Genomic DNA, 72,089 nt, shown 5'->3' with positions numbered 1-72,089 from the left:
AGTTTTCCAGGAGCCTGGAAATAACCAGGTTCGAATCTCTCTGTTTGGTGCATTCAAAGGGGGCTGCATGGTCTCTGGGGAGGGCCTCTGGCACTTCAGGGGCACTGAGGCTTCTGCAGGAGTGAAGAGTCGAGTGGAGGAAGAAGGGGAGCCAGCTCCTGCGGGGCTGTGCAGTGGGATGCTCACCACACCCCTCTGAGGAAGTCGCACGTGTGCTGTTTGCTGAAGAGGACCAAGGGCAGGCTGGGAACTACGGGCAGGAAAAGCAGTTGAGGACACCAACTGCTGTAGCCCAGGTAAGAAGTGCCTACCCCTCCTCTTCCATTGTCCTTCCCAGGCCCCAACATCAGAGGAGTTAGGCTCTGATAGGGAGGAAGTGGTGGAATCTCAGAACCAGGCCACCTTCTCACCTTTCCTGAGGCAGCTCCTCACCTCTCTGCTGGGAAAGGGAGGGTGTTTTGGGCTGAATTGTATCCCCTTCAATTCACATGTTGAAGTCTGAACCCCTAGTACACCTGAATGTGACAGTATTTGGAGATAGGGCCTTCAAAGAAGTAATTAAGGTTAAATGATGTCATTAGGGTGGGCCCTAATCCAATGTGACTGGTGTCCTTAGAAGAAGAGGAGTTAGGAGACAGACACAGACAGAGGGAAGGCCATGTAAAGAGAGAAGTCGGTGTCCACAAGCCAAGGAGAGAGGCCTCAGAAGGCCCCAACCCTGCTGACACCTTGATCTTGGGCTTCCAGCCTCCAGAAGTGAGAAACCAATTTTCTCTTTAAGCCACCCAGTCTGGGGCTCTTTGTTATGGCAGCCCTCACAAACTAATGCAGAAGGCATGAGATTTAAATTAGTTGGGCAAGAATTTAAACCAGACTGAACTCCAATAACTCAGCATGTCTAGAAAACTTACGAGATCTGCCCAGTAAAAGAGAGGAAAGGGGAGTTAGAGAAAGCACATTCAAAATCAATAATTGCCATAAAGGAGTTTGAATTTTCAATCTTATGCTGCGTTTAGACTGCTCACCCCCACACCAAGCCCAGCTCCCTCCTCCAACTTGAAGCAAATGCTGCTTTCTTTAAGGCTGATGGGAAAGCTGGATCTGCTATTTTCTACCAGCACTTTTGTGAGAAGGCACAGATGCCCACCTGGGCTGGCTTCAGGTGTTGGAAGGTACAAGGCTAGGGGCCAGCAGACTGTCAATACTGCCCCAATATTCAGAGTGTTTGGGAGTTTCCCTGCTTTTCCTTTTGGCTGCTTTGAGAGTTGTCACCTGGTACTGGGGCACTTGAGTCTTTGGACTAGTGGTCTGCAGGCATGTGAGGAAGCAGCTGACACCTTGCTCTGCCAGTCATTAGCTTTAGCAATTATATAACACTGAGCAGGGACTTTGCACTCTGAGATAAACACCCCGCACCCCAATCACTTTGTGTAGTACCAGTCCTGGAACAAGATTAAACCTGAATTCCTTCTTGTAAATTACACTTTCTCCTTGACTTTCATGGTGCTGATGACTACAGATGTGGGATAGCCTTTGTGGATACAATCCCTGGGGGGAAAAACACTGTGTTTACTTTTTGTTTCATCGTCACCTAGGCTGGAGTGCTGTGGTGTGATCTTGGCTCACTACATCCTCGACCTCCTGGGCTCAAGTGATCTTCCTGCCTCAGCCTCCCAAGTAGCTGGGACTATAGGCCTGAGACACTGTGCTTGGCCAAAACCACTGTTTTTCACCATGATCAGACCTTTGTAACCTTGTGTGTGTGTGTTTCTTTCCATATATTATTTCATGAGCCAAACTTTCTGAAGTCTTAATTCCTTTGCAAGCGATCTCATTTTCTCAGTGTTTTGAACTCAGTTTTCCTTTGTCACGTTTTGCTTTATTTTGACTCTAAAGTCAAAATGTAACATAGCTTTGCAAGTCAATTTGTATCAATGAAGATTCCTCTTTGCTACACCTGTGCCCACTGCTCTAAATTTTTATTAAATGTCAGGTTCAATTTTTTATTTACTTTTTTTTCGAGACGGAGTCTCGCTCTGTCGCCTAGGCTGGAGTGCAGTGGTGCAATCTCGGCTCACTGCAAGCTCCGCCTCCCACGTTCACACCATTCTCCAGCCTCAGCCTCCCGATTAGCTGGGGCTACAGGCGCCTGCCACCACACCCGGCTAATTTTTTGCATTTTTAATAGAGACGGGGTTTCGCCGTGTTAGCCAGGCTGGTCTCGACCTCCTGACCTTGTGATCTGTCCGCCTTGGTTTCCCAAAGTGCTGGGATTACAGTCGTGAGCCACCATGCCTGGCCTTGTCAGGTTCAATTTTTATTAAATGTCAGGACATGTTTAGGAGATTGGAAGACCTGGGTATCAGACTGTATTAGTCCATTTTAACACTGCTATAAAGATACTACCCAAGACTGGGTAATTTATAATGAAGGAGGTTTAATTGACTCACGGTTCCATATGGCTGGGGAGGCCTCAGGAAACTTACAATCATGGCGGAAGGGGAAGCAAGGACCTTCTTCACATGGTGGCAGGAGACAAAGAGTGAGGAGCGAAGGGGGAAGAGCCTCTTAAAAACCATCAAATCCCGGCAGGGTGCCGTGGCTCACGCCTGTAATCCCAGCACTTTGGGAGGCCGAGATGGGCAGATCACGAGGTCAGGAGACCGAGACCATCCTGGCTAACACAGTGAAACCCCCTCTCTACTAAAAATACAAAAAAATACAAAAAATAAAAAATAAAAAATAGCCCTGCATGGTGGCAGGCGCCTGTAGTCCCAGCTACTCGGTAGGCTGAGGCGGGAGAATGGTGTGAACCCAGGAGGCGGAGCTTGCAGTGAGCCAAGATCGCGCCACTGCACTCCAGCCTGGGCGACAGAGCGAGACTCCATCTCAAAAAAAAAAAAAAAAAAAAAAAAAAACCATCAAATCTTCTGAGAACTCACTATCACAAGAACAGCATGGGGGAAACCGCCCCCATGATCCAATCACCTCCCACCAGGTCTCTCTCTAGACGCATGGGGATTATGGGGATTACAATTCAAGATGAGATTTGAGTGGGGACACAGCCAAACCATATCACAGACCTAACCTACTTTACTCCTTTCAGAATATGTTTCTCTAATGGCCAAATCTCCATTAAATAAAATGAATAAAATGTTATGAATAAAGCATAATGGATATGTTCAAAGAACTTTTATGCTAGCCTAGAAAACATTCACAAATACAACTAACTGAAAAAACTCCATTCTCCCCATTTCAAATGTGCACTGCTTGATGAATTTATGTACAGTCTTGTTTAGCAAAACCCATAAGAGTTTGGTGCAAACTTCAGGCCCTGGCTCAACTATTACTCACTGTCTCAAATCTCTCATGGAAGTAGCTCAGATGCAGAAGACCTGCACACTTATCCAGGAGCATGAAGGTAAGTTGTTGTAAATCTAAATGCATGAGAATGTCACACCATGAAATATTCTCCCATACTAGGACTGTGCTCTTGTCTTAGCAAGCAGCAAACGCAAGCATTGAGTCTCATTGATTTCTTGACCTTGCCCAATCTCACAAGAATGTGCTAATGAATCATGAAGTCTTCAAAAATGAGTCAAATGAAGAGAAGCAACAACGCTGCTGCATTTGCAAACTTGAGAGAAACTTTTATGTGTCTGGGAGCCAGGTACTGTGGAAGTGGCAGGAAAAATGTAAAAGGAAGCTCTTCCTTTAGAGCACTTATAATTCCTCTTGTGCTTGCAGGTGTAGCAATTTCAGACTTGCCATATACATATATGTATATATATGTGTGTGTGTGTATACTTAAATGTGCTTTAAATGTGCCATTGTACTTCTTAATAGCTTTTTAATTTAATTTGTGGTCTTCAGGTAATTTTAGTTTTTTTTTTTTTAATGGAATGCTACTACTAAACTTATTAATCCTCCACTTGGTACCCTTTCCTTTCCTTTCCTTTCCTTTCCTTTCCTTTCCTTTCCTTCCCTTTCCCTTTCCCGTTCCTTTCCTTTCCTTTTTCTGAGATGGAGTCTTTCCCTGTTGCCCAGGCTGGAGTGCAGTGGCATGATCTCAGCTCACTGCAACCTCCGCCTCCTGGATTCAAGTGATTCGCCTGTCTCAGCCTCCCCGGTAGCTGGGATTACAGGCACATGCCACCACACCTGGCTAATTTTTGTATTTTTAGTGGAGACGGGGTTTCATCGTGTTGTCCAGGCTGGTCTCAAACTCCTGACCTCAGGTGATCTGCCCACCTCAGCCTCCCAAAGTGCTGGAATTACAGGCATGAGGCACTGCACCCAGCTGGATTGTTTGTTTTCTTATTGTTGAGTTTTAATTGATCTCTGCATTTTTTGGTTTCAAAACTTTTATCAGATATGTGTCTTGCAAGTATTTTCTCTCAATCTGTGGCCTTAAAAAAATCCTCTTGCCAGGTGCAGTGGCTCACGCCTATAATCCCTGCACTTTGGGAAGCTGAGGAGGGTGGATCACTTGAGGTCATGGGTTTGAGACCAGCCTGGCCAACATGGTGAAACCCTGTCTCTACTAAAAATACAAAAATTAGCTGGGCATGGTGGCGCACGCCTGTAATCTCAGTTAAGAGACTGAGGCAGGAGAATTGCTTGAACCTGGGAGGTGGAAGTTGCAGTGAGCCAAGATGGTGCCACTGCACTCCAGCCTGGGTAACAGAGTGAGACTCTGTCTCAAAAAACAAAACAAAACAAAAAACAAACAAACAAAAACAAATTACCATGTCGTATCAAAAGCCCAACACCTCTTGATTTTGGGTTATAAGACAACTGATTGATTAGCTGATGTGGATCTCTCAGCCAACAGCCAATTGAAGAGAGAAGGTTGCTGCTGTTCCTGCAGCTAGAGAAGTGACCAAACAAGCAGAGGAGGCTGTTTCCTATGACTGGATTGCCCTTTCCTCCCTCATACAGCCCACAGTGACAGGGTCAAGATCAGCCTCCTGTCCCAGATCCTGCCTTCTTTCTTCTTTGCCACAGCTACCTCTACAGATGTAAAATCACTTGGTCATGAGTCACATAGTATCACTGGAATGCGTATACAGCCATTGCCAAGGTAGCACAGTCCTAGAAAACTGTCAAAATCTCAGAAACATAATTCTTCCACCAAAAACGAAATAAAAAATAACTTTACTCCTTCTTGTATGTCTCATACACTAGACATGGAACTCACAGATCACAGGAAGACTATTTATTTTAAAATTTAATTATTATTATTATTTTTTGAGACAGGGTCTCTCTCTGTCACCTAGGCTGGAGTGCAGTGGCTCGATCTTGGCTTACTACAACCTCTGCTTTCCAGGTTCAAGCAATTCTCCTGCCTCAGCCTCCTGGGTAGCTGGGATTACAGGCACAGAACACCATGTCCGGCTAATTTTTGTATTTTTAGTAGAGACTGGGTTTCACCATGTTGGCCAGGCTGGTCTCGAACTCTTGACCTCAAGTGATCCGCCCACCTTGGCCTCCCAAAGTGCTAGGATTACAGGCGTGAGCCACCGTGCCCGGACATGAAAACTTATTTAAAAACCGATTTTCTGTTCCATCAATTGCCATACTTTTTGTAGCTGCACCCACAGCTCTCTTTTCAAAATAGCATGAAAAACACCCCTTCCGACCTAAACTTTAGGCCTCTTGTCTTATCCCCATTTACTTTTTATTCTGTATCCCCAAATCCCAAAGAACAAATTTTGCAAGGCGAGATGCTTCTCAAAGCTGTTTAACTCAGAATCTTCTTGGTGATCGGAGGATAGGTGGTAGGAATTGCAGCTTCAAAATGTTTCCCCAAGACACACAAATATTGTAGTGGACTAAAAGTTTACTTCCTCTAACTCTGATCTTTTGGAGCCTCCCTTCAATATCTTCACAGTGACCTTTCTCCCTGGTCCTTCATGTTCTCATGTTTGTACCCTACCCCAAATACAATTCCTTTTATTGTCTTCTATGTGTATGATAAAGTTATCTTCCAGGGGTATTTATATTTATAGGGGTACATATGTTTAATCCAAGGGACTTTTTCCTCCCAGCAAATCTAAGAATGAAGCTGAGATATCATCCAACTCCAGGAGAAATTAGACCCTAGAGGTCTTCTTCCAGCTAAGAGATTTATATGAAGAACTCTGCCTGAACTGCCCTAGGGATACACAAACTAAAATTAGAAAATCAAGTTAAAGGAGCAATTGTTGAGCTCCTTCTGTCTCTTCTCCATAGAAAAACTCCTTAACACAAGAAAACACGCTATAACTTTGAAAGTTCTGCTCAGCATTGTCCTTAGGGAGATGTTTTCTGCAGGCTGCTACATGACTGGTCAAATTCATTCATTTTCATTTTCATTCCATCCCACAGCCTTAGTGAGATCTTTCTATTCTCTAACATGAATGAGATGTTGAAGATTCATGTTTATCTTAATGTACAGAGAACCTGGGTGAACATTTCCTAGGAATTAATATAAAGCAGCCTGTCCACTGTTGAAGATACCATAAGGAATTATATGCAGCTAAGAGTATAAGAAAAGTTCAGAGCTCATGTCTTATCTTAAAGCTACAGGAGTTTGGTGGGAGGTATAGCAATTTCAAAGGTCTACTCAAAAACAATTACATTCACTGGATACTTAGGGATACAATCCTAATTTAGGAATGAGTTGTTCTTTACTTAGAAATGAATGTCTGCCAAGAGTTATTCTATGTGTTTTGCAAATATCTCTCATTTTTTCAGTTATTCTACAAAATAGTTGATCTTATCTCTCCTTGGCCTATGAAGAAACTGAGGCACAGAAGGTCGAATACCACCCCTGAGGCCATGCCATGGCTGCCCAGAGCTGTGTTCCAATCCATGATTTCTCAGGCTAAAACATGAGGTTTGCAACTCTACCATCCTACCTTTCTTTCAGGCCCTAAAGGTATCAGGGGCCCAGAAACACATTAATTTAATTTACGTTGATCAGACAGGACCTCTGACACCATTTTTTTAATTGTAAACCACAGGATTTTGGGGCCCTGCTCAATTATGTGGTTTTGTTTCTGTTTTCACAGCACATAAACTCAGATCTGTGTTGTATCAAATAGTTTCTCAGAATTATAGCTATTAGTCTCACACACAAAAAATAACATAATTTTTAGGAAGCAACTTGACCTTTTGTTGAAAGGGCTATTTCTTCTTGAAAACACTGGTTAATGGCTGGGCACAGTGGCTCATGCCTGTAATCCCAGCACTTTGGGAGGCTGAGGCGGGCGGATCACGAGGTGAGGAGTTCGAGACCAGCCTGGCCAACGTGGCAAAACCCTGTCTTTACTAAAAATACAAAAATTAGTCGGGTGTGGTGGTGTGCGCCTGTGATCCCTGCTACTTGAGAGGCTGAGGCAGGAGAATTGCTTGAAACTGGAAGGCGGAGGTTGCAGTGAGCCGAGATTGCTCCACTGTACTCCAGCCTGGGCAAAAAGATTGAAACTTTGTCTAAAAAAACAAAAATAAACAAACAAAGAAACAAACAAACAAACAAAAAAAACAGTGGTTACCATTTAGCACCTGAAAAATGACAAAGTATATTAACTGTCCTGACTATTGTGGCAGGTATATTTCACTGCATTGCATTTCCTGAAACTGTAGAAGCATTTTTTAGGCAGCCGGGGCTTGTTTTAGTAAAGGAGGTACCTTGATTTCACTCAAGAATGTGGCCCTGAAGAATAACACTGTTGTTCGTAATTGCAGAAACAGAATCTTCTTGCCCAGCTTCAACCGGAGAAACAGCCTGAATTCAGCACTGAGGCTGTATAAATGTATGAGCTGAGGAGTGAAGCAAAATCCATCATGAGAACTAAGAAATCTTCAAGATTATTTGGAACCCTGATTATTTATGGGCAGTAAAATTAAGACCCAGAATAGAAATAGGGTCAGCAGAAGACAATGTCATGCTGGGGCCCAACCCTCTACTCCCAGCCTTTCCTTAAGGCTTAAAAATCCATGTGCACATTGGAGTTGGTAAATGACATACTAAAGCCAAACCAAGGCTTTCTGATTCTGTGCTCGCCCTGTCCTATTTTTTACTTCCATACTTGCTCTGTGAGGACACCTTCCTCGACTCTCGCACTCCCCACTGCCGGCCCCCACTTCCCCACCTTTGCCTGGCCAGCTCCTTGTCAACTCACTTAGCTTGTCTACTCTTCCAGAAGCTCTACCGAAGCTGAGACTATGCTTCTCTCCATCATAGTGGACACTGCTCTCTCTGCACCATCACAAGATCATGTACATCTGTCTCCCACCCTGAAATGGGAATTCATTTGGGGCAAGTCCTGGCCTTCTGTTTGTTCCTCAGGCACAATGCATAGGGCTTGGCAAAGAGTAGGTGCTCATTAAATATGTTGAATGAATGATTAAATGAGTAAATCAAAAACAAAGTTAAACATAAAAAGTCATTTTAAACTGCTGGCCGGGAGCAGTGCCTCAAGCCTATAATCCCAGCACTTTGGGAGGCTGAGGCAGGCAGATCACCTAAGGTCAGGAGTTCGAGACCAGCCTGGGCAACATGGTGAAACCCCATCTCTGCCAAAAATACAAAAATTAGCTGGGTGTGGTGGCATGTGCCTGTAATTCCAGCTGCTCGGGAGGCTGAGGTAGGAAGATCGCTTGAACCCGGGAGGCAGAGGTTGCAGTGAGATGAGTGCACTGCACTCCAGTCTTGGCAGAGTGAAACTCCACCTTAAAAAAAAAAAAGTGTTAATCATGAAGGAATTTACTTTTTTTCTGGATGTGGCTGTTGGATATGTGGATATTCACTGACCAGCAGGATGCATGGAAAAGGAAAAATCTAGGCCTATGAGGATGTGCCCTTTTGGAGCCTGAGACCAAGAGTGCCAATCAGGGGCTAGTGCTCCAGCTATTCTTCTAGGAAACACGGAGAATGGGTGAATGGTTGGGTCAATAATAACTTAATTAGTTTGAAGAAAATTAACCTTGAATTTATCCTTAGAGCTTTTTCTAGTCTCTTTCCTATGTGAGAGTTGAGACATATGTATATATTGTAAAACTTATTCATTGTTTACCTGAAAATCAAATTTAACTGACATCTTAAACTTTTATTTGTTAAATCTGGATACTGTACTTTCAATCCTTCTTTTCTCTTCTGAAGCAGGATGTGCAGGGTGGTAGCTAGTTTCACCTACCAGTCTCCTTTCCTCTGTGGCCCATGTTGCCCAGCAAAGCTATTGCAATTGAGTTTTTCCAGATATAACAAATAAAACTTAGCTGGGGGCCAGGCATGGTGGCTCAAGCCTGTAATCCCAGCACTTTGGGAGGCCAAGGCGGGTGGATCACGAGGTCAGGAGTTCAAGACCAGCCTGACCAACATGGTGAAACCCTGTCTCTATTAAAAATACCCCAAAAAATTAGCTAGGCATGGTGGTCTGCACCTGCAATCCCAGCTACTCAGGAGGCTGAGGCAGGAGAATCACTTGAATCGGGGAGGCAGAGGTTGCAGTGAGCTGAGATCACGCCACTGCACTCCAGCCTGGGCAACAGAGCGAGACTCTGAGACTCCGTCACAAAATAAAATAAAATAATAAAATAAAAATCCAAAAATTATCCAGACATGGTTGTGGGTACCTGTAATCTCAGCTACTTGGGAGGCTGAAGCAGAAGAATCACTTGAACCCAGGAGGTGGAGGTTGCAGTTAGCTGAAATTACTCCATTGCACTCCAGCCTGGATGACAAGAGTGAAACTCCATCTCAAAGAATAATAATAATAATAATAATAATAATAATAATAATAATAATAATAATAAAAAACCTGGCTGGGAATTCTATATTTTATCTGACAATCTTAGTTTGAAGTAAAAAGTCCTGATTCCAAAGTCCAACTTTACCATCCACCCAGCTGCATGGTGCCGAGTAACTGAAGACCTTCTCTGAGCCTGTTTTTGCAAGGACAAAGGCATCTTGTAGGCTTAAAGTGCTATAAATATGTTGTTGTTTTTGTGTTTTTGTATCTGGCTCTTCTACTTTTTAAGCTTAGAGAGAAGGGCCGTGTGTGTCACCTTGATTGGACTGAAGGGTGCAAAGTATTGTTCCTGGGTGTGTCTGTGGAGGTCTTGCCAAAGGAGATTAACATTTGAGTCAGTGGACTAGGAGAAACAGACCCACGCTGAATCTAATCAGCTGCCAGCACTGTAGAATAAAGAAAGCAGAAGTTGGAAGGACTAGACTTGCTGAGTCATCCAGCCTTCATCTTTCTCCTGTGCTGGATGCTTTCTGCCCTCGAACATCATACTCCAAGTTCTTCACCTTATAGACTCTTGAACTTACACCAGTGGTTTGCAGGTGCTTTCAGGCCTTCGGCCACAGACCGAAGGCTGCATTGCCAGCTTCCCTACTTTTGAGGATTTCGGACTTGGACTGGCTTCCTTGCTCCTCAGTTTGCAGATGGCCTATTGTGGGACTTCATCTTGTAATTGTGTGAGTCAATACTCATTAATAAACTTCATATATACATCTATCCTATTAGTTCTGTCTCTCTAGAAAACCCTGAGAAATGCAATGTGCTATTCAGTTCTGACTCTTCAAAGCATCTCATAGGTATTTTGACCTGTGGTAGGTAGTGTCACATGATTATTGAGACAATAACCACATGACATCCAACCCCTGGTGGAGTCTCATGTTGGATGCCTAGAAGGATTGGTTATGTCTACCTCTCAAAGTGAGATAGAGGCAGACAGGCTAAGAGAGGTCAGAGTGACTGCCCCTAGGCAGTGAGGCATTAGGAGTCATGGTCGGATGAGCCCAGGATGTTATGGGAGGTAAGATGTAGAAATGATTTGTGTTGTAATTGCAAGGTTCAGACAAGTGAGATGCAACACCAAAATCCTACAAAAGTGTCTTTTATACCAGTGATTCTCATCTTTAAATGCCCATGAGAATCATTTGAAGATTTTGTGAAAATTCAGACTCTGATTTCAGTAGATCTGGGTTGGGGATCAAGTATCTGGATTTCCGTTGTTGTTGCTTTGAGACAGTTTCTCACCCTGTCGCCTAGGCTGGTGTGTACTGGTGCAATCATAGTTCATTGTAGCCTTAATCTCCCAGGCCCAAGAGATCCTTCCACCTCAGCCTTCCAAGTGGCTGAGACCAGGTGCATGCCACCACACTCGGCTAATTTTTTAATTGTTTGTAAAGATGAGGTCTCACTATATTGCCCAGGCTGGTCTCAAACTCTTAGGCTCAAGTGATCCACCTCCTCGGCTTCCCAAAGTGCTGGGATGACAGGTGTGAGCCACCACGCCTGGCCAAGATTCTGCATTTCAAACAAGCTCTGTGGTGATGCTGATGTTGCTGGTCCATGAACTTCACTTTGAGTAGCAAAGCTCTAAGTCAATATCTACTCTTCCAGGATGGGAGGCTCTAACATGAAGCCACTGTGGCGGCTAGTGCAGGCAGTTCACTGCAGTCTCTTTCACCAGCTGAGCCATGATGGCATTAATAGGCATGAAAGCCAGTGGTTCTCGGCCATGGATGTATGTTAAAATCTCCTCAGAGCTTTAAAATTCACCTATGGCCAGGTCCCAACCCCCAAACAATTCACTCCCAATCTCTGAGACTATCATATTTTTTTAAAAGTCTCCCTCTCTTTTAAGCTATTTATGGTGACATCATCCCCCTTCCTAGGGAATGATTTAAAAATAAGGTGGATTCCATTCTAACCAATGAGACAGACAGCTGGGTAGTATGGGGCAAGATTTTGATGCAGGCAGCACAAGGGAGGAAAGATTTGTTCTTCAGGCCAGTATTGTCCTGGCTGCTTTTGATGATGTTTTGCAAACCTAAGAGTTAAGTCTTGACCTGCTGAGGATGGAGGAGCCCAGAGCTGGGAAGATCCTGCATCTTTGAGGTTAACCTTCAGGGCTGCTCTTCTGTGAGACAACAATGGTCCATTGTGTTGGGGTTTCCACTACTAGGCAGCCAAAAACATTTATCTGTCAGGCACTGGGCTGGACATTTTGTACATATCACTTATTCAATCTTCACAATAGTCATTCAAGATAAGTATTATCATCTGCATTTTACAATAAAAAAATGCAGGCCAGGGAGAAATAAACTGTGTTACCATGCAATATAGAAATGAATTGGTATCATGTCTATGGGGAAGGCTCAGTATTTTCTTTTTTTTTTTTTTTTTTTTTTTTGAGATGGAGTCTTGCTCTGTTGCCAGGCTGCAGTGCAGTGGTGTGATCTCAGCTCACTGCAACCTCCGCCTCCTGGGTTCAAGCGATTCTCCTGCCTCAGCCTCTCAAGTCCCGAGTAGCTGGGACTACAGGCGCGTGCCACCACGTGCAGCAAATCTTTGTGTTTTTAGTAGAGACGGGGTTTCACCATGTTAGCCAGGATGGTCTCGAACTCCTGATCTCAAGATATTCCCTCTCCTCAGCCTCCCAAAGTGCTGAGATTACAGGCGTGAGCCACCGCACCTGGCCAGGCTCAGTATTTTCTTAATGGTGAAACCGTTGGATATATACAATGTTTTTTGTGTATGCAAATCTCTTCTCTCATCAGGCCAAGGAGCAAGTCAACAGGCCTGAAGACCTTACCAGTAGGTCTCAACTTTGGATGCACATTGGAATCCCTTAGGGAATTTTCTAAAAAATCCAATTCCCAGGCTAGAGTTTTTTAATATTGCTAGAAGTTTATCGATCTCAATGAATTTTTTTAAGGAGAGCCAGCTTTTTGTTTCACTAATTTTCTATGTTTTTCTGTTTTCAATTTCATGGATTTCTGCCATAATCTTTATTATTCCCTTCCTTCTGCTTGATTTGGGCTTATTTTTCTCTTCTTTGCCTAGTCTCTTGAAGTAAAAGCTGAAATTATTAATCTGAGATCTTTCTCTAATCTAAGCACTTAGTGTGTTAATTTTCTCTTAGCATTACTTTACATGCATCTCAGAAATTTTGATATATTGTGTTTTCATTTTCACTCAGTTCTATGTACTTTTAACATTTTTATTTATGTGTTTATTTTTTGAGACAAGGTCTTGCTCTGCCACCCGGGCTGGAGTGCAGTGGTACGACCTTGGCTCACTGCAGCCTTGACCTCCTGAGCTCAAGTGATCCTCCTGCCTCCGCCTCACATGTAGCTGGGACCACAGGCCCACACCACCACACCCGGCTAATTTTTTGATTTTTGTCTACAGACAAGGTCTCACTTTGTTTCCTAGGCTGGTCTTGAACTCCTGGGCTCAATCAGTCCTCCTGCCTCGACCTCCAAGGATGCTGGAATTACAGGAGTGAGCTAACATGCCTTGCCTCTATACACTTTTTTATTTTCTTTGAAATTTTGTCTTTGACCTTTGGACTATTAAGAGGTATGTTGTTTAATTTTCAAGTGTTTGATAATTTTTGTGTATGTTTTTCTATTATTTATTTCTAGTTTGATTCCATTATGGTCAGAGAATTTATTCTGTATGATTTCATGTCTTTTAAATTTGTTCAGGTTTGTTTTATGACTCAAAATATGGTCAGTCTTGGTGAATATTTCATGTGTTTCACACCCTGCTACTGTTGAATGGCATGTTCTATAAACATCAATTAGATTCTATTGATTGATGATGTTTTTCAGTTTCCCTATATTCTTTTTTTAATTTTTTGTGCAAAAATATTGTATTTACAAAAATGACACAAAAGTGAATCCAACAGTCAATGCACATGCATAGTTTATTCACATCTTCAACAACAAAAGGTATTTTAACTTTACAGAACTGAATAAGAATATTAGCTTCAATGGCAGCTGTTAAGCACTAGAGTCACATAAGTTACACCAGAATGGGCAAATATTGCCCAAGTAAAATTCTACTGTTAAAACTGAAACAGGTTTAAGGCGATTCTAGTTCAAGCACAGAGATAGAAATCTTTTGGATCCCCATCTAGTTGTGTTTGAAATATGTGACCTTTCTTCTAACTTGTGGTCTTAAACTTCTGTTTTACAAAATCCAAAATACAGAAGAAATCAATACAATAGAGATTATATTAAATAAGAGTAACATACAAAGCTATAATTAAGATGAAGCAATGAAAGCCAAAACATTAAAATTTTAAAACTTGCTTGTTACTTGTTAGAACCAGTACTACACTAGGAGTTAGGTAATATATACAATTATTTTCAAGTAGATTACTTACTTATGTTGCTCTAACACGTCCTCTTCACCAGTGCACTGTTAAACTAATCAAAAACTCTACACATGTATATCCCACAATAGCAGCACACACTACTGCTCACCTGCAAAGCTGTCAGTCTCAAATGATGGGGTAATGAAAGGAAATAAAAAGTAGATAAGTAACATAATAAGGAGAAATAATGGGAATTAGCAGATTCATGCAGTTCAGTTCTTTCAACCAGCCAGCTTGCTAGCAACAATGGATGGTTTCTGTTGAGGAAGGTCCTCTGGAGTGGGAATGTGGTCACCCGTGACCTCCATCTTATCCAGAGCTGCAGTAGGAAGTTGCTCGTTCTTCATTTTTGCTTTAGCCATGTTGTAATCCCCAGAATCAAAATATTTTTGCCCTTTCTGCAATCGTTTCCTTAAGAAATCTGAACCTCCAGGCATTTGTCCCAGATGAGGATATCTTGCTTTTAATTTTGCTGCTTCAACTTTCTCTGGACTAGTCACTGTATCTTCCATTTCCTTCTGCTCCTCCACAGAGGCTGCCTCGGAGACTTCCACAGACATAGTGCTCCCTCTACTAGACCTCGCTTCTCCCACTCGCTGTCGTGTTCGGTTTCCCTATACTCTTACTGATTTTCTGTTAAGTAATTCTATCAATTTCTGAGTGGGTGTTAAATTTCCCAACTATAATCATGGATTCGTCTGTCTTCTTTTAGCTCTCAGTTTTTACTTTATATATTTTGAAGCTCTGTTTTTTGATGTATACACATTTAGGATTGCAATATCTTCTTGATGGATTGAGCTGCCCACCAGTGTTCTGGTGGTGTAGATGTGGCTGTATGGCCCAGGACTTTGCTACTGCTGTTGGTGGCTTGGCCAGCTTACCAGTGCCCTGGTTACAGAATGAGGATGGAGGCTTCTCACTAGGTCTTTGTTAGACTTCTTATTTCCTGATCCTTTGGGTAGAGTTAAGGCTTTTCTCAGAATTTATGTTTATGCCTATGCACATTTCTGGGTAGGTTTCTCCAGTGTCCAGTCCAGAAGTAAATGAGAAATAAAAATAAAACCTAGGGACTTCTCCATGGTGTCACTTCCTCAAGTCATATAGTTCCTAGCCAGTCTATCTTGTTCTTTCCAACATTCAAAGTCCCTTTAGCATTGCCTATCATAATTTCCAGGGCATCTAGTAGCATTTAGAGGGGAGAAAGTGTGATTCTATGCTGTCTTGTTCTGGAACGAGAAAAATGGATGTTTTTTATTTCTTTTTCTTGCTCACTTGCCCTGGCTAGATCCTCCAGTTTGATGTTGAATAGAAATGTTGAAGATAGATATTATTGTGTTGTTCCTCACTTTAAAGAGAAGTATTCATTATTTCCCCATTGCATAGCTGTGAGTTTTTTGTAGATGTCTTTTTTTGAGGAAATTTCTTTTAATTACTTACATCGCTGATAGCTTTTAATCATAGGAGGATATTGGATCTTGTAAAATGCTCTTTTCCTGAATTGATGAAATTGATCTTGTGACTTTTGTCCTTTATTAATAGGATGGTGGATATTGATTGATTTTGTGATGGTAAACCAACCTTGCATTCCAGGGATAAATCTCATTGATCATGGTGTATAATCCTATTTAGATAGACCTGGATTTGGTTTTCTACCATCTTATGGAAATTTTAAAAATCTGTAATCATAAGGGATATTAGTCTGTAGTTTTCTTTTCTTGTGATATCTTTGTCTGGTTTGGGTATCAAGGTAATAGTGGTGTCATAGAATGAATTGGGAGGTGTTCTCTCTTCTTATATTTTTTGGAAGAGTCTGTGAATGACTTTTATTCTTATTTAGATGTTTGATAGAATTCCCCAGTGAAGCCATCTGGACCTGTGTTTTTTTTGGTGGGAAGTTTTAAATTTATTTTATTTTATTTTGAGATGGAGTTTTGCTTTGTCACCAGGTGGGAGTGCAGTGGCATGATTTCAGCTCACTGCAACTTCTGACTCCCAGGTTCAAGCGATTTTCCTGCCCCAGCCTCCCAAGTAACTGGGATTACAGTCGTGCACCACAACGCCCAGCTAATTTTTTTTGTACTTTTAGTAGAGACGGGGTTTTACCATGTTGGCCAGGATGGTCTTGAACTCCTGACCTCGTGATCCACCCGCCTCGGCCTCCCAAAGTGCTAGGATTACAGGCGTGAGCCACTGCGTCCAGCCAACATTTTAAATTTATTAATCCAATCTCTTTATTCATTATATGTCTATTCAAATTTCTTTGAATCATCAGTTACTTAGGAGTATGTTATTTAGTTTTTACATATTTGTGAATTTCTAAAATTTCCTTCTATTATGAATTTCTAGTTTAATTCCATTATGGTCAGAAAACATACCTTGTATAATAGGAATTCCTTTAAAGTTACTGAGACTTGTTTTTTGAACTAACGTGTGGTCTACCCTGGAGATTGTTCCATGTGAAGAATGTGATTTTACTGTTAGAGGGTGGAATGTCTATGGACCTCTTTTATGTCTATATTGTTTAAAGTGTTACTCAAGTCTCCTATATCCTTGTTGATATTCTGCTTAGTTGTTTCATTCATTATTAAAAGTGGAATATTAAAATCTCTATTGCTGTTGAAATGTCTATTTATCCCTTCAATTTTGTCCATTTTTGCTTCATGTATTTTGGAACTGTGTTGTTAGATGCATATGTCTTTACATTTGCTATAGCTTCCTGATGGATTAACACTTTTCATTATAAAACAGCCACTTTTTCTCTACTAATACTTTTTTTCTTAAAGTCTGTTTTGTCTGATAATTAGTGTAATCATTCCAGCTCTCTTACAGTGGCTGTTTGCATGATATGCCATTTTCCAACCTCTTACTTTTAAATTATGTGTATCTTTGAGTCTAGTGTGTGTCTCCTGTAGCTAGCATATAGTTGAATTTTTAAAAATACTATTTGACAATCTCTGTGTTGGATGAAATTGTTTAATCTATTTGAATTGAATATCATTATTAATATGGTTGGATTTACCTCTACCTTTTTGCTTTTTGTTTCTATATATCTCATGTCTTTTTAGTTTTTCAGGTCTTCCTTTATTGCTTTCTTTTGAAAGAAAGCAATATGTCTTTCTTTTGAAAGCAAAAAGTCTTTCAAAAGTCTTTCTTTTGAAAGCAAAAAGTCTTTCAAAAGTCTTTCTTTTGAAAGAAAGACTATGTCTTGATACATAGTCTTGCTCTGTCGCCCAGGGTGGGGTGGAATGCAGTGGCACGAGCTTGGCTCACTGCAACTTTGCCTCCTGGATTCAAATGATTCTCCCACCTCAGCCTCCTGAGCAGTTGGGATTACAGGCATGCACCATCATGCCCAGCTAATTTTTGTAATTTTAGTAGAGATGGAGTTTTGCCTTGTTGGGCAGGCTGGTCCCACCCAAACTCCTGGCCTCGAACGATCCACCTGCCTTGACTTCCCGAAGTGTTGGGATTACAGGTGTGAGCTCCCATGCCCAGCCAAGAGAATATTTTATAGTAACCATTTTAATTCCTTTAGTTGTTTTCTTTGTGATCACTCTAGGTAAGTGTCTCTCGGTAGTTGTTTACAGTATATATCTTAACAGACTTACCTCAGATTTCTGACAACTATATTTCAGTGACATTTAGAAAATTTGCTTCTATATATTTCTATTTCCTCTTTCTCCCTTTTGTGCTATTATTTTTAGACGTATTGAATCTATATATATGTTATAGACTCAGCCATACATTTTTATAATTATTTCCCTGTGTAATTTAATGCCTTTTTAAAAACTAAGTAGAAAGGAATAGAAAGGAGAGTGAGAATGTATATATAGAGCTCATTATATTGAACTTCTTATTTTCCATTTCTTATTCTCTTAATTTCTTCCTGTGGATTCCAGTTAGCATCTAGTATCATTCCTTACAATAATACAGCTTTATTCCCATTGATCTCTTTTGTGCTATTATTATTAAATATATTATGTTTCTATATGCTATAGGCTTGTTGGTACTATTATATAATATTATTTGATGTAATTGTCTTTAAATAAGTTAAAAGAATAAAGGAGAACTATTCTAACATACTCTATTTTGTAATTACCTACATAGTTACCTTTAACAGTACTCTGTTTTTTTAGTCTGAGTTTGAATTTCAGTCTGTTTCCCTTGCTTTCAGCCTGAAGAATGTACTGTAATGTATGTATTAGTCTGTTCTTGCATTGCTATAAAGAAATACTGAGACTGGGTAATTGATAAAGAGATTTAATTGGCTCATGTTCCACAAGCTGTATAGGAAGCATGATGCTGGGCAGATATCTGCTCATCTTCTGGGAAGGCCTCAGGAAACTTACAATCATGGCAAAAGGGGAAGGGGAAACAGACATGTCTTACATAGCAGGAGCAGGAGCAAGAGAAGTTGGGAAGGTGCTACACGCTTAAATTACCAGATCTCGTAAGAACTCACGCACTATCCCTGGAAGAGCACCAAGGAGATGGTGCTAAACCATTCATGAGAAACCACCCCCATGATCCAATTACCTCCCACCAGGCCCCACCTCTAACATTTGGGATTATGATTTGTTATTAAATTTGGGCAGGGACACAGATCCAAACCATATCAATGTATCTTGTAAGATGGGTCTGATCAGAAGAAATTCTCTCAGTTTTTGTTTATTTTAGAATCTCTTTATTTTACCTGCATTTAAAAAAATTAATAAACGTTATTTTCTAGGCAGTTTTAGGTTCACAGAAAAATTGAATGGAAATTAGAGATAGTTCTCATATACCCCTGTGTCCCCAAATGCACAACTTCCCTCACTATTGGTATTCTGCACCACAGTGGTACATTTGTTACAACTGGTGAACCTACATTGACACATCATTATCACCCAAAGTCCATAGTTTGCATTACAGTTCACTCTTGGTGTTGTACATTCTATGGGTTTTGATAAATGTATAATGACATGTATTCACAATTGTAATATCATCCAGAATAGTTTCACTGACCTAAAAATCCTCTGTGCTCTGCCTATTTTATATCTATCTTTGAAAAATAGTTTTTCTAGACATAGGATTCCTTGCTGATATCATCATCATCATCATCATCATCATCATCATCATCATTCTTACTTTAGTTACATGGATAAGTTCTTTAGTGCTGATTTCTAAGATATTGGTGCACCTGTCATCTGAGCAGTATACACTATACCCAATGTGTAATCTTTTATCCCTCACCCTACTCCCATTCTTCTCCTGAAGTCCACAAAGTCCATTATATCATTCTTATGCCTTTGCATCCTCATAGCTTAGCTTCCGCTTACAGGTGACAACATACAATATTTAGTTTTTCATTTCTGAGGTACTTCTCTTAGAATAATGGTCTCCAAATCCATTCAGGTTGCTGTGAATGCCATTATTTTGTTTCTTTTTATGGCTGAGTAGTATTCCATGGTATGTATATACACCACATTTTCATTATCCACTCATTTATTGATGGGCATTTAGGCTGGTTTCGTATTTTTACAATTGCAAATTAGTGCTGTTATAAACATGTGTGCGTAAATGTCTTTTTCCTATAATAATGACTTATTTTCCTTTAGATAGATGCCCAATAGTGGGATTGCTAGGTGGAATGGTAGTTCCACTTTTAGTTCTTTAAGGAATCTCCATAATGTTTTCCACAGTGGTTGTAGTTTACATTCCCACCAGCAGTGTAAAAGTGTTCCCTTTTCAGCACACCCATGTCAATATCTATTATTTTTTGATTTTTAAATTATGGCCATTTTTGCAGGAGCAAGGTGGTATCTCATTTTATCTAATTAAAATTGTTTTAATTTGCATTTCCCTGGTAATTGGGGATGTTGAGCATTTTTTCATATGTTTGTTGGCCATTTGTATATCTTCCTTTGAGAATTGTCTATTCATGACCTTTGCCCACTTTTTGATGGGATTATTTGTTTTTTTTCTTGCTGATTTGTTTGAGTTTCTTGTAGATTCTGGATATTAATCCTTTGTTGGATGCATAGTTTGTGAATATTTTCCCCACTCTGGATTGTCTGTTTATTCTGCTGATTATTTATTTTGCTGTGCAGAAGCTTTTCAGTTTAATTAGACCGCATCTATTTATTTTTGTTTTTGTTGTATTTGCTTTTGGATTCTTGGTCATGAACTCTTCGCCCAAGCCAATGTTTAGAAGAGGTTTTCCAATGTTATCTAGAATTTTTATGGTTTCAGGTCTCAGATTTAATTCTTTAATCCATCTTGAGCTTATTTTTGTATAAAACGAGAATTAAGGATCCAGTTTTATTCTTCTACTTGTGGCTTGCAAATTATCCCAGTACCATTTGTTGAATGGGGTGTTTTTCCTCACTTCATGTTTTTGTTTGCTTTGTCAAATATCAGTTGGCTGTACATATTTGGCTTTATTTCTGGGTTCTCTATTCTGTTCCATTCGTCTACATGCCCATTTTTATACATGCCCATTTTATTGGTAACTATAGTTTTGTAGTATAGTTTGAAGTCAGGTAATGTGCTACCTCCAGATTTGTTCTTTTTGCTTAGTCTTGCTTTGGCTATGCAGGTTCTCTTTTTTGGTTCTATATGAATTTTAGAGTTTTTTTTTCTAGTTCTGTGAAGAATGACGATAGTATTTTGATGGGAATTGTATTCAGTCTGTAGATTGCTTTTGACAGTATGGTCATCTTCACAATATTGATTCTACCCATCCATGAGCATGGGATGTATTTCCATTTGTTTGTGTCATTGATGATTTCTTTCAGCAGTGTTTTGTAGTTCTCTTAGACCTGATTTTTCTTTCAGCACTTTGACTATGCCATCCCATTGGCTTCCACCTTCATTGTTTCGACAATGAATCAGCTGACAATCTTGGGTTTTCTTTGTACATGATGATTCGTTTTTTTTTCTTGCTAATTTCAAGGTTTTCTTCTTTGTCTTTGTGTTTTAACATTGTGAATATGCTTAACAGGGTTGATAGAGATCCTTGATTTTTATCTCACTTGGAGTTCATTGAGCTGCTTAGCTGTGTAGGTTAATGCTTTCCATTAAATTTTGGAAATTTTTGGCAATATTTTTGTGAACATTTTTTCTCCTCCTTTCCCCCCACTCTTTTGGTACTTCCATTTCACATATGTTGATGTGTTTAATGGTCTCCTATATTTCTTTTAGTCTTTTTATTTTTTGTCACGATTTTATTGCCTTTATTCACCAAATCACATAATTTATGTCAATCAATCTTAAAGTGCACTGATTCTTTTTTCTGTCAGCATAAATCTATTTTTGAGCCCCTCTGATGATTTTTTCATTTCAGTTATTGTACTTTTGAACTCCAGGATTTCTATTTGGGTTTCAAGAAAAAATCTATATTGGCATATATGTATATACATATACATATATATACATATGTATATATTTTAGATGGAGTCTTGCTGTGTTGCCAGGCTGGAGCGCAGTGGCGCAATCTTGTCTCGCTGCAACCTTCACCTCCCAGGTTCAAGTGATTATCCTGCCTCAGCCTCCCAAGTAGCTGGCACTACAGGTGTACACCACCACGCCCAGCTAAGTTTTGTATTTTTAGTAGAGATGAGGTTTCAACATGTTGGCCAGGATGGTTTTGATCTCTTGACCTTGTGATCTGCCCACCTCAGCCTCCCAAAGTGCTGGGATTACAGACCTGACCCACCATGCCTGGGCGATATTTCCTATTTAGTGAGACATTGGCCTCAGACCTTCCTTTAATCTTTAAGCATGCTTTCCTTTATATCTTTGAACATATTTATAATTGTTATTTTGAAGTTCTTTATCTGCCAGTTCCAGCGTCTGGACCTTCTCAAAGACAGTTTTTATTTCCTGTTTTCTTTCCCCTTGTGTATGTGTCACATTTTTCTGTTTCTTTGCATTTCTTATAATTTTTATTGAAAACGGGACAGTTCAGATGTTACATTGTAGCCACTTTGGATATTGATCTCTCCCCCAACCCGAATTGTTCTTGCTTACTTGTTCAGCAACTTGGCTGGCCTAGTTCAATGAAGTCCAGTTTTTCCACAATCTATGGAGTCTGATGTAATTCCTCAGGTGTTACTTGGGCATGTAATATAGTCTTTCTGTCCACTGGGGATTACTGTGGTTTCAAATGTAGTATGTTTTACTGTCTCCTTTCCTGATCTTCTCATTAAGTTTCTGGTGGATCTCATTAAACTGACTATGTGATTATTGTTTTTGACAACACCCTGGAGCTTAAATTGCTTCATAGTCTGATCCAATTGAAGTAAGTCCCTTTAGAAAAGGCAAGATGTTGCCTGTCTTTGAGGCTTTCTCTGACTTCCCTCTGTGCTATACATGTTATAAAGCAGGAGCTAGAGAGAGGGGTGGAGAACTCTGCCTTTCCAATCTGGGTCCTCCCTATGGAGAAGATGTGTGTCACGGGTTGAGGAGAGAGTGCTGAAAACTAGTGCCCATGCTGTTGCTATTAGATCTTCTGCTGCACAGAGTCCTGGAAAATGAGATGTGCTGGAATTCACTGGTTGTTCCAAATCTGCTCATAATAGATCTCCAGCCCTAGGAATCTGGGAGTGATAGCAGTTGCCATGCATCTGCTGAGCCCACCAGAGCAGCTCTGCCACATTAGAGAGCTCAGTTGGAAATGAGGTTACTCTTTTCAACAGCTGCCCTGCCAGGATCCTCTCTACATAGTGGGAATTGAGGGTAAAGGAATAGGTGCCACCCAGCCACCACCACCCACTTGAGATAGGCTTTCTGCAGCACGATTTTTAAAAAATGCAATCTGCTAAAGTTCACTATCTACCAAAACCTCCTTGAAGAGCTCTTCCTACCAAGGGAGCTAGGGTTATGTGAACTGCCACTTGGTTGCTGGGCCCACTGGAAGAGTTCTCCCACAAGACAGGGCTGTAGGGAGATAGATGCAGTCCCTAGCTTGAATACCATCAGCTTCCACTGTTCTTACTGAGTTTCCACAGATTTTACGGAATTAATTCTTCTCAATTTATTATAAACTTTTTGCTCAATCTCCAGAGATTTTAAGTGTTTGTGTTTGCTGATTTTGACCAAATAAATAGACGTTTCTCAAGGAGTGGTTTTCCTGGTTACCTCACACTACCATTCTGGAGGTCCTTCCCTGAGGCCTTTTGTTATGTAGCAATAGATAACTAATACAATGGCCAAAGAAGGATGTGTCATGTGTGATTTAAATTAAGGCAAGCAATCATTAAGTGGAGAGCAGGGAGGGCATTTCAAGCAGGAAAACAGAAAGTGCAAAAGTGTGGAAGTTAGAAATACTGAAGAGGATCTGAGTTAGAGAAGTGATTCCCAGAGTGTGGTGCTTTCACAAGCATCATCAGCATCACCTAGGACCTTGTTTTTAATGCAGATTCTTAAGTCCCACTCCAGAGCTAATGAATCAGAATCTTTATGAGTGGAATGTAGCACTCTGGGTTTTAGTGACCTCTGTAGATGTTTCAGAAGCAGGTTAACATTGGAGAACCACTGAAGTAGAGTGTTTTTTTTTTATGAGCTCTAATAGTTGGGCTTCTAATATGCCCAACTTCTAAGTGATTTTCTAGGTTCTTTTTTAAGAAATGAGAAAGAAAGAGCACATAAGTACTTTCTCTTAGTGAATGCTTTAGGACCTTATTAGAGATAATCAGTCATGAGAAGCTGGTCATGATGCAGCAGGTAGGTGTTCCACTTTTGCTGGAAATAAGTCACCTCTGATTTTAGTTGGAATTTTATTCGTTCCAATTGTTTTAATGAACCACCCTACAGTTATTCTGCATATGGCCTAATTAGGATACGCAGGGCCTTTGATCCTGTGTGTGGTTCATGATCAGTGGCAGAGGGAGATGTGGACATTTAGCTTTAACATGATTTGAAAGGGAATATTTAACATTTGACTAAATCCAGTTAACTGAAAGAGTTAAAACTATGCAGGACTTAAAGAGTAAAAAGAAGTTTGAACTGAAAAAAGTAAGAGCAGCTCAGCCGTTAATCCAGCTGGGAGAATAGGCTCAGATAAAGCCAGTTGCAATGATCACAAATAATGCCATTTTCTCCCAAGGTCATGCTGCAGCTGGAAAATGCCATAACAACTCCCTCTTGAGTGACAAGAAACAGCAGCTGGCACAGGACTGATCCTGCTTCTTCAGACCCTCAATCAGAGTCTACAGTGGGAGCTTAGACTTTACAAATCTCCTCCCTCTCAACCTAATTAAACTAAAGAGCTTCTGCATAGCAAAAGAAACTATTGGGAGTAAACAGACAACCCACAAAATGGGAGAAAATATTCACAAACTATGCATCCAATGAAGGTCTAATATCCAGAATCTACAAGGAACTTAAACAATGGAATGAGTAAAAACCAAATAACTCCATTAAAAAATGGGCAAAAGACATGAACAGACACTTCTCAAAAGAAGACATACGAGTGGCCAACAAACATCTGAGAAAATGCTCAACATCCTTAATCAGAAAAATGCAAATCAAAACCACAATGAGACACCATCTCACACCAGTCAGAATGGCTATTATTAAAAAGTCAAAAAACAGCAGATGCTGGTGAAGCTGTGGAGAAAAGGGAACACTTACAAATTGTTGGTGAGAATGTACATTAGCACAGCCACTGTGGAAAGCAGTTGGAGATTTCTCAAAGAACTAAAAACAGCTATCATTCAGCCCAGCAATCTCATTACTGGGTATATATCCTAAAGAAAACAAATCATTCTACCAAAAAGACACATGCACTCACATGTTCATTGCTGTGCTATTCACAATAACAAAAACGTGAAATCAACCTAGGTGTCCATTAAGGGTGGACTGGATAAAAAAAAGGTGGTATGTATGCCCCATGGAATACTATGCAGCTATAAAAAAGAATGAAATCATGTCCTTTGCAGCAACACGGATGCAGTTGGAGACCATTATCCTAAGCAATTTAATGCAGGAACAGAAACCAAATGTCACATGTTCTCACTTATAAGTGGGAACTAAACATTGGGTATACATGGATATAAAGATGGTAACAATAGAAACTGGGGACTACTAGAAGAGGGAAGGAGGGGGCAAGGGTTGAAAAAACTAACTATCGGGAACACTGCTCAATACTTAGGTGAGTGAATCATTTGTACCCTAAACCTCAGCATCGTGCAATGTACCCATGTAACAAACTTGCACATATATCCCTGAATTGAAAATAAAAGTAGGAAAAAGCAAACAAACAAATCTTCTCCCACTTACCAAGCAGCAATTTTCTGGCTCCTCCAGAGTGCCCACCCTAGCTACATTAAATTGAAAAATGTTGTTTTTTTGGACTACAGCCTCATCCCTAAATGGCCTTTGTCTGCTTAAACTTTAGCAGAAGAAAAATAACCCCTTTGTCCTGTATTTGAAGAAGGGGTTAGTGGTGATGTTTTTTGTTAGTATGTTTGTTTTTAATATATTTATTTGACTTGATTACCAGTTTTAGATCTCAGGTGACAGAAAGGAACCCACAGGACTTGATTCTTGGTGCAACCATTTGTGAGCCACAGAAGCATATCCTCAAACCATTTCTAACTGTGGCAGATGACTCTCAGCTCTGTTCTAAAGACTAAATTTTCAAGGATTGCTTCTTATTTCATTTCAAATAAGTCCCTACCCCACCTCCCCACATCATTAGGTATTTCTTGTAACAATCCCACATAAAGACCAAATATTCTCAGCCATGAATCAAGCACAGTAATCTTTCATTTAATCAAATTACCATCGCTAAAATTATTAATAATACTAATATTCTCCACCTGAGGAACTTGCACACATACTTAAGGCAAACTATTGTTAGGAGCTTTATGACTTGATTAATTTGTCTGTCTGAATTATTAAGCTAGTATATTACTTCAATACCTCGAATGTGGACTAGGCACTCATTTTCACATGTTCATCTATTCATCCATTCACTCAAACATTTATCAAGAGCCTTCTCTCAGGTGAACACTGTTCTAAGTCCTCAGAACTTAAAGATGAATTAGGTGCAGCCCCTGTCTTCAAGAGGCTTGCCCTGAGGTTGGGAAGACAGCCAGTGGGTACCAGAATGAAGCGGGGAAAGGCTCTATTGGTGAGATCAAGAAGTCCAAGGCCATAGTATCAGAGGTGTATCCACAGGTCATGGAGGCTAACCTGGATGGCACAGGCCATGAAGAGAGGTGGACCGTGAACAAATTGCCACATCACTCAAGAAAAGAGGGAGTACAGCCAGGATGGCCTTAGATGACAGAACTGAGGGGATGTAGGATGGATTAACCAGAAGAAATGAGCCCCCAAGAAGTGGACATTTAGGGGAGGATGAAGGACACTTGATCTGGAAATACTTAAGGCAGTGAGGAAGATCTCCCTTCAAGGTGTGGTAGAGACTGGGCAGCCTCTCCAACCCCATCTCCTTCCCAGGGAAGTTCTCAGGGAACAGAAAGGAAATGAGACGCAGTGTCCAGAGATGAGACTGCAGAGATGAAGAGAGACTTCCTCCTGATCTGAGGGTGGTGGAGGAGAGGGAGGCGGTGGGAGGGTGGATAGGGATTCCAGGGTGGGGAGGGGATAGTGCTAATCTCCTCTTCAGTGCAGGCCGTAGCAGCTGGCAGCATGTGCAGTGACCGTGTTCGTGGGCACTGCATGGGTCCATGGGATGGGTCTGTTCTGAGGAATCCCAGTGACTCAGGTGCTAGGCTGGGCTGTCAGCCTGAGCTCCCAGTAGTGCTTGGCTGGTTGGAGTGCTGAGTCTGCTGCAGGCAAGACCTGGGAAGGTCAGATGCTCTGCCTAAAGCCCTGAGGTGGCTCTGAAACCCTGGAGTGTTTCCTGCATAAGACCTGCATAAGACCTCAGCCTCTTCCTTCGTGTCAATCCAAGCCATTCTCCTGTTTGGCAGCAATTCAGAGGGCCTCATAGAAATTCAATTTGTAGTTATTAACTGAGTACCTACTATGTGTTGAGCATGTGTTAAGAACTCTGTGCACTGCACTGACCTAGAACGTTGGGATTCCTGCCCTCATGGTGTTTAAATGTGTGGAAATGAAGACAGACTCAGATCAGAAATTATACGAGTAGTACGGGGGCAAGAGTAAAGTCTAGGTTACCAGAGGAGAACGTTCAGGGAAATCGACCTCGTGTGGGTCCACAGAGCCCTTGCTGAGAATCTCCTCCTCACTAAGCTGGAGTAGAGAAGCGCAGCCCCAGCACCATGGCCCCTCCCCATGGTGGAAGACGGAAGAACAGTTCATGTAATTGTAAATGAGTCACTCACATACTCAGGATCAAGAATAATTTCTTTTTTTTTTTTTTTGGAGAGTCTTGCTCTGTCGCGCAGTCTGGAGTGCAGTGGCGTGATCTTGGCTCACTGCAAGCTCCGCCTCCCAGGTTCAAGCAATTCTCCTGTCTCAGCCTCCCAAGTAGCTGGGATTACAGGTGTGTGTGCCACTATGCCTGGCTAATTTTGTATTTTTAGTAGAGACAGGCTTCACCATGTTGGCCAGGTTGGTCTTGAACGCTTGATCTCAAGTGATCCACCTGCCTCGGCCTCCCAAAGTGCTGGGATTACAGGTGTGAGCCACCATGCCCAGCCCCAAAATAATTTCAAAACAGTTCTTTACTGAAAGTTCCAGTCATCCCTTCTCACCCTTTCGGAGAATAGTCACAAGAATGTTCAGGAATGGAATCTCTTGACTGCTTAGTTTGTCTTCCCTCACCCAGGATCTCTTCAGCAGACACAGCCCCTCACTTTGGCTTCCCAGGGCAGCTCCACATCTCCAACTCTTCTTACAGTCACTGGGCCATGAACCCATCTCCTTTAGACCCTCTCTCTTCTTCTAAATCTAAGGCAACAGGGTTGTAGTTGGACATGGCCACCCAGTTAGGACACTTCCTGAGTGTGACCCTATTGCTGATTTATCTCCATGGGAGGGAAGTAATGTTTGCCCTTTCAAGGCCTGGGCCTTAAGTCATTCTGCATGCATGTCACCAAGCTGGAGCACAGACTGGTGGAAACCCAGCCTTCATGATACAGGGTAGAGTGAGGCAATGATTTCCAGGGCCCTGCTCTCCTGAACGGCTTAAAGAATAGAGCTGCTCCACCAATCTGGGCCATCTACATACAGACTGCAAGCTAGAGAGAAAAACTTATTTGTTCTTTAACCCACCATATTATTGGATCTTTTGTTCTGGATAATACAAATCTCATTACCAAAATGTCTCTGTTTTCTAGCGGAGTGAGAGTGTAACAGAAACTACCACCCTATCTTGAAAAACAATTATTCTTCTTTGTTTTCCTTTTTTTTCCTCTTCATTTTATGAATAGCAAAGCTATTTATATGCTCTGCTTAAAGAACTCCAAAAACTGGCCTTGAAAAACTAAGCACAGAATTAAGGTTGCAGAATATCTCACCTTGGGAAGAATGCTGAGCAGTTAATGTGTATTCCTGTTGCAGTCAAGCTGGTGCCAGCCAGACCAGCAGACGGTTCATTGCTCAAGATGGTCATCAAGACTAGATATACTGACCCACATATAGTCAACCCATGCACAAAGCTTCTCCATATCCTCCCTCCTATAAAAACCCTCTGGCCAGCTTGGGAAACTTGAGATGGTCTTTGTGACACTAGCCCACCATCTCTTCAGGTTGTCAGCTCCTGAACAAACCTGCTTTTCCTCTCACCAACTCTTGTCTCTTGAGTTTGCCTTTTGAGTGGCGAGCGGCCAAACCTGGGTTCAGTTATAAGAGGGGATCTTATCCCCTGATAAAAAGGTACACTTTACAATCCTGTCCATCATGTAAGTGCCAATCGAGGGTAAAATTACTCTCCTGTAGCTCTCCTTCCCACAAACACTTCTCACTCTTCTTCACCTGCTTAAGGTCCTGCTTACAAATGGGAGTGCTTCCCTCAGCCACCTCCCCTTCTGAGTCTGCAGCCGCGTGGTCTACCAGCTGGCGGCCCAGTGACCCAGCATCTGTGTTGCTGCCATGTGCTGAAAGCTTCCTCCCCTGAGCTTTGCTTTATTAGAACAATTTCCTAAATTCCATTTCACCAACATCCAGAAGACAGAGATGAACTATCTAAATAAAATAACTCCTACCATCTTTTCCTTCAGTTCCTATTGATTGTGACTTAATCTCTTGAGGCAAGTTGATGGGCTTAATAGTAAACTGAAATACCAAGAGTTAGCAAAGGAATCAGAGAATTGAGTACAAATAAAATTGTTCACAAGTGGAATTTTTCCAACTCTCCAAAGGGGTTGGTTCAGGGCATGCATGCTTGTTTTCTTTCTTATCTTACACAAGGTAAATACCTTTAGAAAGACTCAGGAAGCCAGACTTTCTGAAGAATGTTGGGTAGGGAAATAATCTGAAACCCTCAGCAAAAGTGGAGGAGGGTCCCTTCTTAACCTCCCCCAAATATGCTGCCCACTGGGACTTCTTTTCAGCCCCACATTAGATGCCACCCTGGCTTTACCTGGCTGTGGCAAACCCTTGCCTTGTTGTGCTCTTACACAAGGTACATCACCTCCACCTAACAATTCAATGACTCTGATGATAGGGATTGTGGCTTTGTGATTTCACATCCAACTGGGCCCTGTACCTTCATCCCATCTGATTGCGGGACTCAGCCCAGGGATAATTCTGTGCCCCTGTGAGACAGCTTAGATGGTGACAAGCTACAGATATTGAAGCCAGTGGGACCTGGGTTTGAAGTCTGACTCTGCCATTTAGTGAAAGACCTTGAGCAAGTATGTAATTTCTGTAAGTCTAAGATTTCTTATCCCCTAGGGATAATACTCCCACTACAGCAGAGACTAGCTAGCTCTCTGCCAGCTTGGCCTCTCCTTCCAGGTCACACAGGTAGATTGCATTTCCAGCTTCATTTGCAGTCAGACACAGTTATAGACTGTGTTCTAGTAAAAGAAATAGCCTGGGCCGGATGTGGTGGCTCACGCCTGTAATCCCAGCACTTTGGGAGGCCGAGGTGGGTAGATCACGATGTCAGGAGATCGAGACCATCCTGGCTAACACGGTGAAACCCTGTCTCTACTAAAAATACAGAAAAATTAGCCAGGCGTGGTGGCGGGCGTCTGTAGTCCCAGCTACTGGGGAGGCTGAGGCAGGAGAATGGTGTGAATCCAGGAGGCAGAGCTTGCAGTGAGCCGAATCGTGTCACTGCACTCCAGCCTGGGCAACGGAGAGAAACTCCGTCTCAAAAAAAAAAAAAAAAAATAGCCTGGTCCATAGAAATTCTCTTTCCTGACATACTGCCTTCTCTCCCTATCCTCTCACTACACTGTTGAGAACTCACTGGCCCTGGAGCCAATCTTGAGCAGAGCCTATAAGGCAGAAGGATCCAGACTCTGAATAACCAGACATGCCTGCAGGAGACCATGTGAGTGATGGAAATAAAACTCTGCTGGGGTAAGTCACTCAGATCTCATGGTTTATGTGGCAGTAACTAGCATTACTCTAATACTACTTAGCAGGACTGTGGGAGTACCCACTACCATGCCTGAAAGAGTACATACTCAGGAAACATAACTATTCCAGGCTTCCAGAAATGGAAACTCAAGGCAAAATATCTGTGATGCGGCATTAGTGTGTGTGGATATGTTTGTAATTGCACATACAGCACACTTACTGAGAACTTATATTCATTCTTTTTTTTTTTTTTGAGTTGGGGTCTCACTGTCACCGAGGCTGGAGTGCAGTGGCATGATCTCAGCTCACTGCAACCTCTGCCTCTGAGGCTCAAGCAATCCTCCCACCTCAGCCTCCCAAGTAGAACAGACTACAGGCACATGGCGCCACGCCTGGCTAGTTTCTTCTTCTTCTTTTTTTTTAAATTGAAACAGAGTCTCACTCTGTTGCCCAGGCTGGAATGCAGTGGCATGATCTTGGCTCACTGCAACCTCCATCTCCTGGGTTCAAGCGATTCTCCTGCCTCAGCCTCCTGGGTAGATGGGATTGCGGCATGCACCACAAAGCCCAGGTAATTTTTGTATTTTTAGTAGAGACAAGGTTTTGCCATGTTGACTTGGCTGGTCTCAAACTCCTGACCTCAAGTGATCCACCTGCCTTGGCCACCCAAAGTGCTGGGATTACAGGCGTGAGCCACCATGACCTGGCCCCTGGCTAGTTTTTTATATTTTTGGTAGAGACAAGGTTTTGCCATATTGCACAGGCAACATGTTTAATCATAATATCAGGCTTATGTTGTAGATGCTATCATTTGCCCCATCTTACAGATGAGTAAACTGAGGCTCAGAAAAGTTAAGTAAGTTTTCCAAGATCACACAGGTAGTTGTCAATGACAGAGCTGAGCCCCTAACCCAGCTCTTAGACCTCTAGTGTACTCAAAGGCTAATCACTAATTTGATGCAGAAGAGGGAGAGATTTCAGAGCCCAGTCACAGCAACCTGCTTACTACAGGTAGAAGATTGTCCCTGAGTAGAACATTTGCTCATGCTGTAATAATAATAATGAAAATCAACAATGAGCACTGAGTACTTAGGAGGTGCCAAGCACTGTCTAAATAAATTATTAACAAGAATTAGCTCATTTGGCCAGGCACGGTGGCTCCTGCTTGTAATCCCAGCACTTTGGGAGGCCAAGGCGGGCAGAGCACTTGAGGTCAGGAGTTCGAGACCAGCCTGGCCATCATGGCGAAAACCCATCTCTACTAAAAATACAAAAATTAGCCAGGAGTGGTGGCATGCACCTGTAATCCTAGCTATTTGGGAGGCTGAGGCACAAGAATTGCTTGAACCTGGGAGGCAGAGTTTGCAGTGAGCTGAAATTGTGCCATTGCACTCCAACCTGGGTGACAGAGGGAGATTCCATCTCAAACAAACAAACAAACGAACAACAACAACAAAAATCAACCCTGCAAGGTGGTTTCTCTTATTATGCTCATATTAATGGTGAGGAAACTGAGGCACAGAATGATGATAGTAAGAGGCAAAGGTGGAATTTGAACCCAGTCAGTCTGTTTCTTGGTTGTGTGTGTGTATGTGTGTTTGGGTTAGGGTGAAGGAGGTTTGTAGTGGAAGAAGGCATGAAGACCCCTCTGCTATGCCCTCTGCCCTCTGGTCAGACCAGTATACTTGTCCCTGGAGCATACCCTGTATAGTGCCACTTCCCTATCTTTGTGTTATCCTCTTTGTTAGGGACACTCTCTCTTCCATCACCATAGATGGGCATCCTATGGATCCTCAAAGGACCACTTCAAGAACCACCTCTCTCCTTGATTCTCCTGGACACAATCTCTTCCTGTGTTTTCTTTTTTTTTTTTTGAGACAGAGTCTCGCTCTGTCACCAGGCTGGAGTGCAGTGGTGCGATCTCAGCTCACTGCAACCTCCACCTCCCAGGTTCAAGCGATTCCCCTGCCTCAGCCTCCTGAGTAGCTGGGACTACAGGCGCATGCCTGGATAATTTTTTTTTTTTTGTATTTTAGTAGAGACAGGGTTTCACCACGTTGGCCAGGATGGTCTCGATCTCCTGACCTTGTGATCCTCCCGCCTCAGCCTCCCAAAGTGCTGGGATTACAGTCATGAGCCACCGTGCCTGGCCTCTTCCTGTGTTTTCTTATAAATTATTTTCTTCATATATAAATTCTTACTTTTTACACAATTGACATCCAAGGTACCTGCCACCACTTTAAGAAAAAAAATTTCCAGTATAGTTGAAGCCCCTCTGTAGCCTTTCTGGTTTGTATCAGTCTTCCCAGGAGTCACTGATCTCCTAAATTTGATGTTTATCCTCACCAAGGTGCTGAACTTATATAAATGTTATCTTGCTGTAAAAAGCATCCTGCTTGTTTCACTCAACATCATGATTTTAAGGCTCGTCTAACTTCATGCAAATGGTTCATTCATTGTCACTACTCTATACATTTGATTTCTATGAATAACACAGCATTTATTCATCTCTTGTCTTGTTAAAGGACATCTGAGTTCTTAATAACCCTTTTGCTTAACAAACCATGTGAACACTCTTGTCCTTGTGCCTTCAAGGACTTTGCAAGACTTTCTCTGGTACCTAGATATTACAAAGAGTAATGTGGCAGTGGAGACTTATGGGACCAAGATCTGATTGACATATAGGCCCAGAAAGGAAAGCCGAGTCTTTGGGGCTGGTACATCTCTTCTAGGGATGTCTGAAGATTTCAGGAAAAGTAGTTGTGATATTGAAAATTGGGCAGCAATTTATGTCACTCCCATGGGATGAAGGGGTAAAAATTACAGACTAGTGTGTGCAATGGGAGAACCCATGACAAACTCTCAACTATTTCAGTTAGGACCCTAAAGAACTGTAAGAGTAAGAGTGGATAATAAATAAAAATAAGAGAAATAGCAGACAGTAGAAACTGACATAAATGAGATGGAGATAATATAGTTATCAGAAACTGACTCTAAAATTTTCTATGTTAAAGGAGAAAAAAAGATGAAAAATTTAATCAGAAATCTAGAAATTATAAAATGAACAAATAGAAATTCTGTAACAGAAAAATATAATAGCAAAATTAGTAATACAGCAGTGGTCCTAGTAATATAAGATATACAGCCAAATAGAAATTAGTGAACTGGAAGTTAAATCAAAGGAAAATATTCATCATGAGCACCAGGCAGTCAAGACAGTGTGGGGGATGGATAGATTGCAGTGAACAGAACTAATATAAATGTAATTGGAGAAAAAGAAAGTATCAATATCAATATTTACAGAAATAATGGCAGAGAATTTTTTAAAGCTGACAAAATATATCAGGCAATAGAGATATGACATCCTATGAACTCCAAGCAAAGTCACGCCCAGACAGATTAGCCATAGAAGTAAAACTTTTGAAAACCAAAGATCAGAGAAAAATCTTAAACGCAGCTAGAGAAAAAGCAAGCGAGCAAACAAACAAACAGATTAATGGGCAGTAAATATGCCTTGCCCTTTACTCTGGAAGGAGACATTGTCTGTATCTTCCAAGGCAATTCTCTGCACAAACAACCTTGAAAAGACAGGAAGAAAGGGAAATCAGTGTCTCTGCTCCCAAGGTGTGCAGAAATGCAGGAAACCCATAGAGGATTGTCTCCCAACAGTAGCAATCTTCTTACAGTATTACAAGTGATAGAAATTGAGGATGGAGAAGGAGGTTGAAAATTTAACCAAGGTCTGACAGCCAGGATTAAACCCAGGCTTTCCGACTCCAGAGCCTAAGGTCACATACAGATGAGTTGCACAGCAGGAATGGGAGGGAGCAAAAGGTCCACTCTTCTTCCCTGTGCCACACAACTCCTGAAAAATTGTGTATTAACTGCATTGGTATGAATATAATTCTATACGTTCTCCTTGAGCTGCTTTCAGGAGGGATCCTCAGTCTATGGGGAGATTCAGAGGAGGTAGAAATTGCCCCCAAACAAGGTGCCTTTGAAAATTCGTGTTAAGGCTGGTTCAAGGCCAGTCTTCGTTTTGGAATATGGGAGAGGTTCTCTGGGGTGTGATGTCTGGGGCAAGGAGTGGCCAGGGCCTGTACCTCAAAACATCTCTTCCAAGAACCCAGGGGTACCCTGTTAAGATACAATTTCTAGAATGAATTATTAAACAATACATTTTTCAATAAATGGAAATAAGAAAAGTGATCACTAAAGGTCAGTTTGGTTCCTGGGAACAGTCCCACTGTTTTTATCTGTCTGAAGACAAAGTGAATGCCCCATGAAGCTGTGAGCTCCTGCCCCAGAGATGTTGAAGAAGAACATGGATAACCCCCACCAGAACTGGGGGGCCCATCTGCTCTGGCCATGGGTTTGGATTTACAAAGTCCTCCAATGTCTCCAAGGTCTCTTCTCCTTCTGATTCTGGGGAATAACAGGGAGAAGAGTACCCACTCACCCACGATAAGCTATTGGGCTTCACTCGGGACTGGCTTGAGTGACAGCACAACCTACACCTTATGCAGTTCCATTATCCCAGCCAGGATTGGTGGTTTAAACTATAGGTTTTATTAGTATTCGGATATGGTGAGGCCAACAGATCAGGAGGCAACTGCCATTGAAAAGATTGTTATACTCAGGCTCAAAGTTCTCAAGAGGAAGGGGCCCACCATGCCATGCAGAGGGGTAGAGGGGACTTGGGGAAGTCCTAGGGTCAGTTGGGAGGCAGAAGTAATGGAGGAAAACATGGCCAAGAGCCTTTATTGTGATTTTCATGGGAAGGAGCAAGCCAGCCAGTTTAAGAGGGCTTGACATTGGCTAGTTTAAATAACTTCAGCAAATTCAGGGGCATAGAGGCTGTCCCTAGTTGTCTGGCACCTGGCCCTGGGTGAGAGCCTTATAGAGAAGGTGGTTGGGGACATGGGCTCTGGATTGGTTAGTGTGCATTTGAAAGGCACATTCATAAGCAAGGTGCTTGCCATTTCCAGGGATTATCCCTGGGAGGGGCAGTCTCTCCAGGGTCAGCAAGTCCCCAAGATGGCAAAGCATCAAAAATACAGAGTAAAAATAAATGATTAATACACTTTGTATCTAGCAGGCATTCAAATATTGAAAGAATGAATGAATGAATAAGTGTTTGCACCAGTGAGATACTGAGCGGACCTATTTGAAAAGAGAGAGTGGAAGAATGGGCTCCGGATGTGGGACTGCAGAGGACACTTGGAACAGGGGCCAGCAAAAGGACTCTGAGCTCCAGAGGGGAACAACAAGGAGTAATCCTAAAGATGCAGCTTGAGCTGTGGCCCCCAAAAGATATGTCCACAACCTAATCCATGGAATCTATGAATGGATCTTCTTTGAGAAAAAGATCTTTACGAAGGTAATTAAGTGAGAGACCTGAAGATGATAATATCCTAGATCAGGCCAGAGCCTAAATCCAGTGATGAGTGTCTTTATAAGAGATGTGAAAGGGAGAAGACACAGACACAGACACAGAGAGAAGGCCATGGGAGGGCAAGGCAGAGACTGGAGTGATGCTGCCACGAGTTGAGAGGAGCAGCTGGAGCCACCAGAGGTAGACGAGGCAAGGCCAGACTCTCCCTTGATGTTTTCGAGGGACAGTGTGGCCCTGCCAACACCTTGATTTTGGACTTCTGGGCTCCAGAGCTGTAAGAGAGTAAATCGCTTTTGTTTTAAGCCACCAAGTCTTGTTTATTTGTTATGACAGTCCTATAAAACTATTAAATAATACAGGATAGTAATATTACAGTGGAAAAAGCAACTAGGTTTTTAAACAAAAGACCCAGGCTTCATCTTAGACATGCTGCCTGTTGCTGTGTGGCCTTGGGCAGGCCACTTTGCCTTTCAGGGCTCTTTTCCTTGGCAGCCCATGAGAAGGCAGGGCTGAATGATCAATGAGACCTCTGCCCACTCCAAGGTTCTAAGAAGTCCCTTTCACAGCTCTGTCCTGGCCAGACATGGACCCCTGATCTTGTTGAAGGCCACAACGTGACCCTGTGCAATGGGCTGGGGTGTGGCCTCTCCTGGTAAAGTGAGTGCCAGCACTAAGTAGGCGAGCATCCTCCATCCAGTGACTGAATCTGGGCCTTGGATTCAAACTTATTAGAAAGGACACTAGGGTAGAGTAACCTTATAAGGCTCCTTTTCATGGGAAACCAGGCCAAAAGCAGCCCAGCTCCATAGGTGGGGAGGCCCAGTTCTCACAGTGTAGAAACTGTCAATTAGAGTCTCATTTCATCTCTGGATTCATTGGCACTGGTAGAGTGTTGCTGGACACTGCTGTGGGAAAAAAGAGTGAGGTGATGTCTGGGAAGGCAGAGTCTGTCTCCAGCTCCCTAGCATCACAGACAGGCTTTGCCAAGGAAGAGTTTTTAGCTCACATAGTGTTCCTGAGAAACAGGGGTCTCCTAGGCCTGCCCCACTCTCTTTAACCATCATCCCCCTGGCCTTGTGTCAAGGGTATGGACCCTCCATTGAGGTGGGATTTATTATTACTGGTTTAGCAAAGAGGATTCTGAGGCTCTGTTTGGGGTAGAAACTACTATCTTTGGTCAACTCCCAAATCCTGAGATTGTTTCTGAAGACTGATGTTAGCAGCTTCTCACACCAACACTGTACTCTGTTCATCAAACCCGACCTGCTCCCTACAAATGCTGAGCACTGGGCCAGTGGCTTGGTCCCTCCCCTGCACCCGTGCACTCAGAAAAATACCAGGCAGAACTAGGTTTGCTCATCTCATCTCTGTGTGGCAAGATCTACTGAGGGGTCTTAAAACATCCTATTCAAGAAATAGGCTTCGGACTTAATACAGAGGCTTACAAACGCTAAAATACAAAAACAAATTCTAACTGACATTTTAAAAGGAGGACTTTTAAGTTTGATGAAGCTCTTGAGAAGTTAAAAGAAGGAATAGCCAGTGTGATTTAGGTCATGTCATTAGGGTCCCTCCTTGCATTGAACACACATCTTCTGCCTCATCTCCTCCATAGGATAATCTTGGGAGGTCTTCTAGACTCCTTCTAGTCAAATGCAAACACAGATATTTACAGAGGAGGAGGCTGAGAAGAAAGGCTGAGTGAAACCACCTTTGCAAGGATTATGACAGTAAGACAAATCTTGCATGGATGACTCCATCTTGCTTCTAACCCCACAGGCTAGCTGTCTTCACTCTTTGCTACGCATAGGCCAATCTAGCCGTGGGAGGAATTTAGTTCATAGTTTAACTTTTTGTTGTTGTTGTTATTCTTGTTTTGAGATGGAGTCTCGTTCTGTTGCCCAGGCTGGAGTTCAATGGCGCAATCTTGGCTCACTGCAACCTCCACCTCCTGGGTTCAAGCAATTCTCATGCCTCAGCCTCCCAAGTAGCTGTGATTACAGGTGCGTGCCACCACGCCCAGCTAATTTTTGTATTTTTTAGTAGAGGCAGGGTTTTGCCACATTGGCCAGGCTGGTCTCAAACTCCTGACCTCAGGTGATCCTCCTGCCTCGGCCTCCCAGAGTGCTGGGATTACAGGCATGAGCCACTGCACCAGGACCATAGTTTAACTTTGAAGCAAGGATAATAGTTTCTCCTTAAAACTAACCTCCTTCTTGCCATGAGATTAGGATTATATGAGGGGCATGAATTCTGCGAAAATGTCAATGTCATTTCTGTAATTTCTTATTGCTCAGGAGTCATGTGGCCAGAGGTCTCAAGATTTGTGACTTCCCCAATTGCTCCTACAGATAACGACACTATTGTAGAACCTCAGATTGAAATGTTTTTCAGACTTTTGCATTCTGGCAATTGACTGACCCCATCCAGACCCATGACTCATGACTCAGCTGGTCTTGTGTCCCCCACCCAGAGGCTGACTCAGAGCATGAGGACCCTTTCCCACACCCCTATGACTTCATCCTCAACCAACCAGCAGCACCCACTCCCTAGCCCCCTGCCCACCAAATTATCCATAAAATCTCTAGACTCTGAGTCTTTGAGGAGACTGATTTGAGTAATAACTCTGATGCTTCCACTTGGCTTGCTCTGCCTTAAACTCTTTCTCTACTGCCATGCCCCTGTTTCAGTGAATTATTTTGTCTGTGTAGTGGGCAAGAAGAACCCATCAGGCAATTACATGAGCCTTGTGGCTTCTTAAGAGAATCTGGGGTTGCTGTGCCTTAACTTAATGCTGTCAGCAATAAAGAAACAGCCCTAGAGTCCCTTTGGTACACGTTGTGTGATGAAAGCCATCTGAATATAATCAGAGCCAATGGTTATTTACTGTTCACTGTGTCCCACCATGCCAAAATGCTCCCATATGGACCACCTTCTTAGTCCTCACAAAGTCTATGTGAAGAAGTTACTATGATTACCATACCAACACCATTTTACCATAGAGGAAACCGAGGCACAGGAATGGGAAGTGACCTGTCCAAGGTCACCCAGCTAAAAGTAGAGGAGTCAGGATCTGGAGCCATCCTGCCTATCCCAATCCCATCCCTCAGTCCTCAATAACAACAAGATAGATAGCTAGGCCATGCTAAGCCAATGCCAAAGATGGTGAATTTTAAAAATATGTCCTATTATTAAAAAAATCATATACCCGATCCTCCCATCCCCCAAGACTTTCCAATAGGATATGAAAATAACGTGTCAGTGTGAGTGGAAAAAACAGTGTTTCCTCTGCTCTCATACCCAATGCCTGTGGGGTTTTCCTCCAAGCAAGCAATCAGTTCTGCAGCAGATATCAGCTGGTGCCCTCCAATTTAATTCCGACACCATCTACCTGGAGATGGCGTCAGATCCCACAGGTTCAGGGCTCAGTCCCCAAGACTATGCCCCACTTCCAACACCAGCCACAAGCCCCGGGTTATTTTACCTGTGCTTCTGGCCAACAGGCTATGAATTGGGGCTCCCATGACCACCTCCTGAAGTTTGACTAATTTGCTAGAGTGGCTCATAGAACTCAGGGAAACACATTTACTAGTTTATTATAAAAGGTATTACAAAGGATACAGATGAGAAAATACCACCCTCCAGCAACCTCCATGTGTCCAGCCATCTAAAAGCTATCTAAAACCCTGTCCTTTTGGGTTTTTATGGAAGCTTGGGGTTACATAGTGTCCTCCTTAAATAACGAGATTCAGTAAATATGATTAAATACAGAGTTTATTCTATTTTAGCTCAAAGCTTGAGAATAGCCACCTGGAAATGCCAACTCCAGGCTAATGGAATCAGCATTCTGAAGTGGAGAGGTTTGAGGGTTGTTGATATTGGCAAGGTTTCAGGAAGTTCAATAGGATTTTAACGTTGTCCGGACAAGGTTAGTGCATAGTTACAACAACTGGACTGGTTATAGGCTGTGTTCTTTTTCGGGATGGGTATTTAACATCCCACATTGAGGATGTAATAGTCATGGGGTCTTCTGCGTCATCTGGTCTGAGTTGAGTGCAAGACAATAAAGGAAGAAGTTAATCTCTAACAAAGGTCAGTAATTAAGAGCGGAGGGGTCTTATCTCTGGTGTCATCCAGTCTTTTTTAGTCATTTTACAGAACAAAAAATAAGGAAGGGAGTTCATCTATAATTGGAGAAGCCAAAGTGGCAGCTGCATGTTACACGACTGAGGCCACACAGTCACATTTCTCTCAAGGCTCAAATCATTTAAAGTTCTAACAGCCTTAAGTTTGAATTGTTTAATTTCACAATAGGCATGACTGATTAAAACATTGGCCATTGGTGACCAACTGAACTTTCAGTGTCTCTTCTCCCTGGAGATTGGGGTTGGGCTGAAAGTCCAAATCCTCTAGTCCTGCCTTGGTCTTCCTGGTGACCAGCCCCATCTCAAAGCCACCTAGGGGCTGCCAGCCTCTGCCAATCATCAGCATACAAAGAAACACTGAACATTTTGAAATTTTCAAGAATTTTAGAACTTGTATGTCAAGAAATATGGACAAAGACCAAATATATATTTCACAGTATCACACAATGCTACTTTATTTTTATAAAGCTAAATATCTAGTGAATATAGAGCAAGAGAAATATCTTTAAATATTGTTCGTGGAAAGAAATTTGATATTTGTTCAACATAATCCCTGGAAGGCCTCATCAGATCCAGCTTTCTTTCACCACTGAATCCTAAAAAAAGAAAAGAAAAATGCACTGCTCAGTTCAAATCATTCTCGGAATCAAGACAAAGCCCATGGGCAGGTTATTATGTAACATATTTTACAATTAGACCTCAGTTTGAAGTGTCATAAATGCCCAGGTTGCTTTCCCCACAATCAGTACTTACAAGATTTGTTTTTGGTCTATCTAATTAGGGCATTAGGTTGGTGTAAGCACTATGGCCTCAGGGAGCATCTTTGCTTTGTGTTTGCTGGGTACTGCCATTTCCCAGCAGTGGAACAGCTTTCTTAGACGCCTTGGACTGCTGGGACCCTGACTACTGACCCCTGCTGGCAGCATCCATTGGACAGCAGCCTTATTTCCTTGGGACCACATCCCCATGAGAAACAGAGGAGGCCCGGAGCTGCCCTTGAGCATTCACTTCATCTTCCACAGGCCTGAAGGCCAAGGAATCGTTCCAGATTAAAACTCTGGATCTCAGAGCACCATTGGAAGGGGGAAACAGCCTTGCCTGGCCGTACTTAGAAATGATCTCACTGTAGGGAGCCTGGTAGCTTCCAGAACTCCTTGGTGCACCATCCAAGCATGACAGGGTGGTGTTTCCTTATCAAGGGGGCCAGGTGAGAAGTCACAGAGGGCCCAGCTGGGCTGCAATGAGCCTGCATCCCCATCGCAGTGACAGCTGGAGACCACATGCCTCCGAAGAGCTGGGCATGGAAGTGAAGGCTGCAATATTGCCCAGACAGCCTGCATCTGCTAGGCTGGGGTGGGGGTCTCTGTGGTCCTGTGAGCAGGAAAAGGGAAGGGGCAGAGTTCCTGGGGGTTATGAAGGGTCCTCATTTCTTGAACAATGGTCCTCCCCATGGCTGCCTCTCACTCTCTCCAGTCAGACACATAAAATTTGCTTGAAAGAGAAAAAGGGTGATGAAGCTGATCTTGGACTACCTACTGGGCCTCATCTTCAATGTTTCTTCCATTCCTGGGCTGAAAAAAAAAGGAGCAACTTATGAATACTGAGACACAACTTTCTGCAGCCTGTATCTTGATTCCGCTCTTCTCTCTGTTGAACCCTAAGGCCTCATTCTTCTAACTAGGACTTCACTCCCCTCCATGGGGACTCACCTGGGAAGCCCTCGCCCTGTGCTAGCGCTAGTCCGTAGGTCCTCTGGGACAGTGCTCCAGGAACCTCACTGCTCCTAGGACCCCAACACTGTCACCCATCATCCCCCCCCTTTAGTCTTTGCTTATGTGGTGGGAGGTTCCACAAACCATCCAACACAGAACTGCCCAGTCTGGAGACGTCAAGGAGATGGACTGTTTCTCAAAGCACTTTCTAGGAAACGAGTAGGTCATACAGACCCATGGGAGTGAGAGAGTGGTGGGAAGCAGCTCCATGGTCCATATGTTTGGGAAACAAATGATTAAGCCAAGTGACACAGGTTGTGTTCTGCAGGACTTCTTACAGCCTGTGATGGGCCAGTGTGTATTGTGAGACATCACAAATGTCGGGTGCAGTGTTTTCCAATCTTAGCTGACTTTTGCAGAATACTTTTTAGCGCCAGTGATTCACAGAATGCAGTTTCTGGGGGGCATGGATCTAGTCTGATTTGCTCATTTTTTCTGTGCAAATACTGAGAATCTCAAGGGTGGAGCACAGCTAGTGAATGGCTGATCAAAATCTAAAAGATAACTCTTCTGACTCTGTGACCTTTGCAAGAATCTCTGTCACCCAGGAAGGAGTAGAGGATGGTGCCTAAGCTCCTCCTGCCATGTGTTTTTGGGGTCACGAATCCTAGACCTTAATGCTCTAAAACATGGGCTCAGATTCTGGTCTACCTTGTGTCTGTCTGTCAGAAGAACTCCCTTACGCCTACTCTGGTGCTCTCAGCCTCTCTCCTGTTGGACTCTTGCCTTTGCAAGATTGTAGGAGGAGATTTTTACTTGGAGTGATTCCCAGTGAAGGATGAGAGAGTCTCCACAATTATCCACCAGTTTACCAAGGGGTCCTGGCTCTGCTGTTTGCAGTCACTCCATGATTGGGATGGCTGCAGTGAATCGAGGTTAGAAAGCAAAGGTGAGAAAACATGCTATACCCTGAAAAGGAAAAAGGGTCGTCCCCAGGTCGCAGTGTGATCCTGCAACATATAGAAACACAAGCCATTATGCAACCATATTGCATTACAAGTTCTTCAAAAATGTCTATAGGAACAGTTTTCAAAATGGGTGGTCCCAGACCAGTGGCACCAACAACCTCTGGGAACTTGTAAGAAATACAAACTCTTTGCCCCAATCCAGACCCACTGAATCTTTGGGGGTGGGGCCAAGCAATCTGAATTTTAGCCAGGTGACTCTGATGCATGGCCACGTTTGAGAACCACCGGTGTTTGGGGTTTGTGCTCTGGCAGTACCTCTATTGGAGTCTGTACAATGGCATGTGGGCCCCTGAGCAAGAGAAAGCAAGGCCTCAGTAGTAGCTGGCTCCAGGGGACTCATCTCTGGGGCTGGAGGTGAAATATGAACAGCCAGAGGCATTGCCCTAAGGTTCCTGTCTGCCCCAGGGAAACCTGAACTTAATTGCTCAGCCACAAAAGATTCTCAGGGTCCTTTGGAGACCAGCTCTGCCCAGAACTGGTCTGGAGGGGCTGCAGGGTGGCTGGCTCCAAGGACTTCCCCACCCTTCTCGGGTAGGGCTTTCTTTGGGGGTCGCAGTCTCCAAGGCTCTTGTGTACCTTCTTGGTGAAGTCCACTGCAGCAGTCCCCGAGCCCTGCAAGGAAATGAGGCACAGGTTAATTCAACAGGAACCACATCATGACCTTGCAGTTGTCTTGCAGTGATCCTGCCCTCCCTGCCTTGCTTCTAAGATAGTCAGAAGTCTGGTGCAAAAGAGGAGGTGGAGAGCATGGCAAATGGTGGGATCACTGCCGTGATCTTCTCTAGCAAGCTCCTGCTCAAGAAGGCAAGCTTGTCGTCTTGACTGAGTTACCATCTGTGTCCAAGTACGTTAAGTTTGCTTGCTCCTCCTAACAGCGCCAACTTCGAAATGGGCACATTGCAAAGCTTAGGAAACTTTTAAAGGATTAGCCATTTTAGCTTCTTCAGCTTGTTCATTGCCTGTGAAACTGGTGTAAGAATGGAATCAGACTGGACCTGGAGGCTTGCGGTTAGCAGGGGGTCAGACAAACTGCTGCTGGTGCCCAGGATGGCCAACCAGTTTTCCAGGTACTAGGGGCCCTGGGATTTTCAGAGCTAAAACTAGGAAAGTCCTGGACAAACTGGGATAGCTGGTCACTCTACCTGGGCAGGGTGTTCAAAATAAATTTTCTCTCTTGCTATTTGTTTATTTATTTTTGCTACCATGAAACAAAACTTTGATTACCATTGAAAAGGTTCAGCTGGTAATTTCTAAATTAAAAAATAAAAATGAAAGAAGAAAGCTCTGAGAAATGGACAACGGGCACCTAGGGCAATGGGAAGCAGAAGATATCGCCAGGGCGTTTCGTGTCAGGAGAAAGAGACAGGGGAAGTGAAAAAAAAAGTACAAAACCAAGACACAACTTAGGGATGAAAGGAGCAGAAGAGGAGAGGGATGGAAGCAGGCTGGGCCATGGGGTCTCTCCCCGGGCCCTTCAAACCACCTCATGGGGTTTCAGTGGAGGAAACTGAGGCCCGGGGAGGTCAAAGGACCAGCAGTTCTGCTCAGTGCTCCCTGCCAAGGTGGAGACTAAGATTTGAGGAGAGAATGACAGCAAGCCCCAAGGTGACAGCATGCTTTTACCACGATTCAATGAACTGTGAGGGGCATAAACTATGGTGGAAGAATAAAAGCACGTACTCGCTGCAGAATTCTCTTCATCCGCCTGTTGGCGAGCTTGGCAGCCAGGTGCATTAGAGGATGCACTGGAGGAAACTGCAACAGACAGGCGCGGAGAGGGTCAGACAGGGGGACATCCACAGAGGGGTATTTTGAGAGCCCAGGGCTATGCGCATTTCTTTCTACTCACTTCCCTTACAAATGGGTTTAATTTTCAGAGTAAAACCCATTTTTGAGCCAAAGCCTGAAATTTTATGTTTTCAATAAAGAGCCGCTTGCCGTGAGAACAGGTTTCAATTCCAACACAGCCCTTAAAAATATTCCCTTAGGGTAAATCGGACTTTTCTCTGCATTAACCCTCAGCACTCTGCTCCTGGAGCGGAGCGCCTTGTCCTAGAAGCAGCTCCACATGTATTCTTTCTCCCTCTCCAGGGGTGAGCTCCTCATCCAAGGGAAAAGGTGGAGGGCAGCCCCCGTAACCCTCCCCAAGCACTTCTGATTTCCTAATCTTGTCTGTGACTGCCGTGCGTACCCAGGTGTACACGCCTATCCTCATCTAGTCCTTGTGAATCCTCCCTGTGTACTTTGGTTTAGAGTAAAATTTGATTTGTGTTACAGTTTTTTTGTTTGTTTGTTTTCCATTGTTCTTTCTCCTTTCATGTGCCCTTGTTGGTCTTGATAATATTCCCCTCCTTGGCCAGGTGCAGTGGGAGGCCAAGCAATTTGGGAGGCCAATGTGGGTGGATCACCTGAGGTCAGCAGTTCAAGACCAGCTTGGCCAACATGGTGAAACCCCGTCTTTATTAAAAATAAGAAATTAGCCAGGTGTGGTGGCACGTGCTTGTAGTCCCAGCTACTTGGGAGGCTAAGGCAAGAGATCATGGCTTGAAGCCGGGAGGCGGAGATTGCAGTGAGCTGAGATCGTGCCATTGCACTCCAGCCTGGGCAACAAGAGTGAAACTCCGTCAAAAAAACAAACAAACAAAAAAATTCCCCCTCCTTACCTGAGCCCTATTCCTACATCTATAATACTGATTGATTCTTAGGGGAAACATTTTTTTCCTGGTTATTTGCTTTTTTAAGGATCCTCTTAAGACTTGGAGAGCCTTGAACATATAAATAAGAGACTTTCTAGTGGTAGAGTTTTACTTGCTATGACAGGGTACCTGAATTAAAAGTTATATTCTGGCTGGGCATGGTGGCTCACGCCTGTAATCCCAGCACTTTGGGAGGCCAAGGCAGGTGGATGGCCTGAGGTCAGGAGTTTTAGACCAGCCTGGCCAACATGGTGAAACCCCATGTCTACTAAAAATACAAACATTAGCCAGGCATGGTGGCGCATGCCTGTAATCCCAGCTACTTGGGAGGCTGAGACAGGACAATCACTTGAACCCCGGAGGCGGAGGTTGCAGTAAGCTGAGATGGCGCCCCTGCACTCCAGCCTGGGCGACAGAGCAAGACTCTTCTCAAATATATATATATATTCTATGGCCTCTCCAATATTCCTCAAATCATACCCCATAGAAATTCACCTACACAAGCTGCTTTCGAGGGTAACTCAAATCTGTAGGAAGAAATTAAGAGGTGATGGTTTCTATTCCCTTTGCACATACACATCGCGACAGCCACGGAAGATGTTCATCCATGGATCACCACTGGGGGATGGTACCATACACATCACAAAGCACAAACTTAAAAACAGATGGCAAGAAAAAACAATGTAAAGAGAGCACAGTGTTTACCAGGCTCTTCCTTACCTCTGTTTAAGTGCATAATAAGAGGTTATTTCCTACTTATTTTTCCTTTTCAGTAATTTATTCTCTAACTTCTCAGATCAGTTGGCCACCTACCACCCCCAGCCCAGAGGGAGAAAGAGAATCCCTGCAGCCCCAGGGAAAAGCCCCTGGGAAGCTACTACCCAGAGGATGTCCGGAGCCCCCAGCTTTTCTACTTGTCTGCACATATTAAGAAAGGATGGACGACATGCAGAGGAGAGCCACTTTTACAGACAGATGATTATAATAAAATACTGACCCCAGTTTTAACTGGATGTGTTGCCTCCTGAGTTCTGGAGTAGTGAAACAAAAACTAAATAAGAAAAGAAAGTGATATTAGTATCGAGTGTCACTTGCTCTAAACATGGAAGCTGCATGCACTTGTACAGGGCTAGGTGGTACTCACCCTTTTGTATATGTCTTGATTATCCTGGAAAGAGAATTGTGAGGGTAAGTTAGATGAAATTTTACAGGGGCAGGTAACGGATAACGTTTTCTGTATAAGGTACACCATGGACCTTAGTGGATTTACCTGACTATTATGATAAATTGGCAATCTAAAAAGAAATTATTACGTAAATTTAATGAGTCTATAGTTGATGCAGGATCTTACAATAAGGAAAATTGCCAGCAATACATCATCATGTGAAAATATAATCTCATTTCATCTTTTCAGTTTGCAGGGCGTGGGGAGGAGAGACCTACTCTCTGATGCATAGAAGCAAATAACCATCTGACTACAGGTGGAATAAACTAACTATTACAGTTTTTAATTTGCCGCAGAGTGTATTCTAGTATTCAGTTTTTATAGTTCATATTGGTCAAGCTTCTTTTTCTCCAAAAGCTTTCTACATGAATTTTTGCTATCCTTGCAGAAAGTCCAATTTTCCGTTTCTAAATCCTTGCCAGTGCACGCACCTCAGCCCTGGCTTGCGTAGATGATGGCTGCATGTGCGCTTATCTGACTCAAGGAGATGCCGGGAAGAAGACTTCTTACAAAACCATAGCGTAAGTGTTCATGTCCATGTTTTATAAAGTCACAAGAGATGATTACTGTGAACAATCATTTAAATCTTCTGATCTGGTTCGTACTGATCATTCACATCTCACTCATGCTTAAAGATTTTTGAATCTGCTGAAACCTCAATCAAGACAAAAATTAAAGTTGTTAATAATACTTTAATAATAATTGTGAATACAATTACATCTTTCTGCAAACTTTGTGGAGAATTTCTTCAGTGGAAGAGAGCAATACCTATGCATCCTCTCTCTCTACCATGTACATATGTGTGGATGCACAAACATGAGCACACACACACAGACACACACTGTAATCCACCAACATTACCAGTAGTGGAGGCTCTGTGGCAATTAACTCTATTTCCTTATAATCACCATTTTTAACTAGCAGAAAGTACTTGCTATTTTTACAGCTCCTGGTCTTCTTGTCAGCATCTGTTCACAACAGTGTGTGTGTGTGTTTATGGACACTTATTGGGCAAACAATTGTTTTTTGTACCACATTCATCAGCTGTATACTGTTATGTTTACTTTTCAGGTCAAAAATTAATGAGGAATGTGAAGATGCTTTTCCTGGTGCTAAATACCCGGCTCAACGTTTCATATGCCCCTTACTTTACTTTTTTCTTTTCTTTTCTTTTCTTTTTTTTTTTTGGAGATAGGGTCTCGCTCCATCACCCAGGCTTGAGTGCAGTGGTACAATATTGGCTCACTGCAGCCTCCACCTCCCAGGTTCAAGCGATTCTCCTGCCTCAGCCTCCTGAGTAGCTGGGATTACAGGCACACGCCACCACGCCTGGCTAACTTTTGTATTTTTAGTAGAGACGGGCTTTACCATGTTGCCCAAGCTGGTCTCGAACTCCTGACCTCAAGTGATCTGCCCGTCTCAGCCTCCCAAAGTTCTGGGATTACAGGCATGAGCCACCACACCCGGCCTACTTTTTTCTTTTTAGAGAAAAAATTATTTCAAAGTTTACTGATCTATGTTGTTTATTATTCATTTTCCCAACTAGTATACAAATGCCATGAGAGCAGGTGCTCAGTTTGTTTTACTACCCCATCCCTAGCACCTGGTCCGTGGCATGCTGTCAATAAATATATATTTTGAATGAGTGAATGGTAGAGCCCTGTTCACAAGAACTTATTGCAGTTTTCCCAGTTGAAACGTCTTCTAATCCCATGTGGTGACCAGAAACACGAAACATGAAGAGTTTTGTGGATGTCATCATTTGCAGAATGTGACTGCTTTCTGAATTGTCTTGATTTAAAGGTCTCCTGGAGTCACAGACTTGGCCTATTCTGGAAACCAGAACAGGAGTGAACTTAGAGCTCCAGCAACACATCCAGACTTTGGGCAGTTGAGGAAACCAAAGCCCCAAGAGACGAAGTGACATGCCAAAAGTCACATTTCAGGGAAGCAACAAGCCAGGAAGAGCCAGTTTCTCTATTAATGCCTTTAAATATTGGCAGTTTTGTTCACTGAGTGACCCCTTGCTCTTCTGCAGTTGGAAACAATGAATGGGATAGACTTGGAAAAATGGAGAAGATGGAAGGAAATTCATTCCTAGTGGGCCCTTGCTCTTGGGGATCCTCATAACCCAATTTAATACTGCAGGTTGAGCATGGGACAGCCACACTACTTCCACTGCCTCTGCTGGTGCAGAGGACACCCCCAGTCTTCACCTGAGGGATAGGGAAATCCCTTTTGTGCAACATGTGGAGGAAGTAACAAAGGGATGAAGAACTCTGAGTTTTCAGCCTGAATTTTTGCTCCAGGTCCAAGGCTGTAAAGATTATTCTTGAAAATGAGAGCTAACAATTGCCTTCAAACATATGCATAGTAAACCAAAAATAAGAAGAAATGGGCCTGATGTATTCATGAAATTTGAGAAACTGATGTTTGAGTCTTGAAGAATGAGAATTAGTTGCATTAACAGGCAATGGCAACAACTAGCACTTAAGTGCTGTCATTTACCACGTTCTGGATGCTGTTGAAAGCACTTCACAAATATGAAGCATTTAATCCTTACAACAGCATTCTGGGATACTATGACAATTACCCCTATACTACAGATGACAAAACTGAGGCACAGAGCAACTAAGAAACTACCAAGTTTAAACAGAGCTGGATTTTGAAACCAGGTATTTTTGTTTTAGAGTCTGGATTGTTAACTGCAGCCTGTGAAGGAGGCAAAGTCATTTCTGACTAAGGAAAAGATTGTGCAAGGACGTCAAGGGCCTGGTGCATTTGGGGAATACTGATAGATTCACTGATAGATTCACTGTGGCTGGAGCATAGTGTGCTGTGGGTTGGGGGAGGTGAGGGATAAAGAGATGTGGCTCAAGGTGAAATTATGGAGGCTATCCTAGGCATCATGGGCTATCCTACCACCCTTTTGTACCTTCAAGTAAATCAACTTACTTTATATCCATTGAAATATTTGTGTGGTTACTACAGTTACTGTAAAGTTTTTTGTTTTCATTTTGGTGAGATAGAGTCTTGCTCTGTCACCCAGGCTGGAGTGTGGTGGCATGATCTCGGCTCACTGCAACCTCCGCCTCCCGGGTTCAAGCAATTCTCCTGAGTAGCTGGGATTACAGGTATGCGCCACCTTGCCCGGCTAATTTTTGTAGTTTTAGTAGAGACATGGTTTCACCTTGTTGGCCAGGCTGGACTCAAGCTCCTGGCCTCAAGTGATCTGCCCAGCTCGGCCTCCCAAAGTGCTGGGATTACAGGTGTGAGCCACCAGGCCCAACTAGTTACTGTAAAGTCTTTTAAATGATAACTATTGTTTTGGAGAACTGCTATATCATGGTATATCAATTTGTAATATGCAATATATCATAACATATAATTAGCTTAACTATACATGATTATAATAATTGTAAGAATATACATGAACTACCCATATTTTATAGTAATTTATATTGAAGATACTTAAGATATTTAACATATTTATATTTAAGATATTTGCTTGATTTTTTCTAAAATTATATTCTTGAACACACATAAGCATGCACATACATACAGCATTCTCCTGTAGGTAGCAAAAGAGTGTGTTTGTTGCATATATATATATTTTATATATATTATATATATACACATTTTTTTACCTTAGGTTGGCGAGAAAGAGGTGCCCACTGACTCAGACAATATGCCAGCTGCTAAAAAATAAAATGAAGAAAACAAATCAAAGGGATGAGGGGGATGAAGAGAGAGATTGATTAATGGGTAATCAAATACAATTAGATAGAAGAAACAAGGCCTGGTGTTTGATAATTCAGTAGAGTGACTATAGTATAAACCATAATCTATGGGATATCTCAAAATAGCTAATAGAGAATAATTCAAATGCTCCCAGCATAAAGAAAATGTAACTATTTAAGGTAAATGTTTAATATCCATCGATATTCCATTTCCCCCAACTTGGTTGTAACACACTATATGAAAGTATCAGAATATCACATGTACCCTGAAAGTATGTACATCTATTATGCATTTAAAATTTAGACAACGAATCAAAGATAAGCTTAAATTCTTCAGTCAGCAGAATTTTATTACAACAGATTTAAAATTCTAAAATTGTCCTATTTCTGAACCTCACATTATTTTCTCACACAGTGGTAGTGAATTTCAACACAACCCTCAGGATGCCTTAAATGAGGCCATGAAAAATGGCAACAGTGAGTTTCTGCTGCAGCCAAAAATCTGATCTCAAAATAGTTTTAAGTGAACATTATACACATGATGTATTCAAGGTCCAGACTAAACAAAAATCTCACATTACTGAATAATTGGGTACCTCAAGCTGCACAATATCCAAGCCATCTGAAGGATCAGCTAAAGGTTGAGGAAATCCTATTGTGAGAAATCATAAAATTATTAATTAGAGAAAAGAGGTCATAGCATTTACTTCAAAGTCTTTATCATGAAAAACAGACATTCTGTTAAAATAATAAACCACCAAAGAACCATTCAAAAGAGGTCAGTGGGAAAGTAAGATCTGATCTGATGTTGTTAAAAGGATTTACAAAGAAAATACACTTCTACTTGCCACTAGCAAATCTGAGATTTATACAAAGATTAATTTAAAATAGCATGGTTGTTAATTTACCATGAGTGTTCAGTACAACTATTAGCAAGTCAGCAAAGAGGAGGAAAAAAATCCAAGGTAACAACTTAGTTTGTATTTTGATAGAATTCATGAGGATGGCATCTCAGAAAATGGTGTCAACAAAGGATGGACATCAGAATCACCTTTGAACTTTGAAGACACATGGATACCCGTCTCTCTGCTGCTACAGACTCTCTAGGGATGGGCTCTGGGGAAGGCTGCTGGCATGCAGCTGGACCCTGTCAACCTTTTGTCTAACTTCAATGAACTCCTCTTCTCACTTGCCTGTGATACAACACTTGGTGGGATAGCTATAGTGCAGTCGAAAGAATCAATTGGATAGGTCAAAACTAACAAGATGAAATTAGATGGATAAATATAAAACCTGGCACTTAGATTTTTAATGTGTGGAACAGGGAATGTATGGCTCAAGAGCAGTTTATGTTTAAAAACAAGACAAAAGAAAATTGTATGGTATTTTGTTCCCTGCGTTCTCTCTGAGCCAAGATAAAGCAAAGGCAATGTTATGTTATATTCAAATAACAGTGCCTAAACCTTAAAAGATAATAGCCTGACTTGAAATGATAAGATATGAGGTAAAGGCACTGAGCATAGTTTTCTCTGGAAACAGGAAAATTAGGAAGTATATGTTAACTGCTTTCAACTATTTTGAGAACTTCAATAAGTAAGAGATATTAGTCTTATCCTGTGTTTCCCCCAAATAACAGAATAAAGACTGACGGTTAGAAAGTTACATGTGATCACACTTAAGCTTAGCCTAAAGAAGTTTTTGGTGATTGGAATCATTCAATAATGCAAAGTAATGCAAACCAATCCTATAAGGATTTATGGAGAGGTTCTTTGCTAATAAAACGTAAAGACTTACCCTCAGGGAACATAAAGTCAAACAGGAAAAAATAGGGAGGTGAGTATAAACATATAGAAAGATACATAAAAGGTAATAACATATTTACAAAAATGTAATATAAACAGGACTCTACTGGAGCAAAGAGGCAGAACCTGGCTGTCATAGCTGGCAGTGAGTTGGGGTCATTGAAGTAGTTAAATAGAATCGGGAAGCTACAGAAGGGATCCCTGCACCCTGTGAGAGGTTAAACCAGATGACCTTCATGGTCCTTTGCAAGGCCCAGTTTTGTGATTACATTGTAGGACATGACAAACAAACATATTGTTTGAAATATGTTTTCTCTGTCAATATATTACCAAAGATTTTCTACTCCCCTAAGTCAAAATTCTAATGGAAAAATGTAAAATGGTATGTGTTTCCAACCGTAGTTGTTCTGCCACCGCCCACTTCCCTGCATCCTATGAAGATGGTGGTAACAGATTCCAACCACAGACCCTCACTCCACCCCTGTTCCCTAGAAGCTAGTTCTCAGAGTCGGTGAGGCGATGCCCGCACCCGGTCAGCACCTCGGACAGCTCACTGGCCCCGGGAGGTAGCGGCTTCCGGTACACTCTGGAACCCTGCTTCTCTAAAACCCAATGGAAAGGCTTGGGAAAGATTCCTTTTTCCAGTGTGCGCTCCTCCCGCGCCCTTCTCGAACTGCCCATCAATTTCCACTCTCTGGGGCTGTAAGCTCAGTTTTACCAACTCTGTCCTCGTCTCTTCAGAATCCAGGGAGCAGAAATGGCTACAAGTGGGATCTTCCCCTAACTCACACCAGGAAGTGCCTTTCCCTTCAGTTTTAGCGACACATGTTCAGGACATCCCTAGGGCAGGAGCAGCTTAAAGACAGTCCCACAGGGAAAAGTCTCCTTTAGTAAAAGGCTGCAGCATCTCGCTCTCTTGATCCTCTCCTAAAGGTTCCAACAAATTGCAGCCAGAAATCAAGAAGGTCTGGCGGGGGAGAATAAAGCTTGACTCCCTCCAGAGCTGCCCTGGGGGATCAAGGTCTGTCTCAGACATCCTCAGAGTTTAGGCCAGATGGAGTCTGAGGAAGCTCCCCTTACCTGAGGAGGGAATCTGTAGCATGCAGAAGCAGTAGATGGCCAAGATGAGAGGGAACTGGGGACGAAGATGTTTCATTGTGAGAGTCTGGTTTCTCCTTGCTGGCCACAGACAGGTGCTGCTAGGACAGGAGCCGCGCATTTCCCCAAGGTCCACAGGCAGAGGCAACCCTCTGTCCTGCATCTGATCAGCCCAGCGAAGAAAGTGCCTTTATTTGCAGCGCCCCGGAACCCACTGGCTGATCACCAATCAGCTTTGCACAGGAGGACCCCGGCTTTCTCATAAATGTCATGCTGAGCCCTTATTTGTAGAATAATATCTTTCTGGAGTAGGCATTGTAGAGAGCCATGTTTTACAACCCAGCAATGAAAATAAAAGGTGGAGAGTCCTGATTGTTATTCTATAATGATCTGAGAAATATTTCTGAATCAAGAATGGCTTTTTCTCTTTTTAATAAAAGAGATAAAATAAAAAAAGGACACAAATCTCTAAATTATTGCTTGATAAAGTCTTGTTTCCTACGAAGCTGTTTATTTTCCACCTCTAACAAAGGATGTTGTGTTATCTTGGTGCATTTAAGAAGGACAAAATTTGGAGTCTTCTGTATAATATTTGTAAAAATCTAAAGTTCAATTGGGGCTCTGTTTGTTTTTTAGATCATGGCTGGAAATTAGCCTCTTTAAGGTCTTTCCAGATTCATTTTAAGGAACAAGTTAAATATTTCAAATTGTCAGTATTCAGGAAAACATGACAATGTTTAATAATAATAAATAACTTCATCTACTGAGCTTCTACATGTTGGGATCTGTTTTAGGCATTTCACATAGGTTATTTCATGTAATTCTCACAGAAAATCTATTAGGAATGTGTTATTACCCTAATTTTATGAATGAGGAAACAGAGGCTAGGAAAGATGAAGAAACTTGTCCAAGGTCATCCAGCTATCAAGGATCAGAGAAGAAATTTGGACTCAAAGGTACCTGAGCCCAGTCATTTCTGTAAGAATATGGAATTTTAATTGATAAGTAATTTTTTAAACATGCTTCCTTGGGATTAGACATCAGATAGAAAGAAGAAGAAAGACTGAAGTCTTCTATTTCTTGCAAAAAGGGCAACATACATAGTATACGTGAAACAAATATCTTTTGTTTTTTTCATTATGCATATCTTTATTTTTTTTTTCTTTTTGAGACAGAGTCTCACTCTGTCACTCAGACTAGATTGCAGTGGCGCGATCTTGGCTCACTGCAACCTCTGCCTCCTGAGTTCAAGCGATTCTCCTGCCTCAGCCTCCTGAGTAGCGGGGATTACAGGCGCCCACCACCACGCCCAGCTAATTTTTGTATTTTTAGTAGAGACCAGTTTTCACCATGCTGGTCAGGCTGGTCTCAAACTCCTGACCTCGTGATCTGCCCACCTCAGCCTCCCAAAGTGCTGGGATTACAGGCGTGAGCCACTGCGCCTGGCCGCATGTCTTTAATTTTTGCTCTTTTAGAGATTAGGTGGTTACTAATAACTGCTGGATGTTTACACATGGCTCAAACATGTTAATACTTTACCTAAGTCATAATATATAATTGTTTTAATGAATGAGCTTTTAAAGAATAATTTTAAGTGGGAGTTGCTCAGAAGGAGCTGTTTATTTTTTACTTAAAATGTGGCATTTTGCCAAAACATTTTCAATTCATAACAGAGCAATAATTATACACTACTTTATAGCCATAATATTTTGCCTACTTCTTTGAGCCAGTAAGAAATAGAGATTTCTATTTATTACAGTATTTACCACTTTGGTTCTAGGAGACTAACCCAAGGTCTTTAAATACCAGGCAGGGATTATGCCATTTACATTAAAATCCACCCACTGCCTAACAGCAAGTCTTTACTGAATGAAAGGAAAAAACATGAATAAATGATTTTTCAACTGAAACCATTTATCTACATGGTATTAAAAACAGTTACTTATGGTCATTGTAGATACACGACACACATATAATAGCAAATGGTTGTGGTATTTTTAATAAGTGTCAACCAACAAGTACTTTTCCAACATCCGCTCTGTCTACCAGTGAACTGGTGTTTATGCATAAGCATCAAGTAAACCTCTGTGATAGCTCTGATTTATATCAACCCTATGTTTCTTCTGCATATTTTGCCTACACTATTTTTTCAGATATTCAGGAGAAAAACATAAAAATATTATTTTAAATACTAACTTAGAAATGGAAAAAGATTTTAAAAGTCCGTGCTGTTACTATTCAACAACATGGTTACGAACTAATTTGTGTTTTCCCCACAATTCATAGGTTGAAGCCCTAGACCCCAATGTGACTGTATTTGGAAACAGGGCTTTTAAGGAGGCAATTAAGGCTAAATGAGGACATTAGGATGGGCCCCTAATCCAACAGTGCTGGTGTCATTATGAGAAAAGGAAGAGATGCTTTTTCACTCTGCATGCATGCACCGAAAAAATGTTGTGTGAGATTGCCTGCAAGTGAAGTAGAGAACCTCACCAGGAACCACCTTGCTGGCACCTCGATTTTGGACTTGCATCCTCCAGAGCTCTGAGAAAATACATTTCTGTTGTTTAAACTACCCAGTCTATGGGTTTTGTTATGGCAGCCCAAGCAGACCAATACAAACATGTAAGCATTTTTAGCCAATTCAATACAAAAATAAACTAAAATAATGAAAATTAAAAATTGGAAACTCTACTTGATTTCAAATTATACAATTATCTACCCAGAATATCTACTAAAAATTCAATGAAATCAACTGGCGGATGATTAGAATTAATAAAAGTTTACCAAATTGACCACATTTAGGGGACACTATTTTCAGTACTAATTTTCTTAGGATAAGAGCAAAAATAAATTTTAAAATGTGTCAAAATGTAAATAGCTTAAAAAACTATGAAATACTGAGGGCAAAACTAGAGAATAAATGTGCAATACATTTAAAAAGAAAACCACAAAACTGTACTGAAGGACATTAAAGAATGTGTGAATAAACATATCATTATCCTCACCAGCAAGATTCAATGTTGTTAAACATTCAATTGATGACAAAATTCATTTACAAAATCAGTGTAATCCTAATTAAATTCAAAATGACCTTTCATGAAATTTTAAGACTTATTCTGAAAGTAGTTTGGGAGAGAAAATATACATTTGACCAATTTTTTGGAAAAAACTTGACACTTTACCAATGCCAAAATGTACCATAAAGTGGTAGCAACTGTGGTATTGTGGTCAACATTTTGTTACTGATCTAGTAACAGGCAAACCAATCCACAGAATGGGATAGAGAGAGTTGAAGCAGATTAGATTAATATAGAATAAAGGCACATTTCAAATCAGTGAAAAATGGTGAATTACTCATTGAATGGTGTCCAGGATCATTGGCTATTTGGCGAAAATTAAATACACTATTCCACACTATACAGTAGTCTCCCCTTATCCAAATGGGATACATTCCAAGAACCCCAGTGGATGCCTGAAGCTGAAGATAGTACCAAACCCTGTAGACGGTATGCATGAATTTCTTGTTCCTTCTTCACAATTTCACAGCTAGAAAATTGTTCTTACTGTAGATCTTAGCCACCTCTGCATATGATTTTTTTTCTTTCCTTATTATGCCAATAGCTTTCACCTTTTCACCTAAAGGAAGCACTTTGTGGCCCCTCTTTCGGATATTTCAATGGCCAGCATCATTACTCTTGTGCTTTGGGGCCATTATGAAGTCAAATAAGGGTGGCTTGAACACAAGCACTGCAATGCCGCAACCATCAATCTGTTAACCAGGGCTGCTGCAGAGTCACTAATGGGCACGTAGACAGCGCAGAGATACTGGACAGAGGGAGGATTCAAGAAGAGCGGGGCAGGACCCAGAGACTTCATCACGCTACTCAGACGGGCACACAATTGAAAAACCTATGAATTGCTTATTTCTGGAATTTGCCGTATGTAATATTTTCAGACCACAGTTGACTAGTGGAACTGAAACTGTGGAAAGTGAAAACATAGATAAGAGGGGACTACTGTAGGCTGAGTGCGGTGGCTCACACCTGTAATCCCAGCACTTTGGGAGACCAAGGCGGGTGGATCACCTGAAGTCGGGAGTTCGAGATCAGCCTGGCTAACATGGTGAAACCCCGTCTCTACTAAATATACAAAATTAGCTGGGCGTGGTGGCATGTGCCTGTGATCCCAGCTACTCGGGAGGCTGATGCAGGAGAATCGCTTGAACCCAGGAGGTGGAGGTGCGGAGGTTGAAGTGAGCCAGGATTGCGCCACTGCACCCCAGCCTGGGCAACAGAGTGAGACTCCATCTCCAAAAAAAAAAAAAAAAAGGGTGGGGGGACTACTGTAAATTAAAATAAATTCCAGAAGAACAATAAACTAAACCTGATTCACACACACACACACACACACACACACACACAGAGTATTATAAATATTTTAAAATTCTGTGTACATTATGCTGTTTTGAGATCTTAGAAAAAAATCTTTGTGGCTGGAGAGAGACTGTTCCTCCCAGGGCTAGCCATGCTTAGAGATAGCAAGGGCTCAGCCTGGAGCACGCCTGTGATGATAAACTAAGCAGTGCAGGGCCATAAATCCTCTATCTGGCCCCTGAGCCCTAGGAGGCAAAATCCCTCTGCCTTAAACATCCCAGGATCAGCTTCCAGGCAACTAGGAACCATTCCCACAGCCCCAAACCTTCCACAATTATTCACATTAGCCAGTCCTAAACTGTTCACCCTGCCCTGCCTTGCCCTTCCCCATAAAACCCCGTAAAGGGGGTGGACTAGACCTTCTCTTTGCTCCTGTCTTCCACCTCCTGACCACCCTGGTGCCTTTCCCACATGGTCCTCCTGTCTCCAGGACCTGTGAATTAGTACACTTTGTTTTTTCCTGTGCCACTCCTGTGTCTCCTCTTGAGGTCACACCTGACTGATCATCACGTAAAAGAAAATGAAGCACACATACACAGACACACAGATACTTATATAAAATCCTGTATTAGAAAAAGATTGAGCAAAATTTTTTATAGGAAAATTGCTGTAGGGCAAAACTTAAAATAGGGACGACAATAAGGAAAAGATTGATACATTTTAAAGTATTTTTTTAAAATTCTGTGTAAAAAGATGCCATAATCAATATTAGCAAAGAACAAAACACCATAGGATAAATGTTTCCAAAAGCTATAGGGGTACTTACTGATAATACAAAAAGAGAGGGAAAGAAAGGAAGGAAGGCAAAAAAGGAACAAGGAAAGGAAGAAATGAAGAAACAACGTAACTGTCCACTAAGGGGTGAATGGGAAAAAAAGCTGATATATACATACAATGGAATCGAATATTAAATAAACTAAGGGATCCATAATATGGAAATTTATGTAACTGAGTTTTTTTTTATTCTCGATTTGGAGTCACTCTGTTGCATAGGCTGGAGTGCAGCGGTGTGATCTCAGCTCACTGCAACCTCTGCCTCCTGAGTTCAAGCAATCCTGTTTCAGCCTCCTGAGTAGCTGGGATTACAGGCACGTGCCACCATGCCCAGCTAATTTTTTAATTTTTAGTAGAGACGGGGTTTCACCATGTTGGCCAGGCTGGTTTGAACTCCTGACCTTGTGATCTGCCTGACTCAGTCTCCCAAAGTGCTGGGATTACAGGCGTGAGCCACCATGCCTGGCCTATGTAACTATTTAGAAGAATAAGATAGGTCTACATGTATTCACAGGGAAAATTCTTTATAACATGAGTAAAGAAAAAATGTTACAAAATTTCATGTCATAGTCTCTTGCCTGCCACCATGTAAGACATGACTTTGCTCCTCATTCGCCTTCTGCCATGATTGTGAGGCCTCCCAGCCATGTGGAACTATCTGGCTCATTTTCTGCCTTTGCTGTGATCTCTGAGCAGGGAAGCCTTGTGTCTCTATTTCCAGACTACTCTCTCCTTTACATCAGAGCGATTGGCACACCTCTCTCCAGCAGGAGACTAAAAGCTACCTGAAGCCCTGGTGTGTGCTGCACTCATATGGGACCCCTCTGTTATATTCTTACACATTGCTTCTTTTTCTTGGTACAAGAAAATACTAGGAGCACTTAGAGGCTCCTAGCACATGTAGAACAGCCATAAATGAGGAGTCTGAAAAGAAAAAAGAAATTGCATGCCATGCGCTCCAGTATCAGTTAGCTTCTGCTCATAACAAATCACTGCAAAACTTAGTTGTTTAAACAACCATTTATTTAGCTCAAAATTCTGAAGGTCAGCAATTTGGGCTGGGTTCTACAGGGCAGCTATTCTCAGGTGGACTCACTTACACATTTGCAACCACCTGGTGAATAGACAGGGTGCCTGAGACCTTTCTCCATGTAATCTCTCATTCTCAGGGTGGTTAACCCAGGCTTGATCTCACGCTCATTTCAGAGTTCTAAGACAGTGAGAGGAGAAGCTACAAGGCCTCTTGAGCTTTGCAACGGCCTCTAGGTTTGCAACGGGCACTACATCACTTCTGCATTGTAACGACAAAGCCAGTCACAAAGCTAGCCCAGATTCAAGGGGTGGGAAAATAAATTTTACCTCTCAATGATGAGATGAGCCACAAAGTGTTATGGCCAATTTTGCAATCTACCAACTTATGTAAAAGTTTTAAAAAAATAGAACATGTAGTTATGTATGTACAGATGTAGGTAAATGCAAAGTAAAAGAATGGGATGCTACACACACCCAAAAATAATAGCAGAGGTTCTCATGTAGTGAGATTGTGAGGAATCATTAAAGGCTTTTGAATTCTTGGCCGGGTGCAGTGGCTCACGCCTGTAATCCCAGCACTTTGGGAGGCCAAGGCAGGCGGATCACGAGGTCAGGAGATTGAGACCATCCTGGCTAACACAGTGAAACCCTGTCTCTACTAAAAATACAAAAAATTAGCCGGGCATGGTGGTGGGCGCCTGTAGTCCCAGCTACTTGGGAGGCTGAGGCAGGAGAATGGTGTGAACCCAGGAGGCGGAGCTTGCAGTGAGCCGAGATTGCACCACTGCACTCCAGCCTGGGCAATACAGCAAGACTCCATCTCAAAAAAAAAAAAATAAGCTTTTAAATTCTTGCATTCTATATTTTTGAATTCTTGCATTGATTATTTATGAATTACTTGTATAAGTAAAACTAAATTTAAAAAATTTAATAGTCTGAAACACTCATAAGCATATGGATAAATATTCAAAGATCTAAACTTGCATATATAAAAGATCAACTGCTTTCATATCCTTTGCAGGGACACGGATGGAGCTAGAAGCCATTATCCTCAGGAAGCTAACGCAGGAACAGGAAACCACACACCACATATTCTCACTTATAAGTGGGAGCAGAATGATGAGAACACATGGACACATAGGGGTGAAAAACACACACTGGGGTCTGTTGGGGGGTGGGTGGGGTGAGGGAAAACATTAGGAAGAATAGTTCATGGATGTTGGGCTTAATACCTAGGTGATGGGATGATCTGTGCAGCAAACCACCATGGCGCATGTTTACCTATGTAACAAACCTGAATATCTGCACATGTACCCTGGAATTTAAAATAAAAGTTGAAGGGGAAAAAAAGATCAACTCCTTCCTTTATGTTATTTCATTTATTTTTTCCAAAGTGTTTCAGTTTTTAGTCATTATTTAAAAGGCTGTAACGAGTGGATTTGTCAGTGCCAAGCCAATTTAATAAGATATAACTTTTTTGAATAAATGAACTCACCATGTAGAGTTCCCAGACCATTTGAAACAAGGAAATGTCAGAGAACTACACTAAAATGTCAGAGAACTACACTAAAAATGCCTCCTCCTTTTCACTTTAAATTAGCTTCCGCTTTGTGAATGGTTATTATGATAAAACTCAGCAGGCTTTCAAGGAACTCAATTTTATTTATAAAATACAAGAAAATGGAATTTCTAAATCGATTATAACTTTCTGTATTCAAAGCATAACTCTCTGAGTGACTCAGTGATACCCAATGTCCTTCAAGAACTCTTTTAAAAGTCTAAACTAAATTAAGATGTAGATACGAGAATATTTGAGAGCACTGTAAGGGAGGAAAAAGATAATTCTTCCTCTACACTTTCTGAGATTTTAATTGGGATAGACCCCTATAAAGAAAGATAGATTAACAGGAGAAGAACAAGCAAAAGTTTAACCATGGTGCTATGGTTTGAATAATGGTGTTCCCTCCAAAATTCATGTTGAAACTTAATCCCCAAGGTAACAGTATTAAGAGACATGGTCTTTGGAAGGTGATTATCTCCTAAAAGGGCAGAGCCTCCATGAGCAGGATTAGTATCCCTATGAAAGGGCTCCAGGTTGAAGGGCATACTCTCTTGCCCTTCCATTCCTTTCACAATGTGAATACCTCACATTCTTCCCCTCTAGAGGATACAGCAATAAGACACCATCTTGGAAGCAAAGAGCCATTCTCACCAGACAATGCCAGCACCTTGATCTTGGACTTCCCAGCCTCCAGAATTGTTAAGGAATACATTTGTTCCTTATAAATTACCTAGTCTAAGGTATTTTGTTAGAGCAATACAAGTAGACTAAGAAATATAGATTCTGCCTGTGTCGATGGGAGATACCCAGGGAAAAAGCACATCTCAAAGAAGTGGCTCAAATACCATCCTCAGCTGAAACAAAGAAAGAAGGGAATAAGGAAGGCCAGGGAAAGCACCATAAAGGTAAGTGAAGTTTGTTATGCAGATTTAAGTCAGTGCCTTCTCCATTGATAAGAATTTCTAGTGATTTAGAGTCATCCTTCTCATCCTGCTGCAAAGAGACACTCTTACAACTGGAGATTTCTTTACAAAAGTACATTTTTCTTAAAAGGGATAATGTCGCTGTTTTTAGAGCTTCTCCTGTGTCTGCTGCTTCCAAAAATAATCAGCTGAAAATAAACTTTATGCCAAAATGACATATTTTGGGGTGGCATTTTCTGGTCCTCTACCATCACACTTTGGGGTGGCATATTCTGGTCTACTACTGTCATATTTTGGGGTGGCATATTCTGAGCCCCAACAGCATTTATCTACACAGCAAGGGTTTGTAGAAAAGTCTATTTAGAGCCTGTCTGTCAAATCCCCCAAAGCTGTTTGGTGGCAGAAAAGGCCAGCTTCCCCCATTAGCTGATACTGTCCCCACCCACATGAATACACTCTCTCATTTCCTCCCACCCTCTGTGCCTGAGTCCTGCACTTTCTCCTGGGCTTTATATCTGCTTTTACATTGGGCTATTTAGAAATGGCAGGGGATTAGAGAGTTATGTAATGCTGGAAGAACCAGGGTGTTCTGACAAAGATCCCTCAAAGCAAGAACCACATACCCTTTTATATTTTCCTTGTCAAAAGTAATATATCAGAGAGTTGTGCCAGCTAATTGCCCATTGGACTTTGACTCCATAAACATCTTTCCTTACTTCCCCCTCACCGCATCATACAGAGCTGTAAACATGCAAAATAAACTCCCTTCCTAGCTGGCTTGCAGTTTGTTTCTGTCAATGGGAGAGAAGGCTGGAAAGAAGCTGGAAAACAAAAGGAAGAAAGAAGTCTTTTTTTTTCTGCCTGGGGTTGTGCTTCCAGTGGAAGAAGTATTCATGGGTTCTAGCTCCAGCAGCAAAAACAACACCTATGCATGACTTCAGGCTCCCCAGGTCCTGCAGGGTAATGAGAGTGTGTGCTCCTAGCTTCCTGAAGAGAAGTAGAGATGATAATTAAAACAGCAGCACCAGTGGGGTCCCATCAGTCTTAGTGGCCAAGTAAACACAGGCTTTGCAAACACACCATTTTTCCTTAAGTTCCTCAAACCCTAGGCATGAATGAGGCTTTCTGTGGTTGCTAATCCCTGGGTAATGTTTCTTTTTACCATTTTGTAATTCTAGCCTCCATCCAGGATGATTTCTTTACAATTTTGTTGAGATATAACTGTGTGAACCCCAAAGATCTGAGACAGGAATCAATTAATTTAGAAAGTTTATTTTGCCAAGATTGAGGACAAATGCCCATAACACAGGCTCAGGAGGTCCTGATGACATGTGCCCAAGGTGGTCAGAGCACAGTTTGGCTTTACACATTCTAAGGAGACAGGAGACATCAAGCAACATATGCAAGAACATTGGTTCGGTATGGAAAGGCAGGACAACTCGAAGCAAAGGCAGGAAGACTTGAGGTGGGGAGGGGACTTTAAGGTCATAGGTGGGTAAGAGATGAATGGTTGCGTTCTTTTGAGTTTCTGATTAGCTTCTCCAAAGCAGGCAATTAGATATACATTTATCTCAGTGAGCAGAGGGGTGACTTTGAATAGAATGGGAGGTAGGCTGGCCCTAAGCAGTTCCCAGCTTGACTTTTCCCTTTAGCTTAGTGATTTTGGGGCCCCAAGATTTATTTTCTTTCACATTTCCCCCCTTTTCTTTTTAAAAATCTTTTGGAGAAAGCATTTTAGAAGAAAATGGGTCTGTGGTCTCAGGTTTTGTCTGATCTCTCATGGTTAGGATGGTTTATTCCTAGACAGGTAGGTCCCAAGTTATTAGGAAAGCTCATTTTTAGCATGTTTTGAATTCTCATGTCCTATGAAGAGAAAATAGGGGGAAGAAGAGAGAAAAACAACAACAAACAAAACAACAATCCTGGAAAATTGACATAGGCCATATTACTCTGAAGCCTGTATATCAGTAGGCAGGTATGAAAGTGGCTTATGTATGTAAATAGGTTGCTGTTATTTTCTTCTGAAGTTTAAGTTGCCTGGCTTCATTTCACAGGGCTTAAAAGAAGCACAGCTTAGTTTTCAGTGACTCCAAATTAGAAAAAATGAGGGGAAAAAAAGGAAAAAAATGGAAAACATTATTTTGAAGACTTGCAGCCAAAATAAATTAGAATTCAGTCCAAACTGTAGAAAATAATAAAAATTGAAAAACATTAGGCAAGACTAGAATCTAACAACAGGTGTACTATAGTTTTTGAAATATAATTTTTCTCTTCAGTTTCCCATATTTACTAAAGACAAGTCATGGTAGGACTAATTTGCTTTATTATACTTGGCCTGATTATTTGTATACACTGCAGCCAGAATATATATATTTTTTACATAGGCTTTTAAATTGGCTTTGATGGAACTTTGTTCCATAGAAGGAATCTCAGATGAGATTTTTGTAAAGCCAAGCCCAGCCATGGATTTTTACCATCAAATACCTATGAGTTGAGTGAATTCCTCTCTTCTTGAGGTCCCAAGATAAACTTGGGGCTCCTGGGCCTGTCAGAAAGTGACATTCTTTACTTACCACAGATCAGAAACCCTGTACAAATACTGTGTAGACAAGGCATGAGGCCAGTTTTCCCAAAGGGGATTTTATTGGCTCCATAAGTCAAGTTTGATTCCTTAAAGGAAAGCACACCATTCCACTCAAAGCCTTTGTGAAATAACCAGTTTCTCCAATTGTGTACTGTTACAAATGAAAACAGATTTTTATTGCACTTATGCAAATAACTCTATTGCCATAAGTTAAGAATACTCACAAATAGTTTCCAAATTCTAGAGAAATCAGGTAGAGAGAAACAAGTATGCTCCAAATTCTGTTCACAGGAGTATACTAAATTGTTAAAAGCTGTCAATAGCTCAAAAGAAAAGTTCCCTTGACTCTGAAAAACAAAACAAAGGATCAGCAACGTTTTATGCAAAAATTTAAAAAGATTACTTCAGACTTCTATTAGTTTAGTCCATGCAGTTAATGCTTGTTCTGCTTGGTATTTATGAACATTTCAGCTGTCTGTGAATCCTGAAAGTTTTTCCTCTATTCTGATGTTACAACCTCCAGAGTTACCAGAAACCTGCATTCAAGAGCACCTGTTAGAGTTTTATAGTTGATTATGAAGCCACCTTCTAAAGAGGACCTAAACAAGACAATTGTTTGTGGATGACAAAAAGTTTCAGGACAGCCGTAGTCAAAGACACAATTGACAAGGAAATTTGTTACCTCTGTGGCACACAATAATTTAACATAATAATTATAATTATTACTTATAATGTACATTAAGTCATATCAGAATTATAGGAGTTTCTCATAATTTTGGAACACATACCAATAACATATTTATACAAATACAGTCCAAAGAAAACCAAACACTGTTTCATATTTGACAATGCTTCCTGCAAAATTTTTATACCAAATAAGCCAAATATGTCATTTTTGGACTTTAGGGACCCTAATATCTTAAAGGATTAATTAGGCCAGAAAAAGACATAGTTTATAATTTGATTTGGAAAGTTTGTCAAATATCAAAGGTTTAAAACACTTGATCATAGGTCATTGTAAAATAAGTCATTCATTTAACCAAAGTGATAAAGATTTCCAAAAAAAGGTGAAAACATTTATTCTTTGAGAGAGGACACTTAATTTTCCAAACAATAAGCCTAATAGTAACAGCATGAAGTCCTGCCATAAAGACACATGCACATATATGTTTATTGTGGAACTATTCACAATAGCAAAGACTTGGAACCAACCCAAATGTCCATCAATGATAGACTGGATTAAGAAAATGTGGCACATATACACCATGGAATACTATGCAGCCCTAAAAAAGGATGAGTTCATGTCCTTTGTAGGGACACGGATGAAGCTGGAAACCATCATTCTGAGCAAACTATCACAAGGACAGAAAACAAAACACCACACGTTCTCACTCATAGGTGGGAACCGAACAATGAGAACACTTGGACACAGGGTGGGAAACATCACACACTGGGGCCGGTCATGGGGTGAGGTGAGGGGGAGGGATAGCATTAGGAGATATACCTAATGTAAATGATGAGTTAATGGGTGCAGCACACCAACATGGCATATATATACGTATGTAACAGACCTGCACATTGTGCACACATACCCTAGAACTTAAAGTATACAAAAAAAGCATGAAGCCAATTAAATTTTTTTAAATTTTACCAACAATCTATAAAATTTTAATCATGATCATAAGATATAACTTCCATAAACATTTATAACCTATATAACCTTCATTAATGAGTTGGTTAATGCTTCAAGAAAACCTTGTTAATCCGACACAGGGGCCTACATCCTGGTCTTGCATCAGTGTGCTTTTCACACCAATGGTTAATTTATAAAGAAATGGAACTTATTTTATCTCTTAAAATCATCCCTTACAATCTCATATGCCCACCTCTTCCATGATAGTCCCTGGGCCTTGAGGAGTTGAATGGCTTTAATTTCTGGCCCTGTGTCTGGGGAATGCAGTTTATTTTGATTGGCATCTTCTGTGGGGCCTGAAGATGAGGCTGTAACTGCTGTCAGTGTTTAAGATTTGGACTTGGTGTCCTTTTTAGACCCAGGAGTCAAAACTCTGTAACTTAATGTCACAAGTACTTTAAAAGCACATATAGAAAGATACACGGATGTAATAACCTTAATTTGAAAAAATAGTTTTTTAATCTTGTTTTTTTTTCCTAAGCAAACCCAAACATAATAATAATGGCATAGGAATTATTTCAATAAAACATAAAATCTGCTAGGCCAGTTACCAAAAGGCAAAAGAAAAGACCTTCTGCAGTATATAGAATATTATGTTGGAAGAGAACATTTCCTTTAGATCTTTAAGAAAATATTAGCATCATATCACAACAAAAAGAACTTGAGAGAAAAACTTATATGAGCTGAAAATGAGTTGAAGGAGAGTGTTATTTCATGCCTTTTAAAAGGGGAGAGAAAACTGAAAATGGTGAGATGCAATAGAAGTTAAACTTTGGGTTAAACAAAAAATTAAAATCTCTTATAATTTATTAAGAGTAAATCAATCCCTTAAGGAAATTTGGTTGTTCTAATTAATTCTTTAGTGTATAAGTGCTTTTTTTACATTAAACCCAATCTCTAGAAAGACCATTATAATTTCCCTTTAATTATAGACAACTTGATCATATAAAAGTTTTTTTTAATAAATCCTTTTATATTGTGACTTACACAGACCATTCATGACATGCTTGGACTTTCTGGTTTGTCCTGAATATCCCTCTTTCTTAAACAACCAGTCATTTTATTCTAGGTCTAAATTTACCATACAAGTTTCTTTCTTATATAAAATTATTTCTCTTTAAGCTTTATTTCCAAAAAACACCTCTTTATTTCTATAACTTCCTTTACATCTCTCTTATTTCCTGTTTTTTAGTCTAGTTTTATATGTAACTTTTGAACTAGACAAAAATTGTTCACCTTTTTTAAAAGGACACTTTTTTTAGAAAGAATATTTTCCTACAATTTTTTTATAGAAAAATACCCTAATAATGAAATATATATTATTTAATTTAATATAACTTTAGAGTCTAAATTATGACAAGTTTCTCTACAAGTATTTATCCCATTACATTTTCCCACATATTTTATTTTATTGGTTTACCTAGATTGTTTATGAAAATTGTAATAGTCATGATGTAAAGTTATGAAACTCGCCATTGCAAAATTCTAACTGAGACAGTGAAAAAGATATGACCTAACTTACTCCACTTTGCTTCTAACTTCCAAGCTGTCCTTGTTCATTCTTGGACTTTGGAAGAAACTTAGTTTAGCTTTGAAACAAAGATGATAACAGTCCTTTCCCAAAACAAACCTCCTTACTGCCTGTGGACTCGACTGCCAAAAACCACAAGATTAGAAGTTATGGTAATTTTACTAAATAATTCAAGATGTAGCTATTTTCATTAAACCAATGTCAATGTCTTATTTATTAAAGATTACACAAGCAAAGATCATTCTGTCTTGGGCTGCGTTTATAGTTTTGTAACTCCTATGCCAAATTTTAACACCTTATAGTATTTGGCAGGGATAAGTATGAAATTACTTGATTGATAAATGCAAACAAAAATATATGCTGGCAATTCTTAAGACATTTCTAATGTTACTTTACCAATAATTTTAAAGCTAGCTTACTTATTAAAGATTTTACTTAAGTCATGTAAACTTGAAAAAGCATTTGACTAGTCTTTCCTTTTTCTGATGAAGTATTTGATTTAAGTGCCTTTATTTTTCTTTAAGCCAGTTAATTAGAGCTCCTTTATATATTTTTCAGCAGTGAAACCACTGAAAACTTTCGTACACAACACACAAATGCATAGAAGTATTAGGCATACCAACAGAAGTACATCTTATAGATTCATAAAAACCTTTTTTTACCCTATCTTAGACTTTCAGATTCTTGATAATCTGTTTCACAACCCTAGGCAGCTCTCAGCTAAATAGCTTTAAATTTGCATATTAAAGGAAACAACTCAGATGAAAATCAAATAGCAAAATTTGTATCATAAGGTATGGAGAGAAAAAGTATGGTGTGCTAGACAGAGATTAAAGATGAACACCAAATCAAACATAAAATCATAAAAATCTATCATCAGATTGTATAAAGAGACCAATTTTATTTAGATATGGACTGCCTATCTTTTTTTTTTTTTTTTTGAGATGGAGTCTCGCTATGTCACCCAGACTGGAGTACAGTGGCGCGATCTCAGCTGACTGCAAGCTCTGCCTCCCAGGTTCATGCCATTCTCCTGCCTCAGCCTCCTGAGTAGCTGGAACTATGGGTGCCCACCACCATGCCCGGCTAATTTTTTGTATTTTTAGTAGGGATGGGGTTTCACCATGTTAGCCAGGATGGTCTCAATCTCCTGACCTTGTGATCCACCCACCTCAGCCTCCCAAAGTGCTGGGACTACAGGCATGAACCACTGCCTGGCTGACTACCTGTCTTTTAACTGGATCTCTAAGCTCTGGGCAGAGCCCACACTGAATCCTGGGTTCCCAAAAAGGGAGAATTATTATGAGGCTAGACCATGTGATGTTTTTACAGTGCACTTAAAAATTTTTTTTTAAACAAACACATTTCTAAGTGTCTAAACTACACTCTTCTTAAAACATAAAAAACCCAAGGGCAGCCTCTGTTGTAATAATAATTTTATTCAATAAATCATGTAATGCAATACAAAAGCAAGCAGTTTAAGAGCTGAGATGAACTTGTCTGTTTACACTGTTGGTATTCCATAAGGAAAAACAGGTTTCTCTTCCAAAGGGAGTCTGGTGCATTCACCATTTTTTTAAGGAACCCCAGACTACTATAAATGATTTTAGGTCCCTCATGCAGCAGAGGGTGCAAGAGAAAGGAGGGACAGCAGAAGTAAATGAAGAAAACAGAATCCAGTCAACTGAGAAAGAAAGAAAAAAAACACTTTTGCTCAAAAAAAGGACAAGGTCCTAGAAGAGAAAAAACAAAGAAACCCAAAACATTAAGGCCTTTTAAATACAAACATGCACACATGCACACATACACACACACACCTTGGATATGAGCTTTTAATTAAGCTGACTTTTAACCATTGAGTTCTTTGTCAAAAAAAATTTTTAAATTCTCATTACTATATTTCAGCTAGGACAAATTGTTGCTATTTTAGAAGCACCAAGTATCAAACCCGAAAGGGCTTGAATTAGGAACCAAACTGAGGTTGTCGTGGTGGGAAAAAAAAGACAGAAACTTAGCCGTGGAACTGCAGTGTGGGGTGACAGTCATTGCTTTCAATTTGACCTGGCTGGCAAAAAGGTGGCCTCGTTATGTAAATAAAGACCCTCTAGCAGTTAAAATTTAAAAATCCTTCTTTTTTTTTTCTACCTTTTGCTGGCCATTTCTCTCCCCCACTACACCACCTTTGTGTGTGTGGTGAGGGTAATTTTGCCACTTCAGAGGTCTTGTTCCCCATAATTTGGAACTTTCCTTTGGATTTGATCAAGTCAGATAGAGTTGATCAAACCCAATGGGAAAAGACTGAAACAACAAAAACAGAAACAAACAACAACAACAAACAGTTAAGCAAAACAAACAATGGCACAACTTATATGGTCATTATGATCTAATGGTAAAGAGAAATTAAGACCAGCTGGTTGTTGATCTTAACTTTAGCCAAGACAAAACCCAATTCAGTAACTTACTTAGGGATGGGTCTCAAGCTGTAGACTGCTCTCTACCATCCTAAAAGCAGGAAAAAAAAAAACAAAAAACAAAACTCAACTTCCCTATTGGAAGCGAGCTCAAACTCCATAAAGCAGTTACCTGCCTTCCATCGTCACGGAAACAGGAAATCTTGCCTTCCTTGTTGGAAGCAAGCAAAACTCCAAAAAAAGAGGAGTTGTACAGTGAAATAAACTTTAGATCTCAACCAAATTTTGGAAGATCAGGGACTCTCTAGAGTGTGTACTCTCAGACCTCAGCAAATTGTCCTGTAGGTTTGAGCCATAAAGTTAGCTCATGCTGGTACCAAGCACCAATAGGAGAATTGTTAAAGATCAGGGATATTGCCACTTAGAACCCCCTTGTAGTTACTAAAATGTGAACCCTGAAGATCTGAGACACAGCTCAGTTAATTTAGAAAGTTTATTTTGCCAAGTTGAGGTTGCACACCCATGACACAGCCTCAAGAGGTCCTGATGACATATGCCCAAAGTGGTCAGAGCACAGTTTGGTTTTATACATTCTAGGGAGACAATCAACACACGCAATATAAACATTGGTTTAGTCTGGAAAGGCATGACAACTTGAAGCACAGCCAGGGAGACTTGAAGCGGGGTGGAGGCTCCAAGGTCATAGGTAGATATGAGACAAATAGTTGCATTCTTTTGAGTTTCTGATTAGCTTATCCAAAGGAGGCAATCAGATATGCATTTATCTCAGTGAACAGAGTGGGTGACTTTGAATAGAATGGGGGGTAGTTGGCCCTATGGAATTCTCAGCTTGATTTCTCCCTTTAGCTTAGTGATTTTGGGGCAAATTTATTTACCTTTCACAATGGACATACAATAAACTATATATATATATCTAAAGTGTATAATTTGATAAACTTTAGCATAAGTATAGACTGTGATATCATTGCAATAAAAATAATGAACACGTCCATCACCTCCAAAAGTTTATTATGCTTCTTGGCAATCCTGCCTGCTGATCGGCTTTCTGTGATTACAGCTTGCATTTTATAGAATTTTATATAAATGGAATTATATATTATATAGTATGCACTTCTTTTAATTTTTTTTGAATTTTTACTCAGCATAATTAAACTAATTCCTGTTGTTGCATGTTTCAATTGTTTATTCCTTTTTATTGCTGAATAGTACTCCATTATGTGAATATACTGCAATTTATTTATCTACAACTGTGTTGATAAACATTTGGGTTGTTTCCAGTTTTGACCCATTATATATAAAGCTTCTGAGCATTTTTGTACAAAACTTTGTATGAGTATCTGCTTTCACTTCATTTAGGTAAATACCTAAGTTTGGGATGGCTGAATCATACAGTAGTCATATATCTAACTTTTTAAGAAACAACCAAAATTGTATTATTTTAAATTCCCACCAGCAGTGTATAAGAATTCCACTTGCTCCAAATCCTTGTCAACACTTGGTATAATTAATGTTTTTAATTTTAGCAGCTCTACTCTTTCCAACATTTTTGTAACCAGTTCCCTAAATTAAAGTACCTCTGTTTAAAACACCTGCAGTGACTTCTTTCTTCCTAGTGGGATGATGACTCAATACAAGTATTAGGTGACTCAACACTCACTACCTGT

The 72,089-nt window shown here is 41.2% G+C and overlaps 1 protein-coding gene, 1 long non-coding RNA gene and 1 pseudogene across 3 annotated transcripts; 1 reads left to right on the top strand and 2 right to left on the bottom strand.

Annotated features, from left to right (window-relative positions):
• ARPP19P2 (ARPP19 pseudogene 2) lies at nucleotides 13,648-14,772 on the bottom strand (annotated as a pseudogene).
• Nucleotides 29,793-47,973, top strand: LOC105373506 (uncharacterized). 2 transcript variants are annotated; one of them, XR_923098.2, is made up of 5 exons: nucleotides 29,793-29,942; nucleotides 30,499-30,618; nucleotides 35,717-35,998; nucleotides 47,208-47,340; nucleotides 47,891-47,973. It is a non-coding gene; the product is annotated as an uncharacterized LOC105373506 (long non-coding RNA). The 2 variants fall into 2 exon arrangements; XR_923097.1 differs by having other exon boundaries at nucleotides 29,801-29,942; nucleotides 35,714-35,998.
• On the bottom strand, nucleotides 40,726-53,524 carry NMS (neuromedin S). Its single transcript, NM_001011717.1, has 10 exons — nucleotides 53,442-53,524; nucleotides 51,156-51,211; nucleotides 50,467-50,517; nucleotides 46,739-46,762; nucleotides 46,592-46,645; nucleotides 44,579-44,653; nucleotides 43,475-43,510; nucleotides 42,839-42,880; nucleotides 41,695-41,729; nucleotides 40,726-40,754 (listed from the first exon to the last, which is right to left on the bottom strand). The coding sequence occupies exons 1-10, from the start codon at nucleotides 53,515-53,517 to the stop codon at nucleotides 40,742-40,744; spliced, it is 462 nt and encodes a 153-aa protein (NP_001011717.1). The 5' UTR covers nucleotides 53,518-53,524; the 3' UTR covers nucleotides 40,726-40,741.
• Between the last annotated feature and the right edge of the window lie 18,565 nt (nucleotides 53,525-72,089).

The sequence above is a fragment of the Homo sapiens genome, chromosome 2, assembly GCF_000001405.40.
Source record: "Homo sapiens chromosome 2, GRCh38.p14 Primary Assembly".
Lineage (NCBI taxonomy): Eukaryota > Metazoa > Chordata > Mammalia > Primates > Hominidae > Homo > Homo sapiens.
This window is presented reverse-complemented; position numbering and strand designations above follow the sequence as displayed.

Bases quoted from the DNA above. Each gene is read 5' to 3' on its own strand.
- NMS (NM_001011717.1), bottom strand. From the start codon at position 53,517: ATGAAACATCTTCGTCCCCAGTTCCCTCTCATCTTGGCCATCTACTGC. The intron at 44,654-46,591 runs GTCAGTATTTTA...TGTCTGTTGCAG, and splicing joins CACATCCAGTTAAAACTGGG to TTTCCTCCAGTGCATCCTCT. The intron at 42,881-43,474 runs GTACACAAGAGC...TATATGTTGCAG, and splicing joins CAGTGGACTTCACCAAGAAG to GATCACACTGCGACCTGGGG.